Source organism: Helianthus annuus, chromosome 4 (assembly GCF_002127325.2).
Source record: "Helianthus annuus cultivar XRQ/B chromosome 4, HanXRQr2.0-SUNRISE, whole genome shotgun sequence".
Lineage (NCBI taxonomy): Eukaryota > Viridiplantae > Streptophyta > Magnoliopsida > Asterales > Asteraceae > Helianthus > Helianthus annuus.
The window spans coordinates 127,847,039-127,919,127 of NC_035436.2; the positions used below are offsets into that span (position 1 = coordinate 127,847,039).

General features: G+C 37.7%; 4 protein-coding genes across 4 annotated transcripts in view; 2 read left to right on the forward strand and 2 right to left on the reverse strand.

The window, feature by feature from the left end:
* LOC110936442 (U-box domain-containing protein 44) overlaps positions 1-750 on the forward strand; it is a 6,089-nt gene extending 5,339 nt beyond the window's left edge. Inside the window, exon 5 of the mRNA XM_022178833.2 lies at positions 1-750. This exon is cut by the window's left edge and continues 288 nt beyond it. Coding sequence (XP_022034525.1) covers positions 1-702 — 702 coding nt within the window. The 3' untranslated portion in view covers positions 703-750.
* A 178-nt stretch (positions 751-928) lies between these two features.
* On the reverse strand, positions 929-5,238 carry LOC110936443 (oligopeptide transporter 6). Its single transcript, XM_022178835.2, has 6 exons — positions 4,679-5,238; positions 4,494-4,591; positions 2,550-3,119; positions 2,105-2,369; positions 1,839-2,021; positions 929-1,745 (listed from the first exon to the last, which is right to left on the reverse strand). The coding sequence occupies exons 1-6, from the start codon at positions 5,144-5,146 to the stop codon at positions 1,128-1,130; spliced, it is 2,202 nt and encodes a 733-aa protein (XP_022034527.1). The 5' UTR covers positions 5,147-5,238; the 3' UTR covers positions 929-1,127.
* An 8,289-nt stretch (positions 5,239-13,527) lies between these two features.
* On the forward strand, positions 13,528-19,616 carry LOC110936444 (U-box domain-containing protein 44). Its single transcript, XM_022178836.2, has 5 exons — positions 13,528-13,618; positions 14,924-16,160; positions 16,611-16,914; positions 17,040-17,530; positions 18,579-19,616. The coding sequence occupies exons 2-5, from the start codon at positions 14,955-14,957 to the stop codon at positions 19,566-19,568; spliced, it is 2,991 nt and encodes a 996-aa protein (XP_022034528.1). The 5' UTR covers positions 13,528-13,618; positions 14,924-14,954; the 3' UTR covers positions 19,569-19,616.
* A 181-nt stretch (positions 19,617-19,797) lies between these two features.
* LOC110936446 (oligopeptide transporter 6) lies at positions 19,798-24,104 on the reverse strand. Its single transcript, XM_022178838.2, has 6 exons — positions 23,545-24,104; positions 23,363-23,460; positions 21,419-21,988; positions 20,974-21,238; positions 20,708-20,890; positions 19,798-20,614 (listed from the first exon to the last, which is right to left on the reverse strand). The coding sequence occupies exons 1-6, from the start codon at positions 24,010-24,012 to the stop codon at positions 19,997-19,999; spliced, it is 2,202 nt and encodes a 733-aa protein (XP_022034530.1). The 5' UTR covers positions 24,013-24,104; the 3' UTR covers positions 19,798-19,996.
* Between the last annotated feature and the right edge of the window lie 47,985 nt (positions 24,105-72,089).

A 72,089-nucleotide genomic window follows, 5' to 3' on the forward strand; every position in this document is an offset into this window, starting at 1 on the left:
TCTGATCACTTTCACAAACCCGGCATCATAATCGAAAGCGCTTCTGGTGCTCTGTGTCGGTTCACCATTTCGTCTGATCAAGAACTGCAAAAAAAGGTGGCAGAAACCGGGATTATTACAGTGCTCGTAAACATGTTAGACTCGGGAACTGCTTCGACTAAAAAATATATAGCAGTTTCACTCAGGCAGTTTTCTGAGAGCTCCAACGGTTTAAGCAGGCCCGTTGAGCGAAAACTAAACCTTTTTGCTTGTTGTATAGGGTCACCCGATACGGGTTGTGCAGTCCACACGGGGATATGCACAACCGAGTCGTCGTTTTGCCTTCTTGAAGCTAATGCGATAAAGCCGCTTGTGAAAGTTCTTGATGAACCGGATTTTGGAGCCTGTGAGGCTTCGTTGGATGCTTTGTTGACTTTAGTCAACGGGGAGCAACTGCTGAAGGGTAGTAAGGTGTTGGAAGGTGGTGGTGCGATTGCTAAAATGGTGAAACTGTTGAGTTCGCCGAGTGTGAGGTTGCAGGAGAAAACGTTGGTGGCGTTGGAGAGAATATTCCGGTCGCCGGAGTATAAACAGAAGTATAAAGCGTCGGCACAGATGCCGTTAGTTGAGATTACACAGAGAGGAAGTAGTGGTATGAAATCTGTTGCTGCTAAGATTTTGGCTCATTTGAATGTGCTTCATGAACAGTCATCTTTTTTCTGATTTTTTTTCTTACTCATTTGTTGTATAAATAAAATATTATTCATTGTATTCAAGAGTCAGTTGTGAACTAGTCTATTAATAAATAAAATTTTTAAGTGTGAACATGTTTACAAGCCATGCTCGATCCGGGCCAGGGTTGGCTCGGGATTGAATATTTGAGCCAGCTCAGCTCCGCTCCGCTCAAAATACTCAAAAAAAAAAAAAAAAAAAAAAAAAAACTCAAATATATAAAACAGCTCATATTCATTCAACCAGATTAATGAGTTGAGTTTTTTAAATATCCAGAGATAAATGATTAAAAATTAAAATCCTGTACTTCAATATGAAACCATTAATAAAAGTTCACTTAAACAAGTTCTATATCCAATCATCAACACTAAAAAAACCTAAGTGGAAAAACATAAAGAAACAAGACATTCATCTAACTAACTGAAGACCGGACAACCGGCGACGACAACGCCTGGAGCGGTTGGACAAGCAGCCAGCGGGCAACCTTCACCGCTATTCCCCCACCAGTCAAGCGATACCCCCGGATTTTGCAGCCCAAGGAACAAAAACACACTCATGAAAGCCGTTCCAGCATCAAGACCACCCGCAAGAATATAGTTATATCGTTGCCACGCCTCGGGGTAAAACTTGAAAACAACGTAACCCGAAAGAAACGCCAAAAAGAGCCAGCTCGTGTAGTTGACAGCAGAAGCAGGCGGCATCATTGCGGTGGCACCCAACAACACCGGTAAGTGTATCTTTCGGATCCAAGTTTTTGTTGGGAAACACTTGTGAGCTATCCAGACCAAAAACGGCAAAATCGCTCCGACCAAGAAGAAATAGTTGATCGATGAGTAGACCCCTAGGTTACCAAAGATTCTTTGTGGGCCCACTAGACCCCATATGACCGAAGCGTCGTAAAACACATGGTCCATTGGACACTTCCATTGACTGTCTTTTGGGAGCAGCGCGGTGTTGCAGAGGTTCGGGATGCTTGCCATTAGCATCCATGCGGTTACTTGGTATACGATGACCGATATGATCGTTCCAACAACCTACAAAACAGGGGGGGGGGGGGGTGTTAGTGTTGTTACATTTATATTACTTACATATATTTATATAATAGAGAAATATATATTTAAGCTTACTTGAGCCATGAACATTGCTCTAGGTGGGATCTTCATGTAATGTCCGAGTTTGAAGTCTTGTATAAAGGTCAACGCTTGAACCATGCTGATATAACCGTATACTTTAAAGCACATGTTCGCAACGGGGTATCCAGGATACAAGTAACCCATCATATACTCGGTGATGATGTTCAGGCCCGGTGCCTAGTAACAACAGAATGCAAAAATCGTTAAAAATTCGATAATGAAAGATTCGTTGCGAAATTTGAAACTGTGTATTAGTTTACCTGATTTGTGGTGGCAGCAATTATACCAATGGGAAGTGTAAAGGCTATAGCAACACCACAAGCCAACAACACACCCCACCATGGCAACTGAAGAGTATCAGAATAATGTATACATGCGAATAAAATAAGCGCGACATTCAGCACGAGAATAACAAGAAACCACCACATTGGCACTTGCTTATAGGCCCGCATAAGCCTCGTGTGTACGTCAACTTTCTTAGTATCAGGACCCCCGAATGCACCTTTCGTCTTATCCAGTATTTCCCTGATCAAAGAACAAAAAATGTTGTCTTTCGTTAAACGCGTGTTAAAAAAAAATAATAAATTGGAAAAAAAAAAAACGTTATCTTTTTTTAAACGCGATAAAACCCATGTTAAAAAATCATAGTAAAAGGAAAAAATAAACATTATCTATTGTTAAATGCGATAAGATAAGAGCACGTACCGTCCATGGAAGAGCAAGACATGAACAACGGTTGCAGACAGTGTAGCAAAACCAAGACCATACGTCATGGCGAAAAAAGTACTCATGTACAAATGTCCTTGTTTCTCATAAGCAATCTTATCAAGCTGAAAATTGGAGTTAATAACCGCGGTCGTGTTATAACTAGAACCGTCAGCCTTGAACAGTTCCATCGAGTATAACGGGAAGTTCTTAGCTCTATACAAATTATGCCAGTAAGTCAAAGGTGTCATCACAAACATCACTAAAGCGAACCCGACAGCCACATTCACAGTGGCGAACCATGGGCTAGCCAGGGGACTGCCCAGGTAGGATGCGATGGTGGACCAGTCCAACCCGAATGAGCCCAGTCCAAGCCCGTTTTGGCCCGACCCGAGTTGGCTAACGAGAACAGACTTGCGGTTGATCCAGCATACCCATGAAACTGTTGTTAATATTTGGAATAAATATCCTGGAAAAAGATAATAAGCAAAGCTGCAGATCATGACAATAACGAAAAACTGTGTTCTAGTGGTGCCACCCTTTGGTCTCTTCTCATTCTCGTGCAAAGACCTGTGATAAATAACACATAAATGAAGAATTTTTTCAAAATTTTTGTGTTGACTTTTGTTATGAATGGTGTTGACTTTTGGGCATGATACTTCATAGTTGATACACAAACCTAACAAGAAAAAAGGGGCTCTAACTCGATATCGTATTAAATTTAAGCAAAAATCGGGTTAAATCAAAGAGTAAAATGCACGGATAATCCCTGTGGTTTGGTGAAATTTCACCTTTAGTCCCCAACTTTTCAAAATTACACTCTTAGTCCCTGTGGTTTGACAAGTTGTCACTTGGATAGTCCCCAAAGCGGATGGAGGATAGTTTTCTGGTTAAGTGGGTGTGAAATGACAAGGACTATCTGAGTAACAACTTGTCAAACCAAAGGGACTATCCGAGTAACAACTTGTCAAACTACAGGGACTATCCAAGTAACCTTCATCTGCTTTAGGGACTATCCGAGTAACAACTTGTCAAACCACAGGGACTAAGAGTGTAATTCTAAAAAGTTGGGGACTAAATGTGAAATTTCACCAAACCACAGGGACTATCCCTGCATTTTACTCTAAATCAAAATTAAACCCCTGTTTGAGTCAAGGTGGTCGACGTGAAACTAACGCGTTTATCTAAAATTTATGGGTTTGGGTTCGGTTTTCAGATCCTCTAAACTGTAAGATTGATATTAAGTTATTTTATGGATTTGAGGTCGGGTTCGCAAAATATAACATTAAAAGATTATATTATTTTTAAGAAATGGAATAGTAATTTTTGATGTAAAATTTCAATTAGCAAAATCACTTTTAACATAGGATGCATGTGATATATATGGTATTTATTATGTATTGAACTAAAACATGAATTCATTAAAAACTATAGCTTTTGTATATTTGATTTCTAAAGATGGATTCTGTGACCAATATTTGTTCGCTGAATTTGAAATAAAAAAAAACATGTATTTTGAATAAAAGATAAATATTGTACATATAATTTGAATTCGGTGTGGTTTGAATTGATTCCAAAATTTGAAAATCAAATCTATATAATAATTTGAATTTCAAGCCTAATCCAGGCAATTATTTTATACTCGTGCATATGGAAAGGAAAGAACGATGCGGTTTTGATGCGGTTTTTAACCAGAATAAATTTAGTCCACAAAATATTCTCGGGGAGATAAAATCGAGAGGTTACGCTTGGGTTAAAAATAAATGGGTTAAAAATAAATCATCCTGTAATTATATTAATTGGGCGGATTGGTGTAAATACCCATTTGCCTGTTTGGATGGGGGTGGTGTTGTTTGTTTGGCCTTTTGGGTCGGATGTGTGTTTTAATGAAGTTTATTAAAAAAAAAAAAAAACTTATTTAATTAGAGTCAAATAAGTGCATACCTGAATAAGGAGACCTGGATCAAGTTTGTCGGCCACCACATCTCCCCGGGCTCCACCAAAAACCGCCGGAAAAGTCCAGCCCACCCGAACCCCAAAACCTGCAACGTCCAATATATATTATTATTAAGTTTAATAAACCAAATAATTCTCTTAATAAAATAAATAATAATAATAATAATAATTACCTGAGTGGTAAGCATAACAATAAAGGCAGGAAGAAACGCCAACTCCTTCTTATAAAACAACTTAACCGCACTCAAAATATGCGTAGCATAAACACTTCCAGCGCCAGAATTGGCAAAAATAGTGATCAAAACATGCTCCTTCATATTAAAGGGACCGGGGTTCATCGTAAACTCGCACCACTTCCCTTTAAAAAACACCCGCTTAGTAATGGTTCGAGCCATCAAGTGACCAAGGGGCACCGTAGCCACCTGCGCCGCAATTGAGCTGATGGACAAGGGTTCAGTCCTGTACCAATAAAACTGGTTCACAAACGACAAAACCACACATGTGGTTATACCCAACACCCACATTCTGAATGTGAGTACTGGGACCGTTGGATCATCGGTTTTCGGAACGGTTAGATCGACTTCTTTCACCGGACATTCGTCGGCTGCGTCGTGATCCTGATCAGAGGTTTTTTCAGCCATGTTGAGAATAATAATAAATAAAAGGCTTCTTTCTTTCTACTTTGTGTTTTTATTTATAGGGGAAGAAAAAGATAGATACGGTTTGAGGTAGAATCGTAACGACTGTTTGGATAGATACAGATACCAATCGGAATTAGAGTTTGATAAGGATAATAATACTTTGAATAAAATAAAATAAAATAAAAAGTTACACGTTTGGTCCCTAGACTATCTATAGACCTACCAGTTGGAATTGTTTTGCGTTTTTGATTTAGTTGACTATTTTTGGTTGTTTTGGAATTTTGTTGATTTATTTCCTTAAATGAAGTTTTCACTATTTTTTTGACAGCTTGCAAGGATCTTTTAATTTTATTCTAATTTGGTCACTTGATTTATTTAATAGTCAGTGAACCAAATCCCAACGTTTTTTTTTTTTAATTGTGTTTTGGCTTTTTACAAAAAAAAGAAAGACGTATGTAATTGTGTTTTGTAACTTTGTATAGTGATCACCTATCAAATTGTGATTGTGAACAATGTGATACATAATTTAAGTACAAAAAATAACTATAAAACTCATGAGCAAAATAGCATAAATTGTCCTAAAGTGTATTTTCATGGAATCATACCTTTTTCTAGAACTATCAATAGCTTTAGATTTAAAGACTAAAATAAACACATGGTATTTAAAAAAAGAAATTAAGTGAAAATTATTATCTATAGATTGTAATTTACTATGATGATAAGTTTGATATTGTAAATATTTCAGGAAGGGTCGATGGGTATGACTTTCTAAACCAATCCATAGCTTAGATTAAACACTATTATTATTAAAATTAAAATCATACTCACAAACGTCAAAACAAACACTCGTTCACATTTATGTGCTAGAACTGCAAGTTGAGGATAGTCCAAGGAAGATTTATTAAATATAATTATTGGGAAGGTCGTAAAGTGATCAAGTAGGCATGTGGGTCTTACTTAAAGATTCCTAGTCAACCAAATATTTATTATCACAAACATCTTCCTGTTGAAATTGTGGTCTTATACAAATAATTATTAAAACTAGGCACGTTGATGGGTTATGGGTAGTGGTGGTAAAGTGGACAAGTTAGATGTGTTTGGGTAATGGGTCAAGATGGATTTGGTTTAGGATTGGTATTTTAAAAAAATGGTTGGATGTGTAATAGATTAAGATGGGTTTGGGTTATGATGGGTTTAGGTTAATATAAGTTTGGGTAAAGATGAGATGAAAAAATAATTAAAAAACATAAAATAAAAAATACAAAAAAAATGAATAAAAATATAAAATTTCTAAAAAAAATCAAAAATATCAAAAAAATTCAAAAAAAAAAAAAAAAAATTCTAAAAAAATCCTAAAAATAAAACAAATAAAAAAATTGTAAAAAATCTAAAAATTCTAAAAAGTTAAAAATCCTAAAAAATAAAAAAATCTAGAAAATAAAAAAAATCTAAAAAATCAAAAAAAATCTAAGAGTTCAAAAAAAAACAAAAAAATTCTAAAAACATATAAAATTCAAAAAAAATCCTAAAAAATAAAACAAATAAAAAAATGTAAAAATTCAGAAAATTCTAAAAAGTCAAAAAAATTATAAAAAACTATAAAAATAAAAAAAATCTAAAAAATTCTAAAAAAATAAAAAAAATTATAAAAAATCATAAAAATTCTAAAAAATAAAAAAAACTCTAAAAAACCAAAAAAAATTCTAAAAATCCTATAATTTTTTTTAGAATTATTTGGATTTTTTAGAATTTTTTGATTTTTTAGAAATTTTTTTATTTTTAAAAATTTTTGGATTTTTTATTGTTTTTGGATTTTTTTTGAATTTTTTGGACTTTTTATTATTTTTTTGATTTTTTAGAATTTTTATGATTTTTTAGAATTTTTATGATTTTTTAGAATTTTTATGATTTTTTAGAATTCTTTTTATTTTTTAGAATTTTTCTGATTTTTTAGAATTTTTTGGATTTTTTTAGAATTTTTGTGATTTTTTTGAATTTTTTATATTTTTTATATTTTTTTTATTTTTTAGAATTTTTCTGATTTTTTACAATTTTTTTTTGATTTTTAAGAATTTTTTGATTTTTTATTATTTTTATTATTTTTAAACGAAGAACGACGGGGGAGTATTACGGCGACGATTGGTGAAGTTGAAGTTGTGAATAGATATCTACGAGTAGTAATTAGTTTAGTAATTTTATCTCATGCCATCCTAACCCATCTGGGTTTTATCTCATACCCATCCTAGACTACTCTTTTTTTTATCCACCACTTCATAACTCATCCTAACATAGTGACTAATTTTGTTTGGTTCATCTTAAAATCCATCTTAAAATTTAAAATACCAATATCAACCCAAAATGGAATGAATAAGCTTGTTTAACCCTAAACCCATAAATTTTCTTGTCAAAAACATTAACTATAACACGCATACTTAAAACCCGGTAATTCAAATACGATATGTTTAAATCATTTATCTAAACATGTCATGTAGGTTGATGGATGATAATCTAGTTGTATACTTGTTAATCAAGTGGGGGGTTGTAATTAATTGGTTAAACAGCTTAGCTGCACAATGGATGTAATTAAACATGCTAAACAAATCAACTAGAACATAACTCATTTAACAAGTCAATCTGAACACGACCTACTTGTCAATTGGGTTTGATATGACAATCCAAAACTTAATAATTTTTTTTTTTCAGTTTTCCTGTGTTCGGTGGTGTCTAAATTTTACACATTGTATATTCTCACTATAATACACTATTTTAGAAGTCGTGAATAAATACACTATTTTAGAACATAGAGAGACAAATTTAAAACGGATAATAACTATTTTTTTTTAGTTCACGAAGCCAAAAGCTAAAACCTTTCAAGAACACACTCTATTATGATAGTTTTGTTAAAGTTATTTTGTTATTAATAATCTTTAAACGATTATAAACAAAAACTTTTATTAAAGTTTTTGAAATCCAAAAAATGCGATATGGTATCTTTCATAGAAAAACGGGTTCTATGTATGAACAAAGACTTTGATACTTTATGATTCTGTATAGAACTAGTAATAAGACTCGCACGCGTTGCGGCACGAGTACTTCGCAAATATTGAACAGATTAGTCCAAGCGTTATGTGATGTGTTAATCATATGAAAACGCACATTCTGACGTATCCGATTAAACTCAATGTATCCTATAGTTACATTGCGATTGGATCAAAACGTAACGTAAATCGAATTTATATCGTACAATCATAACGTATTATATGCGACCCGACTAACTCGAATTTATATCGTCAAGCCAAAAACTCTTGAGGGGGTCAAAGTGGCATTTACAAAGTTTATAAAAAGGTAAGTGGTTAAAAATTGCATTTCCTAAACTTAAGGGCTAAGAAAAGGTAAAGATAAAATTTGATAAAGTTTTGGTATAAGAAGAAAACTATAACAAAGTTAGGGATGAAAAGAAAACTACCACAAAGTAGGGGTGTTAAAAGCAAACTATTTATAAAACTGAGTAGTAACTTAGAGATTAAACTTGTCATTTTATGAAACTTTGAAGGTACCAAACTTAAGGGGCTAAAATTGCAATATCGTGAAAGTATGGGGGAGGGGAGGCAAAACCGGTGAGGTTTCCACCGACTTTGTCTTTTAAGAGTATATAGAATTTCTATTTCCTTTCGAATGATATCCATCAAACTTTCCCCCCAACAACCCAATTAAATACCTCTACTTGTCTTAACTATTAATAATCATCCGTAAAGAAAACAATGTTTCTTATATTTTCACACTAGTAGGATGCCTGCATAATGCGACGGGAGCGACACATCGCATTGTTATACTCGTTTTTGGTAGTTTTCTTATTCATATTATATTTGTAGTAGCATTATATTGATAGATATACATCAAAAGCGAAGTAGTTAGGTAATCCATTTCATTGTGATGTGCATGGTTCAGTCGGGTCGGTTATTATCCTCAACTGAGGTTGGAACCAAAGTCATATGTTAGTGTACTAGCTTAGAACCCCGTGTATTACACGGGTTGAATAAATATAATTTCTATACTAAGTAATAAAAGTGTTATACCTTTATAAAACTTTTTTGTTTTGCACGAGATGAATAAAATCATTGATTATACAAGCCTAATAAAATATAATTTCATATGTTAACACATTAAATTTTTTTACTTTGCTGTATTATTTGCTTATTGTAACAATTTACTTTGTTTTTTTTCATTTATTATTAGGTTAAAAACACGTGTATTATATGGAGTTGAATCCCATTTTTGTGATAAATTCAAATTATGAAATACAACGATTTTAGTTAGTTTTATGTCTCTATTTACTTTTTATAACATTTCACTTTTTATTTATTTATTATTAGTTTAAAAGCACGTGTATTACACAGGCTTAAATTCCTTTTTTGTGATAAATTCAAATTATGAGATACAAATGATTTTAGTTAATTTTATGCATATATCATACAGAAACCTTTGATTCCTAATTTATCGTAATTTCAATCACCAAAGTATACATATCTACTCACACGAGATATAATTTTATTTTATTATGATAATATAGAAAAATATTTTTATTCTTATCTAAATTCACACGGATATAATTTTATGATTATATAGAACAAATATTTTTTTACCCTTGTCTAAATTAGTTTTAATTAACTTATTGTTTATAATTGTTATTATTATTTAATTTAATATGAGAGAGAAATAGGAAAATAAGATGAGAAGTCACCATAGAGTGACAAGTGTCAAAAATGATTTTCATTTATTAGTATAGGAAGAATAGAAAGATAGGAAGATTTTATTAACCAATCGATTTTCGGTTAATCACTTCGGTTTATTTGGTTAGATTGACGATTTTCAGTTTGGTTCATTTAATTTCAGTTAATAGCAATATGAAATGAAAGTATAAATATATGAATGGAGATATACAATATGAAATATATAAACTGAGGTATAAAAGCAACATGTTGAAATCAATGTTCAAGAAAGAATCAGGGTGCTTCCGGGTTATTGACCAGAGATCCAATTGTTCAAGAAAGAATCAATGAATTAATGAATGATGAAATCAATGAATAAGAGGATGACGTACAAAATGAAGCATCATCATCAGGAAAACAACATGTTGATCAGGTATTTCTCTCAAACCCAACTGTTATTTACTTGAATGTTCAACAAGAAGGTGAGGTTGAAGTTAGAAGAACTAGAGCCGAAATGCTAGAAGAGTTGGGGTTAGAAGAAGGAAAGTTTAAGTTTGATATTGAGGACGAGATTCCTCAGTCACCAGCAAAAGACTTCGAGTCCAGATATGCATATGAAGCAGATCACTATGATGATGTGATTGTTGAAGATGCTTCAGATTCTTCCGCAGATGAAATTGATTTTCACTATGCTGGGGTTGATGAAACGTTTCCTTCATTGGCTGAGATGTTTAAAGACAGAAATGAAGATGAAATTAAAAGGAAGATTGTTGAAAAGATCTCCACGGAAGGTGTTCCTGAAACTATTCTGAGAGAGATTCTTGCAGAAGAAAGAAAGAAATGGTTCAAAAATATGCCTAAAGAAAGAAAAACTCTCAGAGCTCTCCAGTACTTCACTCACAACAAAAATCTATCATGGGGAGATATTCTATCGTGGGGATACCTTGAAGATTTCAGAGTGTATGCCATCAGGAGAGAAGAAGGAGTTCAATACTTCGAGTTCTTATCTGATATTAGTTCTCTACCATGGTGGGATGTGGATGAGTTGGTAAAGACAAAGAACATCAAGCAGTTCTACTATGGTCTTTAAGTTCGTCAACATGATCAAGATCTGTGGAACTACATTAAATGGCAAGCAAATAATGGCTATCCTGATTGGAAGCCACAGTATCCAAGGCAGATTGTCACATACTTGGAAAACAGAGAGAAAGATATAACTCTGGATGTAAAGCTGCCCAAGTGTTTGAAGAACATGCCTCTCAGAGCCATCGAGCAAGATTTTCATGATCTATTTCAGGGATGGTTTTATAATGGAACAACAGCTGAGGCAAGGCTAATCAACTGCTCAAAGAAAGACACTGATTGCTTGTTCCTTAACAAGATTGTCTATGAGAAGAGAGACAAGGCTCAAGCAATGCAATATCAAGGGATTGTGGATGTATGCTTCGCTCAAGACATCAATTCAGGTAGATATTGGAAGTCTAAATGGAGAGACATTGAAATTGATGAGTTCTTGAAAAGATACAAGTGCAGTCAAAGATCTAAAGAGATAGCTAAGAGAGCAACTGAATTGGGAAGACGAAAAATGGGGTTTGTACCTCCAACAGATCAGACGCCAATTGAATCTGAAGAAAACAAGATTCCAAAATGGGATCGAAAGCGTGATGGTGACCCAGAGTATAGGAAATGGTGGATGACTGAAGGTAGACACAAAAGACGAAGAATGTTAGAAGAAAGAGAGGAAAAGAGAAGACAAAAGGTTAAAGAGCGAAGACGGAACAGGAAGAAATAAAGACTATACTGGAAGGAACTACAGCTACATCCGAGGGGGAGTCTGTTAGTGTATACGTATGTAGCTTCCGTTAGTATGTAGTCATATTTTGTAATGTTTGTAAACAATATATGTATGTATGTATGTTAGATAGTTTAGTAGATCAGGATATGGCACGTAAATGTTAAGTGCTGACTTTTGTTGACCATGCTAACCGATCGGCTAGCCCAGCCGATCGAACAGGCAAACCGATCGAACAGGATATTCGATCAAACAGCAGGTCAGCCGATCGGCTAGCCCAGCCGATCGGCCAGCACTCTCTCTATCCTGATGCTACTGCCTATAAATAGCTAGTCGAACTGTTCATTTGTAACTTTTGCTATTTTGACTCTCTGGCGAACTCATGTCAGTCTGACCTTTCAAAGGAGCTCTTGTACTTTCATATTCGATTAATGAAAGATCAGACAATATTTGAGAGTTGAATTTGTTATCGTACATCTGTAGTTTGATTCAATGAATTCCGCGCATTGATCATATCCGATTCATCTAAGTTCCAGTCGATCAGATCCTGTTCAAAAGGGACCTAACACGCGTTAATTCAACAATCGATCAGAGATGATATCTTTGCATTACTAAATTATGATGGATCATCAAAGTCTGTGTGGGAAGCTTTGCGAGTGAAAGCTGAGGGATGATTGTTGTTGACGAGGATGCCGATGATATGGATGGTGTTTGAGTGGCGTATGTTGTTTGGTTGAAGGTGTGCAAAGTACAACGCGTGTGAGATGGAAGTAGACCAGTTGCACCTGAACAACATTGAACGTTCAAGAAGTTGACCAATGTGAAAAGGGTTTGTTCTGTTTGTTGTCGTTTTTGGCGTAGGATTAAGTGATCATTCTTGGTTTTTTTATTCATCGGATCAAAAATTGATTTAGAAAATATCGATTTGTGGTAATTGATCCTTTCTATATGCAGTCTGTGGAAACTAAATACTTGATTTTCCTATTTATAACAATCTGAGTCCAATTTATTAACAATTGCAACAATTTGAGTCCAACTAACTAACTCTGTTAGATTTCCTCAGTTATTTTTTTAAGAAATGATGACTTATCACAATCTTCAATTTCCACTTCACCACATCAACCCCACTTTCTCTCTCTATTCTACTCCAACTTCACCTCCACTCCATCATCACCACTCTACCTCCACCACCACAACTACTGCACCTCCACCACCACAAAGATCATATTCTTTAATCATAACTTGAACAATCCTTTAATCAATATAAAAAAAAAAAGTTTCATGCAGACCAACATAAGCAAAACCCCAAAGATTCAATATTTTCAAGAACTGAAGCATAAATAAGGGAATTCTTGAATGGGAAGATCAATTTTGCATGTTCTTTCGAGCAAACTTTGACTTGATGTTGGTGCTTTCATTGGTTGTATATATATATATTTTCCACAACTGCATAGCCTCTAAACATGTATGATCATTCTTTAGGTATGTTTGAATGCGTGTTTTAAAACAAAAAACATCTAAAACTAACAATACGTTTAAGCTAAAATAAAAACACCCATTAAAAAATTTGACTCACATTTTGACTCAAGTGGTTAAAAGTTAAAACCACTAAAACACAACTATTTGTAACCGAAACTATAAAAATTATTTAATAGAAATAAAATAATGATATATGAAAATTATTTAATAGAAATAAAATAATGAGAAGATGTGCCAAGTCAAAAGTCAAAATGGTTGACTACCACGTCAATTTGCAAGAAACAAAAGGAGGGAAAAATGAAAAATCTTGTAGATTTCGTAGCAATTCATGACCAAACCGCGTCAAATTATGTGAATGTATGCATTAATTTCACGACTTTGAAGTCAAACCACTTGGTTTACTTCATTTGTGATTCCAATCAATCCACGCATCATCTTCTCCGGCTCACTCTGCCTGCCGGATGTCCTTCTTATTGATCGGAGCTTTATTAGGTAATACCAACTTAACCTGTAATTTTTACCCTTTCCAACTGTATATTACTACCTTAATTACAGTTTTTAGGAATAAGGAAAACCCATGTTTGTGTTTGTGATTGGGAATTGAATGTTGGGATATGTGTGTGCTTGGTGGAAGAGATACTTAAGAGTTATGATGAACTGGATTATTTAGGCCGGAGGGTGTGGTATAAAGCCTTTATCACGCCACATCAGCGCCAGTGCCATGTCACATAGGGAGTTTTAAAGCCTCACTCTTTAACTTGCATATGCAATGGTTTAAACTTTAAAGCCCCTGTTAAACAAAATAAAAAAATAATAAAGAGAAGAGATTTGATTGGTTGAAAAGAATGGGCCCCACCTTCAAAGCCATTTTCTGGCCATTAGCGTGTTGGCGGACAAGGGGTAGCGCCCCCTTGGTAACATGCAGGAGGAGGGGGAGGGCGCCAAAATTGCTGATCTGGCGGGGTGGCGCGATGCCACACCTTGTGGCCTTATTGTGTTCATTAAGATTGAATGCTTGGTTCAATAATATCATCTCAATTGCACTTTTAGGTCTCCACTTTTGCAGAGTTTCCATGTCCTTGTTGCAATTCAAGTTGGTTGTTGTTCCATGTTGGTTTTTGAAAGTTGGTTGTGTAAGAGTAGCAACATAATGGGTGTTTGGATTTTAGCTTTGACGCATTGTTAGTTTTAGATATTTTTGTTTTAAAACGCGCATCCAAACATACCTAAAGTTTAATCGAGACTAAAGTAGTCCGATATGCTGTCTCACTTTTTGTCTTGTGGAACAAAGGCAAAATATATAAAGTATCTGATTGGATCTTGTTTCTTGGTTTATTTGATCATGTATCGCTTGTTCTTTGGGTTTAAAACTAAAATATATACAACTATGACCATCTTCATTTCGGAAGCCTGTGGTCCGTCATGGAAGAGCGTCTACAAATCCGTCTGTAAGGGCATGCCCGTAAGGAGGATGTGACAGGGGGAGCAGGGGCGGATATAGCTAATACAAAAGGGTAGCCCCCGCTACCACTTGACGCTCCGGCGGTAGTGTAAATTTGGAAAAATTTGATGTTTTATTTTATTTCGTTACCCTTTTTTAAGAACATTGCCCCTTTAAGAATTTTCTAGATCCGCCACTGAGGGGGAGTGTGTCGCCTGTGAAGAGGAGGCCGGTCACACGGGCAGTCCCCCTCCCACTACAATAAGTTTAAACTCAAATCCAAACACCCATTATGTTGCTACACTTTTGTGAATCAATGATTGACTACTAACTCAGTTTATGGTCTTGAATCTCAGCTGCTTTGGAACATCTTGACTCTTGAAGATCATGAGTTCTAATGCACCAGCTTCCGACATTCTTTCCGGGGCTATTTCAAACACACTCGAGACAATTAACGCCACAAAATGCGTCCATCTGCAAAAGGAAAATTTCAAGAAACTTGCATCCTACTTGGAGAAAACAGCTTCCATATTACAACAACTAACTAAACTCAACTTCAATGATTCTGCAGCCTTAAAAACCGCCATTAACGCGCTTACTAAACACGTTTCAGAAGCTAAAACACTCGCTTTCGAATGCACCACCAGGAACAAAATCTACCTCCTGCTCAACTCCAAAACGATTGTAACAACCTTGGAAAAGAACACGAAAGATCTCGGTGGTGCCTTGACTCTGTTAGCTCCTTTGTTCTCTTTCAATGGAGTCGGTCAAGAAATCATCAAGCTGTCAAACATAATGACGGATTCCAAGTATCGAACAAGACCTGTAGAAGATGAAATCAAAGAAAAGATCCAACTGGGGATCCGAGAGAGAAACGCTGACAGATCGTTCACGAACAATTTGCTCGTTTTGATCGCGGATGCAATCGGGATTTCAACAGAACAGTCGGTTTTGAGAACAGAGTATGAAGAGTTCAAAAACGAAATGGAAAACATGGAGATGACAGCTGACGTGGCGGAGTCGTTACAGATTGAACAGATTGTTGGGTTGTTAGGAAAAGCTGATATCCTTGCAACGGTAAAAGAGCGGGAAAATAAGTATTTCAGTAAACGAAATTCACTGGGAAGGCAACCGTTAGAAGCGTTGCAATCATTTTACTGTCCCATCACTGGCGACGTGATGGAAGATCCTGTGGAAACGCCGTCGGGACATAGCTTTGAGCGAGGCGCGATTGAGAAATGGTTAGCGGAGGAAAACAGTCTCTGTCCGGTTACTAAAACGCCGTTGAAAACGTCGGCTTTGAGGACGAACAAGACACTCCGGCAGTCGATTGAAGAATGGAGAGACCGGAACACTATGATCGTCATCGGGTCCATGAAGTCAAGAATTTTATCTAATGAAGATGAAGAAGTAATAATCTGTTTGGGGAAATTGCAGGATTTGTTATTGGAAAGAGATCTTCATCAAGAATGGGTGATGATGGAGGATTATTTGCCGGTTCTTGTTTCTCTTCTTTCTACCAAGAATTTTCAAATTAGATCACGTGTTCTTGTTATTCTCCGCATCCTTGCAACCAACCATGATGACAGGAAGGTACGCGATGGTCGGGTCGGGTTGTGTTTGAACAACAAACACTTTTTTTCTTTTATAATTTATTAGTTGTTACAATAACCGGAGGTTCAATGCAGAAATTAAAGGGTTTTGGATGAAACTTTCAAAAACAAAAGATAAATGTAGATTGACCAAAATACCCCTGAGTTAACTGACTTTTTTGGACGGAGTTAGGTGGTTGAACGGAAATGGCAAAAAATGAAAGCCTCAGGGACACAAACGATAAAAAACTTTTGGACTGAACATGCAAAAGTGACCAAAACACAGGGACTAAAATGGCAATTAACTCTGTTTCATTCGACCCGTTTGAGATAAAACACAACCCGGCTCAACCTGCTTTTAAGTAAATGGGTCAAAAAATTAGATTAAACACACATCCAAACACCCTGTAAAGATTAATAAGCTCATCATCTACGATTGTTAAACTTGCAGGAAAGAATAGCAAAAACGGATGATGCCATCAAACTAATCGTGTGTTCCCTTGCGCGAAAGATAGAAGAAAGTAAGTTGGCGTTACAATTACTAACGGAGTTATCAGACAACGATTTGGCACGTAACATGATTGGGGACAGTCAAGGGAGCATACTTCTTCTTGTAACCATATCAGGCGGTGATGATCTTCAAGCGGCAAACGATGCAAAACGACTTTTGGATAATCTTTCTTTTCTTAATCAGAATATCGTGCAGATGGCCAAGGCTAATTATTTCGGACCTTTGCTTCATCTTCTTGCTTCAGGTAAATAACCGTCAATTATCAAACTTAAACAGACTATCGGGTCAGGTTTGACTTTTGAGGTCAAACTTTAAAGCTACTTTTGCAATTAAAATGTACATGTAACCATTTAGGTTGAATCAATGCAGGGTCAGAAAGTGTTCAACGGTTGATGGTTGAAACATTATCAGAACTCGAGATGACGGATCATGGAAAACTTATGGTTTGTGAGAACGGTACAGTTGAGTTACTCGTTACTATGCTCTCTCACGACGATATAGATATGAGAAAAGCCGCCATTTTAGCCCTCGAGAAACTCTCGGGTGTGCCACAAAACGGATTAAAAATAATTAAACAAAATGCAACCGAGATCTTGTTGGGAATACTCTTTCGTGAGAGCTTGTCAATCCCGAGCCTCGTTGAAAAGATTGTAGCCACAGTTATGAATCTAGCATTATCATTAACTTCCCAAGATGCTGATCACCCGGAGATTCTATTTTTGGAAACTGAAGAAGAGGTTTATAAATTGTTTTCTTTAATCTCGTTGCACGGTCCAAATGTTCAACAATATGTTCTCAGAACATTTCTTGCAGTTTGTCAGTCTTCTTCGGGTTTGAACATCAGGAAAATTTTACGGAAGGTGCGTTTTTTTATAAATTAACTCTGATTTCAACCCGCGTATTTAACTATTTAGTATTTATACACATGTTGATTCCGCATGTTTTATCTCTAGCTGGTTAGATAGTTAAAAAATAAATAATGAATTAGAGAAAAAGGAAATGGGTCAAATGAGTTGTAAAATGGAAATCACCTAAAGTTTGTTTTGAAGGATTAATGTCATGTATACCCTTCTTATAGCTTAATTACATATTTACCCTCCAAACTTCGTAATATCATATTTACTCTCTCAAAGCTCTCATATTCTTATATTTACTCGTTCCACTATATATTAACTCATAGTTATTAAAGGCGCTAGGCGCATAGGCCTCGCTTGGGGCCTAGGCGCAAGGCGCAAGAAAAAGCGAGGGCCTGAGAAAAGAAAAGCTCACGATGAAAAAAAAATGAAAAATATGTATGTATTAGAAAAATAATAATATTCTTCAAATAAAATAAACAAAAGTTATTATATAACATTTGATATCCTATATTTTGTACCAAAAGTTCTAAAATATATAGTGTACTGGTTTAGAAAAGTAGTTTGCCTTAGATAAAAGTAGAAACCTAGCTAGAATTTTTCCGGAAAATATCGGAAATCTAGGAATCTCGTTGAAATATGCGCCCGAACCATCACCTGGAGAATTAAAGCGCAATTGCCTCGACTCGCCTGGAAAATGGGCCTAGGCGCAAGAGGCGATGGCTTTTAACAGCTATGAAATTAACCATAAGTTAAGTATAACACGTTTTCACTGATTAAACATATAGGAACACATTTTCTGTAGATTGTCTCGGCGCATAATGAATGCTCTCTTAATTTATTTGGGTAAATATAATAGTTTTAGTATTTTGAAGTGGTGGGATATTAATAATGAATCGTGGAGGGGTAAATAAAGAAATTTTGATATGAATTTGTTGCTATTTTTATGCATATAACCTTCTAAATCGTTTTTAAACTAAGATTGTTACTCATATATTATAGTTCTTGTAATAATATAACAATTTAGGTACTCATACATGTTCACTTTCAACAGATTTGTTCTGTACAAGTACTGGTCCAATTATGTGAACACGAAAACCAAACTGTTCGATCAAATTCTGTGAAACTATTCTGTATCTTAACCAAAGATGGAGACGATGAAGCTTTCATGGAACATGTGGGGCCCAAATGTGTCGATACTTTGCTTAAAATCATAAACGCTTCTGATAACACTGAAGAAGGTGTTGCTGCAATGGAGATCATCTCTAACCTTCCCAGAAACCCGAAAATGACCCAATGGATTCTTGAAGCCGGGGCACTTGGCGTGATCATTTCCATTCTCTCTGATCACTTTCACAAACCCGGCATCATAATCGAAAGCGCTTCTGGTGCTCTGTGTCGGTTCACCATTTCGTCTGATCAAGAACTGCAAAAAAAGGTGGCAGAAACCGGGATTATTACAGTGCTCGTAAACATGTTAGACTCGGGAACTGCTTCGACTAAAAAATATATAGCAGTTTCACTCAGGCAGTTTTCTGAGAGCTCCAACGGTTTAAGCAGGCCCGTTGAGCGAAAACTAAACCTTTTTGCTTGTTGTATAGGGTCACCCGATACGGGTTGTGCAGTCCACACGGGGATATGCACAACCGAGTCGTCGTTTTGCCTTCTTGAAGCTAATGCGATAAAGCCGCTTGTGAAAGTTCTTGATGAACCGGATTTTGGAGCCTGTGAGGCTTCGTTGGATGCTTTGTTGACTTTAGTCAACGGGGAGCAACTGCTGAAGGGTAGTAAGGTGTTGGAAGGTGGTGGTGCGATTGCTAAAATGGTGAAACTGTTGAGTTCGCCGAGTGTGAGGTTGCAGGAGAAAACGTTGGTGGCGTTGGAGAGAATATTCCGGTCGCCGGAGTATAAACAGAAGTATAAAGCGTCGGCACAGATGCCGTTAGTTGAGATTACACAGAGAGGAAGTAGTGGTATGAAATCTGTTGCTGCTAAGATTTTGGCTCATTTGAATGTGCTTCATGAACAGTCATCTTTTTTCTGATTTTTTTTCTTACTCATTTGTTGTATAAATAAAATATTATTCATTGTATTCAAGAGTCAGTTGTGAACTAGTCTATTAATAAATAAAATTTTTAAGTGTGAACATGTTTACAAGCCATGCTCGATCCGGGCCAGGGTTGGCTCGGGATTGAATATTTGAGCCAGCTCAGCTCCGCTCCGCTCAAAATACTCAAAAAAAAAAAAAAAAAAAAAAAAAAAAAACTCAAATATATAAAACAGCTCATATTCATTCAACCAGATTAATGAGTTGAGTTTTTTAAATATCCAGAGATAAATGATTAAAAATTAAAATCCTGTACTTCAATATGAAACCATTAATAAAAGTTCACTTAAACAAGTTCTATATCCAATCATCAACACTAAAAAAACCTAAGTGGAAAAACATAAAGAAACAAGACATTCATCTAACTAACTGAAGACCGGACAACCGGCGACGACAACGCCTGGAGCGGTTGGACAAGCAGCCAGCGGGCAACCTTCACCGCTATTCCCCCACCAGTCAAGCGATACCCCCGGATTTTGCAGCCCAAGGAACAAAAACACACTCATGAAAGCCGTTCCAGCATCAAGACCACCCGCAAGAATATAGTTATATCGTTGCCACGCCTCGGGGTAAAACTTGAAAACAACGTAACCCGAAAGAAACGCCAAAAAGAGCCAGCTCGTGTAGTTGACAGCAGAAGCAGGCGGCATCATTGCGGTGGCACCCAACAACACCGGTAAGTGTATCTTTCGGATCCAAGTTTTTGTTGGGAAACACTTGTGAGCTATCCAGACCAAAAACGGCAAAATCGCTCCGACCAAGAAGAAATAGTTGATCGATGAGTAGACCCCTAGGTTACCAAAGATTCTTTGTGGGCCCACTAGACCCCATATGACCGAAGCGTCGTAAAACACATGGTCCATTGGACACTTCCATTGACTGTCTTTTGGGAGCAGCGCGGTGTTGCAGAGGTTCGGGATGCTTGCCATTAGCATCCATGCGGTTACTTGGTATACGATGACCGATATGATCGTTCCAACAACCTACAAAACAGGGGGGGGGGGGGGTGTTAGTGTTGTTACATTTATATTACTTACATATATTTATATAATAGAGAAATATATATTTAAGCTTACTTGAGCCATGAACATTGCTCTAGGTGGGATCTTCATGTAATGTCCGAGTTTGAAGTCTTGTATAAAGGTCAACGCTTGAACCATGCTGATATAACCGTATACTTTAAAGCACATGTTCGCAACGGGGTATCCAGGATACAAGTAACCCATCATATACTCGGTGATGATGTTCAGGCCCGGTGCCTAGTAACAACAGAATGCAAAAATCGTTAAAAATTCGATAATGAAAGATTCGTTGCGAAATTTGAAACTGTGTATTAGTTTACCTGATTTGTGGTGGCAGCAATTATACCAATGGGAAGTGTAAAGGCTATAGCAACACCACAAGCCAACAACACACCCCACCATGGCAACTGAAGAGTATCAGAATAATGTATACATGCGAATAAAATAAGCGCGACATTCAGCACGAGAATAACAAGAAACCACCACATTGGCACTTGCTTATAGGCCCGCATAAGCCTCGTGTGTACGTCAACTTTCTTAGTATCAGGACCCCCGAATGCACCTTTCGTCTTATCCAGTATTTCCCTGATCAAAGAACAAAAAATGTTGTCTTTCGTTAAACGCGTGTTAAAAAAAAATAATAAATTGGAAAAAAAAAAAACGTTATCTTTTTTTAAACGCGATAAAACCCATGTTAAAAAATCATAGTAAAAGGAAAAAATAAACATTATCTATTGTTAAATGCGATAAGATAAGAGCACGTACCGTCCATGGAAGAGCAAGACATGAACAACGGTTGCAGACAGTGTAGCAAAACCAAGACCATACGTCATGGCGAAAAAAGTACTCATGTACAAATGTCCTTGTTTCTCATAAGCAATCTTATCAAGCTGAAAATTGGAGTTAATAACCGCGGTCGTGTTATAACTAGAACCGTCAGCCTTGAACAGTTCCATCGAGTATAACGGGAAGTTCTTAGCTCTATACAAATTATGCCAGTAAGTCAAAGGTGTCATCACAAACATCACTAAAGCGAACCCGACAGCCACATTCACAGTGGCGAACCATGGGCTAGCCAGGGGACTGCCCAGGTAGGATGCGATGGTGGACCAGTCCAACCCGAATGAGCCCAGTCCAAGCCCGTTTTGGCCCGACCCGAGTTGGCTAACGAGAACAGACTTGCGGTTGATCCAGCATACCCATGAAACTGTTGTTAATATTTGGAATAAATATCCTGGAAAAAGATAATAAGCAAAGCTGCAGATCATGACAATAACGAAAAACTGTGTTCTAGTGGTGCCACCCTTTGGTCTCTTCTCATTCTCGTGCAAAGACCTGTGATAAATAACACATAAATGAAGAATTTTTTCAAAATTTTTGTGTTGACTTTTGTTATGAATGGTGTTGACTTTTGGGCATGATACTTCATAGTTGATACACAAACCTAACAAGAAAAAAGGGGCTCTAACTCGATATCGTATTAAATTTAAGCAAAAATCGGGTTAAATCAAAGAGTAAAATGCACGGATAATCCCTGTGGTTTGGTGAAATTTCACCTTTAGTCCCCAACTTTTCAAAATTACACTCTTAGTCCCTGTGGTTTGACAAGTTGTCACTTGGATAGTCCCCAAAGCGGATGGAGGATAGTTTTCTGGTTAAGTGGGTGTGAAATGACAAGGACTATCTGAGTAACAACTTGTCAAACCAAAGGGACTATCCGAGTAACAACTTGTCAAACTACAGGGACTATCCAAGTAACCTTCATCTGCTTTAGGGACTATCCGAGTAACAACTTGTCAAACCACAGGGACTAAGAGTGTAATTCTAAAAAGTTGGGGACTAAATGTGAAATTTCACCAAACCACAGGGACTATCCCTGCATTTTACTCTAAATCAAAATTAAACCCCTGTTTGAGTCAAGGTGGTCGACGTGAAACTAACGCGTTTATCTAAAATTTATGGGTTTGGGTTCGGTTTTCAGATCCTCTAAACTGTAAGATTGATATTAAGTTATTTTATGGATTTGAGGTCGGGTTCGCAAAATATAACATTAAAAGATTATATTATTTTTAAGAAATGGAATAGTAATTTTTGATGTAAAATTTCAATTAGCAAAATCACTTTTAACATAGGATGCATGTGATATATATGGTATTTATTATGTATTGAACTAAAACATGAATTCATTAAAAACTATAGCTTTTGTATATTTGATTTCTAAAGATGGATTCTGTGACCAATATTTGTTCGCTGAATTTGAAATAAAAAAAAACATGTATTTTGAATAAAAGATAAATATTGTACATATAATTTGAATTCGGTGTGGTTTGAATTGATTCCAAAATTTGAAAATCAAATCTATATAATAATTTGAATTTCAAGCCTAATCCAGGCAATTATTTTATACTCGTGCATATGGAAAGGAAAGAACGATGCGGTTTTGATGCGGTTTTTAACCAGAATAAATTTAGTCCACAAAATATTCTCGGGGAGATAAAATCGAGAGGTTACGCTTGGGTTAAAAATAAATGGGTTAAAAATAAATCATCCTGTAATTATATTAATTGGGCGGATTGGTGTAAATACCCATTTGCCTGTTTGGATGGGGGTGGTGTTGTTTGTTTGGCCTTTTGGGTCGGATGTGTGTTTTAATGAAGTTTATTAAAAAAAAAAAAAAACTTATTTAATTAGAGTCAAATAAGTGCATACCTGAATAAGGAGACCTGGATCAAGTTTGTCGGCCACCACATCTCCCCGGGCTCCACCAAAAACCGCCGGAAAAGTCCAGCCCACCCGAACCCCAAAACCTGCAACGTCCAATATATATTATTATTAAGTTTAATAAACCAAATAATTCTCTTAATAAAATAAATAATAATAATAATAATTACCTGAGTGGTAAGCATAACAATAAAGGCAGGAAGAAACGCCAACTCCTTCTTATAAAACAACTTAACCGCACTCAAAATATGCGTAGCATAAACACTTCCAGCGCCAGAATTGGCAAAAATAGTGATCAAAACATGCTCCTTCATATTAAAGGGACCGGGGTTCATCGTAAACTCGCACCACTTCCCTTTAAAAAACACCCGCTTAGTAATGGTTCGAGCCATCAAGTGACCAAGGGGCACCGTAGCCACCTGCGCCGCAATTGAGCTGATGGACAAGGGTTCAGTCCTGTACCAATAAAACTGGTTCACAAACGACAAAACCACACATGTGGTTATACCCAACACCCACATTCTGAATGTGAGTACTGGGACCGTTGGATCATCGGTTTTCGGAACGGTTAGATCGACTTCTTTCACCGGACATTCGTCGGCTGCGTCGTGATCCTGATCAGAGGTTTTTTCAGCCATGTTGAGAATAATAATAAATAAAAGGCTTCTTTCTTTCTACTTTGTGTTTTTATTTATAGGGGAAGAAAAAGATAGATACGGTTTGAGGTAGAATCGTAACGACTGTTTGGATAGATACAGATACCAATCGGAATTAGAGTTTGATAAGGATAATAATACTTTGAATAAAATAAAATAAAATAAAAAGTTACACGTTTGGTCCCTAGACTATCTATAGACCTACCAGTTGGAATTGTTTTGCGTTTTTGATTTAGTTGACTATTTTTGGTTGTTTTGGAATTTTGTTGATTTATTTCCTTAAATGAAGTTTTCACTATTTTTTTGACAGCTTGCAAGGATCTTTTAATTTTATTCTAATTTGGTCACTTGATTTATTTAATAGTCAGTGAACCAAATCCCAACGTTTTTTTTTTTTTAATTGTGTTTTGGCTTTTTACAAAAAAAAGAAAGACGTATGTAATTGTGTTTTGTAACTTTGTATAGTGATCACCTATCAAATTGTGATTGTGAACAATGTGATACATAATTTAAGTACAAAAAATAACTATAAAACTCATGAGCAAAATAGCATAAATTGTCCTAAAGTGTATTTTCATGGAATCATACCTTTTTCTAGAACTATCAATAGCTTTAGATTTAAAGACTAAAATAAACACATGGTATTTAAAAAAAGAAATTAAGTGAAAATTATTATCTATAGATTGTAATTTACTATGATGATAAGTTTGATATTGTAAATATTTCAGGAAGGGTCGATGGGTATGACTTTCTAAACCAATCCATAGCTTAGATTAAACACTATTATTATTAAAATTAAAATCATACTCACAAACGTCAAAACAAACACTCGTTCACATTTATGTGCTAGAACTGCAAGTTGAGGATAGTCCAAGGAAGATTTATTAAATATAATTATTGGGAAGGTCGTAAAGTGATCAAGTAGGCATGTGGGTCTTACTTAAAGATTCCTAGTCAACCAAATATTTATTATCACAAACATCTTCCTGTTGAAATTGTGGTCTTATACAAATAATTATTAAAACTAGGCACGTTGATGGGTTATGGGTAGTGGTGGTAAAGTGGACAAGTTAGATGTGTTTGGGTAATGGGTCAAGATGGATTTGGTTTAGGATTGGTATTTTAAAAAAATGGTTGGATGTGTAATAGATTAAGATGGGTTTGGGTTATGATGGGTTTAGGTTAATATAAGTTTGGGTAAAGATGAGATGAAAAAATAATTAAAAAACATAAAATAAAAAATACAAAAAAAATGAATAAAAATATAAAATTTCTAAAAAAAATCAAAAATATCAAAAAAATTCAAAAAAAAAAAAAAAAAATTCTAAAAAAATCCTAAAAAATAAAACAAATAAAAAAATTGTAAAAAATCTAAAAATTCTAAAAAGTTAAAAATCCTAAAAAATAAAAAAAAATCTAGAAAATAAAAAAAATCTAAAAAATCAAAAAAAATCTAAGAGTTCAAAAAAAACAAAAAAATTCTAAAAACATATAAAATTCAAAAAAAAATCCTAAAAAATAAAACAAATAAAAAAATGTAAAAAATTCAGAAAATTCTAAAAAGTCAAAAAAATTATAAAAAACTATAAAAAATAAAAAAAATCTAAAAAATTCTAAAAAAATAAAAAAATTATAAAAAATCATAAAAATTCTAAAAAATAAAAAAAACTCTAAAAAACCAAAAAAAATTCTAAAAATCCTATAATTTTTTTTAGAATTATTTGGATTTTTTAGAATTTTTTGATTTTTTAGAAATTTTTTTATTTTTAAAAATTTTTGGATTTTTTTATTGTTTTTGGATTTTTTTTGAATTTTTTGGACTTTTTTATTATTTTTTTGATTTTTTAGAATTTTTATGATTTTTTAGAATTTTTATGATTTTTTAGAATTTTTATGATTTTTTAGAATTCTTTTTATTTTTTAGAATTTTTCTGATTTTTTAGAATTTTTTGGATTTTTTTAGAATTTTTGTGATTTTTTTGAATTTTTTATATTTTTTATATTTTTTTTTATTTTTTAGAATTTTTCTGATTTTTTACAATTTTTTTTTTGATTTTTAAGAATTTTTTGATTTTTTATTATTTTTATTATTTTTAAACGAAGAACGACGGGGGAGTATTACGGCGACGATTGGTGAAGTTGAAGTTGTGAATAGATATCTACGAGTAGTAATTAGTTTAGTAATTTTATCTCATGCCATCCTAACCCATCTGGGTTTTATCTCATACCCATCCTAGACTACTCTTTTTTTTATCCACCACTTCATAACTCATCCTAACATAGTGACTAATTTTGTTTGGTTCATCTTAAAATCCATCTTAAAATTTAAAATACCAATATCAACCCAAAATGGAATGAATAAGCTTGTTTAACCCTAAACCCATAAATTTTCTTGTCAAAAACATTAACTATAACACGCATACTTAAAACCCGGTAATTCAAATACGATATGTTTAAATCATTTATCTAAACATGTCATGTAGGTTGATGGATGATAATCTAGTTGTATACTTGTTAATCAAGTGGGGGGTTGTAATTAATTGGTTAAACAGCTTAGCTGCACAATGGATGTAATTAAACATGCTAAACAAATCAACTAGAACATAACTCATTTAACAAGTCAATCTGAACACGACCTACTTGTCAATTGGGTTTGATATGACAATCCAAAACTTAATAATTTTTTTTTTCAGTTTTCCTGTGTTCGGTGGTGTCTAAATTTTACACATTGTATATTCTCACTATAATACACTATTTTAGAAGTCGTGAATAAATACACTATTTTAGAACATAGAGAGACAGATTTAAAACGGATAATAACTATTTTTTTTTAGTTCACGAAGCCAAAAGCTAAAACCTTTCAAGAACACACTCTATTATGATAGTTTTGTTAAAGTTATTTTGTTATTAATAATCTTTAAACGATTATAAACAAAAACTTTTATTAAAGTTTTTGAAATCCAAAAAATGCGATATGGTATCTTTTATAGAAAAACGGGTTCTATGTATGAACAAAGACTTTGATACTTTATGATTCTGTATAGAACTAGTAATAAGACTCGCACGCGTTGCGGCACGAGTACTTCGCAAATATTGAACAGATTAGTCCAAGCGTTATGTGATGTGTTAATCATATGAAAACGCACATTCTGACGTATCCGATTAAACTCAATGTATCCTATAGTTACATTGCGATTGGATCAAAACGTAACGTAAATCGAATTTATATCGTACAATCATAACGTATTATATGCGACCCGACTAACTCGAATTTATATCGTCAAGCCAAAAACTCTTGAGGGGGTCAAAGTGGCATTTACAAAGTTTATAAAAAGGTAAGTGGTTAAAAATTGCATTTCCTAAACTTAAGGGCTAAGAAAAGGTAAAGATAAAATTTGATAAAGTTTTGGTATAAGAAGAAAACTATAACAAAGTTAGGGATGAAAAGAAAACTACCACAAAGTAGGGGTGTTAAAAGCAAACTATTTATAAAACTGAGTAGTAACTTAGAGATTAAACTTGTCATTTTATGAAACTTTGAAGGTACCAAACTTAAGGGGCTAAAATTGCAATATCGTGAAAGTATGGGGGAGGGGAGGCAAAACCGGTGAGGTTTCCACCGACTTTGTCTTTTAAGAGTATATAGAATTTCTATTTCCTTTCGAATGATATCCATCAAACTTTCCCCCCAACAACCCAATTAAATACCTCTACTTGTCTTAACTATTAATAATCATCCGTAAAGAAAACAATGTTTCTTATATTTTCACACTAGTAGGATGCCTGCATAATGCGACGGGAGCGACACATCGCATTGTTATACTCGTTTTTGGTAGTTTTCTTATTCATATTATATTTGTAGTAGCATTATATTGATAGATATACATCAAAAGCGAAGTAGTTAGGTAATCCATTTCATTGTGATGTGCATGGTTCAGTCGGGTCGGTTATTATCCTCAACTGAGGTTGGAACCAAAGTCATATGTTAGTGTACTAGCTTAGAACCCCGTGTATTACACGGGTTGAATAAATATAATTTCTATACTAAGTAATAAAAGTGTTATACCTTTATAAAACTTTTTTGTTTTGCACGAGATGAATAAAATCATTGATTATACAAGCCTAATAAAATATAATTTCATATGTTAACACATTAAATTTTTTTACTTTGCTGTATTATTTGCTTATTGTAACAATTTACTTTGTTTTTTTTCATTTATTATTAGGTTAAAAACACGTGTATTATATGGAGTTGAATCCCATTTTTGTGATAAATTCAAATTATGAAATACAACGATTTTAGTTAGTTTTATGTCTCTATTTACTTTTTATAACATTTCACTTTTTATTTATTTATTATTAGTTTAAAAGCACGTGTATTACACAGGCTTAAATTCCTTTTTTGTGATAAATTCAAATTATGAGATACAAATGATTTTAGTTAATTTTATGCATATATCATACAGAAACCTTTGATTCCTAATTTATCGTAATTTCAATCACCAAAGTATACATATCTACTCACACGAGATATAATTTTATTTTATTATGATAATATAGAAAAATATTTTTATTCTTATCTAAATTCACACGGATATAATTTTATGATTATATAGAACAAATATTTTTTTTACCCTTGTCTAAATTAGTTTTAATTAACTTATTGTTTATAATTGTTATTATTATTTAATTTAATATGAGAGAGAAATAGGAAAATAAGATGAGAAGTCACCATAGAGTGACAAGTGTCAAAAATGATTTTCATTTATTAGTATAGGAAGAATAGAAAGATAGGAAGATTTTATTAACCAATCGATTTTCGGTTAATCACTTCGGTTTATTTGGTTAGATTGACGATTTTCAGTTTGGTTCATTTAATTTCAGTTAATAGCAATATGAAATGAAAGTATAAATATATGAATGGAGATATACAATATGAAATATATAAACTGAGGTATAAAAGCTATAAATATATGAAAATATGAATGATTTGATTCAATTCAACTAACTTTGGTTAACAGAGAGTACAAAAGAATCGATAACTGGTTTTTTGTTAATTCGGTTTTCAGTTAATTCAGTTTTTTGTTGATTTCGGTTCGGTTTCATCTATTTTCGCTTTGGTTTAGGTTAACGATTTAGTTATTTCTCACTGATAACCGGTTTTGGTTAATAACCGATAGGTGCACGCGCGTGCAGCGGGAAACACAAACATTGTCATGGTGTGCATTTTTCGGTTGGTTAGATTATTATCCTTTACCGAATCGAGGTCATCGATTAGTCTATTTTATTAACCTATCCGTTTTTTTGTTAATCGGGTTGGCTTATTCAGTTATAGTTTGACGGTTTTTTGATTTATTTAATTTCGGTTAATAGCCAAAATCAAACTAGGGCTAAAACTTTTAATTAGAAATACATGAAATTTAGGTATAACTACATGAAATGAATGTATAAGTCGTACATGAAATGGAGGTATAAATACATAAAATGGGGGTATAAATATAAAATACATGAACTGAAGGTATAAAAGCTAGAAATATATGAAAATATGAATTGTTCGATTCAATTAATTCTGGTTAAACGAGGGCACAAAAAAATCGATAACCGCTTTTGGTTAATTCGGGTTTCGGTTAATTCGGGTTTCGGTTAATCAATTTTTAGTTCACTCAATTTTTGGTTGATTTTGGTTCGTTTTTTGTTAAAGATTCAGTTATTACTCACCCTTAGACACTGTTAACCACGTAACATATCAATTTTTCTAATTAAAAAGACTATAGCAATACTATACTCAAATTAAAGAGAAAAAAATACTCGTTTAGCTTAGCCACCTGTCACACCCCGACCACGTGGAACAACCGAACGTGGCGGAAACGTCGGGGAGTGTTGTAACAGAATTAATTGTTTCACCACCATGGCATACAAAGTTATATTTTATTTACCAACAAGAGTGTTACATTGTCTCAAAAACAGGAAATAAAGAGTTCAGAACATAATTAAACTAGTTCTATCTTCATTTTAAGTCTCTAAGGCACAGGTCCGCCCTAGTGTCATGATCATCGTCCTACGCAAAAGCTCCTGAAAACACATGTGAAAATAGGTACGTCAGCATAAAAATACCTGTGAGATACATAGGTGTTGTGAAGATAGGATTCATGACTCAAGATTTAAGAACTGTTTAATAACAGTCAGTCATGAACCTTGTAAATTGTTTTGATTTGTAAATCATTTAAAAGTGATAAATAAACCAAATGATATATATATATATATATATATATATATATATATATATGTATAAAAGAATAATACATGGTCAAATGAATAACCAAGTAAAATGAGTTGGCAAACCAAAGCCTTGTGAAAACGGGCTACTTGTGTAAAATGTATAAGTAAAAAATGAATAATTTAAGTAACGCTATGATATGTAATATAATACAAACACTTATATATAAAAAGTACCAGCGGCGTATTTACCATGTTTGTATTATACTAGTCACATCTCGTTACTTAAGTCACTCAAACCAACCAACAATGTATAATGTCTATGTTTAAACCAATTGTCAAAAGTCCTTTGTATAAACCTTGGCAAATGTTAAAAAGTCCAAATGTAGTCAAGTAATGTGTAACAAATGTTATGTATTGTAAATGAAGTATTGTCTCATAACCAAATGTAGAAAATGTACAAAACAGAGTATTTTGAATATATCAAAAAGTTATGTTTTGCAAAGTAAAAGCATGTTACATTGATACATACATTTATGTGGTAAGTTAACGCATACATTCAAGCCTTGAGACAGTCGGATAACCCTAAGTCAAGGTTATCAAAGAAATGTTTTCAGATTCAGTCATTCCTTACATCCAAACAAACCCGGGATGTCAGGAATGGGATTTGTCAAGTCCTATGGTACCACTACTTACTACCGAGCGGCGTAGCTAATGTTAATAAACGTATATAAGTCCCGTTTGTGCAAACCAAATTTCATAGCAAATGTAAAACATGTTATATGAAAACAATGTACTAAGTATGCTAAGTTAACATACAAAGAAGAAAAATCGTGTAAATCATTGTGCTAGCATGCTATCAGTCAACATACATAGCGGAAATGTAAAGTAAAACAATGTACTAAGTATGCACACAATGGACATACATAGCATAGAATGTAATGAAATCATGTACTATAATGTACTAATGAACATAACAAGCATATGATATGAAAGCATGAAGAGCATGAAAGTAACAAGTAGGCACATGTGTTTCACCCCAAAACAGTTTGGAAAACGGTAAAAGAGGGGTATATGTACTCACTTGAGGTTGCTTTGAAGTCCTTGTATAACAACCAAACAATGCTAGAGATCACGGATATCAAACGACACCTAATATAGGTAACTATGTTAATATACCGGACCTAAATCGGAGGATTGGATAGGATGAGGGTTCGTAAACCAAACGAGTATGGAGACTCATGTAATATGGTTTTAACAAAGCCCACATACTAAAATGAAACCTAACCTAAGTGCTTACGACCCATTACGACCCGTTTAGGTAGCTTATGCTACCTTAACGCGTTGTTCGCGTAAAACGCGTTTGGAACGCCTAACGTCGTGACCATAAGGTATAACCTCGGAAGGTTATTCCCTATACAACTATGGTCACCCAATGCGTTTGGTCGGATCCTAATGATCGACCAAATGGGTCGGGTTCGAAAGTATAAGCGATTGTTTAGATCGCTTACCTTACGACCCTATATAAGCACTATACTAAAAGTGACGAGCTAAGCATGTTAGAATATGCTTAACTAAGTTTAGAAAACAGGTTTGGTATCAAAACAAACGGTTTTGATACCTATGAGTAGTTTGGTTACAAAATACGCAAGAATGCGCATTTTGGCTGAAACTACGACTCGTCACTGAGCCTAGATAACGTGGTAATCAGTAGGTGTAGTCACTATACACTATAACCATCGTGATCACGCTCATCTTATGAAGTTCAAACGAACTTCGTGTTGACCATAAACTGGTCAATGCAGAAAGTCAAACAAAGCTTGACTTTCGGACTCGAAAAGCGATAAAAGAACGAAAGAACACTTACGAAGGGTCCCCGAAAGCTAATATTGATCCAGGAGCTCAGGTATGAAGTAATGGCATCAACTTAGAGCTCTTTGATCAGATTTGTGGGTTTTAAACAAGAATTGGGGGGGGGGGTATTTATAGGATATGCAAGACTGTTAGGATCGTTTATCGATTTACGTGCTCGAATCTCGTCCATACAAGTGTCGCAATGTTGTGGTACCATAATGTGACCCCAACCCCAGAGATTTGCAAAGGGCATTGCCCTTTGGAGGGTGGAAAGGCTGCTAGCAGCTGGAAAAACGACCTTTGCTGATCTGAAGGGTTGTCGCGGGCCGCGTAAAGGATCACTCTGGGCTTACGCGGGCCGCCTGGGTGTCCTGATCAGTAAACAACTTTCAAAAATGACAGTTTAGGTCCCTGTTGTGGTTTAAGGCCATTTCCGACATGTTTAAGGCCTGTTAAGCCATCTTTAAGGCCCTAAAATGATGCTTAAACATTGAGGACATGAAACATGCTCAAAAATATGCCGGATGTCGGTTCGTTTGGTCGTACGATCGCGATGTTCGGTTAATTACGACGGAATGCGCATAAGCGCGAAAAACGATCCAAAATGCGAGACGAATGGATTTTTCTCATGCCAAACACTAAGGCATAATATTATGATGCTTACATAAATTTTTGGATGTCCGGATGTATTCAAAACATAAGTTATGCGCGAAAGTGCAAACATATGCACTTTTTGACACTTTTAGTCCCTGAATGATCCAAAGTTTATTTTAGCACACCGAACACCTCAAAGCGTATTTCTAAGCTATGTAAAGGATATTTATGGTGTGTTTAACTTATGGTCATGTTCCGGAATGTCTGTTACAGTTCAAATTGGCATACTTTCGCAGTTTGTCAAATTTAGTCCTGTAGGCGAATTAACTTGTTTTTGCCATACCAAAGCCTTCAAAACTTATTTCTAAGTTATGTAAAGGTTGTTTAAGGTATGTTAAGTATATGTTGATGTTCCGGAGTATTTGTCGCATTAAACTGAGTACGTTTATGCAGCAGTTTGCGTATAATTCTCCAGAAAGCGATGTAGAGTTTAAAATTGAACAAAAGTCAAAACATGAAAAATTTAAAGCATAAACAAACAAACATTGGGATCAAATAACTTTGTTTTATTGATAACTGAACTGTTCACAATCATTTCAAGCACGAATGTTACAGTCTCCCCTACTTGTGGAAATTTCGCCCCGAAATTTTATTTAGAGGAAACTCGTGGAAAAAGATGCGGATACTTCGCCTTCATTTGATCTTCACGTTCCCAAGTAAACTCGGGTCCACGTTTAGATTCCCAGCGAACCTTGACCAAAGGAATGCGCTTGCGTTTAAGCCACTTGACTTCACGTTCCATGATTTCCACCGGTTTCTCAACAAATTTCAGTGTTTTGTCAACACGAATTTCGTCAAGCGGTATGTGGAGGTTCTCATCAGCTAAACACCTCTTGAGATTCGACACGTGAAAGGTTGGATGAACATTTCCAAGTTCAGGAGGTAACTCAAGTCTGTAGGCTACCTTACCGATTCTTTCGACGATCTTGAATGGTCCAACGTATCTAGGTGCAAGTTTTCCTTTCTTCCCAAATCTGATCACACCTTTCCAAGGTGAGACCTTAAGTAATACACGATCACCGACTTGAAAATCCAAGGGCTTGCGTTTTAGGTCCGCGTAACTCTTTCGACGGCTTCTAGCTGTTTGAAGGTTATCGCGAACTTTCTTAACCTTATCTGTTGTCTCTAAGATGAGGGCAGGTCCAGTAAGCTGAGCCTAGCCGATCTCATTCCAGCAGACTGGTGAACAACATTTTCAACCATAGAGAGCCTCGAAAGGAGCCATGTTGATGCTAGAGTGATAACTGTTGTTGTAGGAGAATTCAATCAACGGAAGATGTAAATCCCAACTACCACCAAAATCGATCACACAAGCTCTAAGCATATCCTCCAGAGTCTGGATTGTTCTTTCGGATTGACCATCCGTTTGTGGATGATAAGCTGTGCTCAGATTAAGTTGGGTCCCCATAGCAGATTGCATGGTTCTCCAAAAATGAGAAGTGAAACGAGCATCTCTGTCAGAAATGATGTTCAAAGGAACACCATGTCGAGCTACAATTTCATCCACATAGATTTTAGCAAGTTTGTCAGCAGAAAAATCCTCACGGATTGGCAAGAAATGCGCCGACTTGGTAAGACGATCAACAACTACCCAAATGGCATCATGACCTTTCTTTGTGCGCGGAAGTTTGGTAATGAGATCCATAGTAATGTTTTCCCATTTCCAAACTGGGATCTCTGGTTGCTCCAATAAACCAGAAGGACGCTGATGTTCAGCCTTAACCTTAAGACAAGTAAGGCATTTTGATACATATAAGGCAATGTCTTTCTTCATACCAGGCCACCAATACTGACTACGAAGATCCTTATACAACTTATCTAAGCCAGGATGAACAGAATAACGAGACTTATGGGCTTCATCCATAAGCAAGGTGCGGAGGTTATCTTGGCTCGGGACCCACAAACGGTCCATGAAGTAATACGATCCATTGTCCTTCAGTTCCAGATCAGGTGTTATGTGATAAGGAAATTCCTTATCCATCAAACCTTGTGAAACACAAGATTGCTGAGCCTGAGAAATACGGGCTTGGATATCGGATTGAACACGAACGCAATGAAGCTTAGTACGTTCCTTGCGACTCAAAGCATCGGCTACGACGTTCGCCTTACCAGGATGGTAGCGAATTTCGCAGTCATAGTCATTTAAAAGATCCACCCAACGTCGCTGCCTCATGTTGAGTTCTTTCTGATTGAAGATATGCTGAAGACTTTTATGGTCTGTGAAAACCACACATTTTGTACCGTACAAATAGTGTCTCTAGATCTTAAGAGCGAAGACAACTGCACCCAACTCAAGATCATGAGTGGTGTAATTTTTCTCATGTATCTTCAACTGCCTCGATGCATATGCTATGACTTTGTTCCTTTGCATGAGAACACAGCCTAGACCCAATTTAGATGCATCGCAATAAACGACGAAATCCTCATTGCCCTCGGGCAATGTCAGAACAGGCGCGTCGCAAAGTTTTTGTTTCAAATTCAGAAACGCTTCCTCTTGCTTGAATCCCCAATCAAAAGGCTTGCTCTTCTGGGTTAGAGCAGTTAGAGGAACTACAATCTTTGAGAAATTTTCAATGAAACGGCGGTAATAACCCGCTAGACTAAGAAAAGAACGAACTTCAGTAGGAGTAGTAGGCGTTTCCCAATCCCTAATCGCACTGATTTTGGAGGGATCTACATGAATACCTTGTTCGTTGACAATATGTCCTAAGAATTGAACTTCTTTAAGCCAGAATTCACACTTGGAGAATTTGGCGAAAAGCTGCTCTTTCTTTAGGAGTTCCAAAGTAAAACGAAGATGTTGCTCATGATCAGCTTGCGTCTTAGAATATATCAAAATGTAATCAATGAAAACGATGATGAACATCCAAATAAGGCTTGCAGACCCTATTCATCAAGTCCTTGAAAACAGCAGGAGCATTAGTCAAACCGAATGGCATGACTGTGAACTCATAATGCCCATAACGAGTGCGGAACGCTGTCTTGGGAATATCTTCCTTCATGCACACGAAGTTGATGATATCCAGATCGCAGATCAATCTTTGAGAAATAAGAAGCACCCTGTAACTGATCAAAGAGATCATCGATGCGAAATAGGGGATATCGATTCTTGATGGTGAGCTTGTTAAGCTCACGATAATCGATACACATCCTAAAAGTTCCATCCTTCTTTTTGACAAAAAGAACGGGAGCACCCCAAGGTGAAAAGCTAGGACGGATAAAACCTTTGTTAGAGAGTTCCTGAAGCTGCTTAGACAACTCTTGCATCTCAGACGGTGCAAGACGATATGGAGCTCTGGCAATGGGATTTGCACTAGGTACGAGGTCAATTCAGAACTCGACTTGGCGTGCTGGGGGTAGACCAGGTAACTCTTCAGGAAATACTTCAGAATAATCCCGCACAACAGGAATATCTTGAATGGACTTACCTTTGCCCTTATCTGCTACAACATGTGCCAAAAATGCCACATAGTTCTTTCACAGATACTTCCGAGCTTTAAAACAAGACATGAGTTTGAGACCACCAGCAGGTTTCTCACCACGAACTTGTAGGATCTCACCTGTCGAAAGCGGCACACGAACGATCTTCTCAAAACAAACTACCTCTGTGCGATGCTTGGCTAACCAATCCATACCCACAATAACGTCGAAGCTTCCAAGTTGCATAGGCGTGAGGTCAATAGGAAAAAGATGGTTGTTAACGTTCAACTGGCAGTTGCGGAGAGCAGAATCAAGAACAATGGGTTCACCACTAGCCACTTCTACTGTCAATGGTTTACCTAGTTTCGTTCTAGACACGCGAAGCAACGGCTCAAAAGATAAAGACACAAAACTCTTATCGGCACCCGAATCGAAAAGAACAGATGCTGGCTGATTATTAATAAAGAACGTACCGTTCACCACATTATCATCTGCTTGTGCCTCTTGTGCATTCATGTTGAAGACTCGACCTCGAGCCTGAGCCTGAATCTGATTCTGGTTGGCTAGTCTTGGGCACCGGTTTCTATAGTGGGTCAGATCCCCACAATTGTAGCACGAACCAGGAGGAAAATGAGGTCGTGCAGCTTGACCTTGTTGCTGAGCAAGAGGCTGAGCAATTTGTTGGGCTTGGTTCTGAACTGCCTGATTCTGGTTAGCAGGAATGCGACAGGTGGCAGCAAGATGACCATTTCTTCCACAGTTGGTGCATTGACGACACTGAAGATGAGGTGGGTGATGGCCGTTACACCTGTTGCACAAAGGTGCATTGCCAAGATAAGGCTTCTTGGCTAGTGGTTGCGCAGGCTGATTGGGTGCAACTTGAGCCTGTGCAGTAACGGCATAGTTTTCGGAAGCCTTTCGCTTTCTAGACCCCCTTGAGGAACCAGAATCCTTTCCCTTCTTGTTTTGACCTTTCTTGTTATCTCCTTTGTCAGACGCCTGCTTCTTACCCTCGTCACCCTTTTTGTGTAGCTTTCCCTTTCGAATCTGTGACTCAGTCAGTGTCGCTGCTAACTCGATCGCCTGACGGAGTGTGGTAGGGTTACTACCGGTAATGATGTCTTGTACCGAGTCAGGGAGGCCGTCGGTGTACCTTTCGATAGCCTTGTCGAGTGGGGCAACCATTGTTGGGCAAAGCAGACTCAACTCCTCAAACCTATCAGTATATGCCCGGTGCTCGCCACTGTATTGTTTTAAGTCATCAAACTCTTTCTCCAAAGCTCGCTGTTCATGACGAGGACAGAACTCCCTCATCATAAGGGCCCTAAGTTCAGCCCACGTCTGTGCTAGAGCAACTTCTGCACCACGGTCTCTCATTACCCCGTTCCACCATGTAAGAGCCCTCTTCTAAAACACACTCGAAGAAAACTCGACCTTGCGATTGTCAGGACCATTGAAGAAGCCCAGTTGCTCCCTCCGAACCACTAAACTTGAGTGGTTTAGCCGAGTTAAAATTCTTGAAATTGCATGGAGCATTGTTGTTGTTGTTGGCTTGGTTCCATTGAGCAAAGAGATTTGGGAATTGAGCAGCCATTCGATGCGCAATAATTTCTGCCAGTTCGGCAGTCGTTATCTGGTTTTCGCGTCGAGGAGGCATTCTAAAAGAGGAAAACATGAAAGGAAACGAGTGAGATGATCGGGTGAAGAGAATGAGATGCAACAATTTCAACAAAAGCAAAGAGGGTGGTCATGCATCGCTAAGCAAACAAGCGACACTTAATATCTAGTCAAAGTAAATGGGTCAAAAATAATGTATCGCGAAGACATGTTCGCCTATAAGTGAACACTCACCCCAAGACTTCCCAGGTAAGAGTGACTGGTCCGATTATGTGGATTTGTACGAACACTCTAGCCTTAGACAGAAAACCCAGGGTATAGGCATTCACTCTTCCAGTTCACACGTGTTCACACTATTTAAAACCCGAAAACTTTGACGAGATTTTTTTTTTGAAAATTCAAAGGGGTTCAAAACCTTATAACAGAGGGTTCAAAACCTAGTAATAAATCATCCTAGAACAGATGATTAATTTTCAAAGCGGATTCGGAATCGATGTTCTCGTTGTGGTTATCACCTAAGGATAGGTGAAGTGCATGTTTTAAAATCTAAACACAAGGTAACTTGTGTTAGGGTCCTAGAAAGTTATAGTCTAGGTCAAAGCATTATTAATAACCTAATTCCCTATAACCATTGGCTCTGATACCAACTCTTCTGTCACACCCCGACCACATGGAACAACCGAACGTGGCGGAAACGTCGGGGAGTGTTGTAACATAATTAATTGTTTCACCACCATGGCATACAAAGTTATATTTTATTTACCAACAAGAGTGTTACATTGTCTCAAAAACAGGAAATAAAGAGTTCAGAACATAATTTAACTAGTTTTATCTTCATTTTAAGTCTCTAAGGCACAGGTCCGCCCTAGTGTCATGATCATCGTCCTACGCAAAAGCTCCTGAAAACACATGTGAAAATAGGTACGTCAGCATAAAAATGCCTGTGAGATACATAGGTTTTGTGAAGATAGGATTCATGACTCAAGATTTAAGAACTGTTTAATAACAGTCAGTCATGAACCTTATAAATTGTTTTGTTTTGTAAATTATTTAAAAGTGATAAATAAACCAAATGATATATATATATATATATATATATATATATATATGTATAAAAGAATAATACATGGTCAAATGAATAACCATGTAAAATGAGTTGTATAAAATAAAATGTACTGCAAACCAAAGTCTTGTGAAAACGGGGTACTTGTGTAAAATGTATAAGTCAAAAATGAATAATTTAAGTAACGCTATGATATGTAATATAATACAAACACTTATATATAAAAAGTACCAGCGGCGTATTTACCATGTTTGTATTATACTACTCACATCTCGTTACTTAAGTCACTCAAACCAACCAACAATGTATAATGTCTATGTTTAAACCAATTGTCAAAAGTCCTTTGTATAAACCTTGGCAAATGTTAAAAAGTCCAAATGTAGTCAAGTAATGTGTAACAAATGTTATGTATTGTAAATGAAGTATTGTCTCATAACCAAATGTAGAAAATGTACAAAACAGAGTATTTTGAATATATCAAAAAGTTATATTTTGCAAAGTAAAAGCATGTTACATTGATACATACATTTATGTGGTAAGTTAACGCATACATTCAAGCCTTGAGACAGTCGGATAACCCTAAGTCAAGGTTATCAAAAGAAATGTTTTCAGATTCAGTCATTCCTTACATCCAAACAAACCCGGGATGTCAGGAATGGGATTTGTCAAGTCCTATGGTACCACTACTTACTACCGAGCGGCGTAGCTAATGTTAATGAACGTATATAAGTCCCGTTTGTGCAAACCAAATGTCATAGCAAATGTAAAACATGTTATATTAAACAATGTACTAAGTATGCTAAGTTAACATACAAAGCAGAAAAATCGTGTAAATCATTGTGCTAGCATGCTATCAGTCAACATACATAGCGGAAATGTAAAGTAAAACAATGTACTAAGTATGCACACAATGGACATACATAGCATAGAATGTAATGAAATCATGTACTATAATGTACTAATGAACATAACAAGCATATGATATGAAAGCATGAAGAGCATGAAAGTAACAAGTAGGCACATGTGTTTCACCCCAAAACAGTTTGGAAAACGGTAAAAGAGGGGTATATGTACTCACTTGAGGTTGCTTTGAAGTCCTTGTATAACAACCAAACAATGCTAGAGATCACGGATATCAAACGGCACCTAATATAGGTAACTATGTTAATATACCGGACCTAAATCGGAGGATTGGATAGGATGAGGGTTCGTAAACCAAACGAGTATGGAGACTCGTGTAATATGGTTTTAACAAAGCCCATATACTAAAATGAAACCTAACCTAAGTGTTTACGACCCGTTTAGGTAGCTTATGCTACCTTAACGCGTCGTTCGCGTAAAACGCGTTTGGAACGCCTAACGTCGTGACCATAAGGTATAACCTCGGAAGGTTATTCCTTATACAACTATGGTCACCCAATGCGTTCGGTCGGATCCTAATGATCGACCAAATGGGTCGGGTTCGAAAGTATAAGCGATTGTTTAGATTGCTTACCTTACGACCCTATATAAGCACTATACTAAAAGTGACGAGCTAAGCATGTTAGAATATGCTTAACTAAGTTTAGAAAATAGGTTTGGTATCAAAACAAACGGTTTGATACATATGAGTAGTTTTGTTACAAAATACGCAAGAATGCGCATTTTGGCCGAAACTACGACTCGTCACGGAGCCTAGATAACGTGGTAATTAGTAGGTGTAGTCACTATGGACTATAACCATCGTGATCACGCTCACGTTATGAAGTTCAAACGAACTTCGTGTTGACCATAAACTGGTCAACATAGAAAGTCAAACAAAACTTGACTTTCGGACTCGAAAAGCGATAAAAGAACGAAAGAACACTTACGAAGGGTTCCCAAAAGCTAATCTTGATCCAAGAGCTCAGGTATGAAGCAATGGCATCAACTTAGAGCTCTTTGATCAGATTTGTGGGTTTTAAACTAGAATGGGGGGGGGGTATTTATAGGATATGCAAGACCGTTAGGATCGTTTATCGATTTACATCCTCGAATCTCGTCCGTACAAGTGTCGCAATGTTGTGGTACCATTATGTGACCCCAACCCTAGAGATTTGCAAAGGGCATTGCCCTTTGGAGGGTGGAAAGGCTGCTAGCAGCTGGAAAAACGACCTTTTCTGATCTGAAGGGTTGTTGCGGGCCGCATAAAGGATCACCCTGGGCTTACGCGGGCCGCCTGGGTGTCCTGATCAGTAAACAACTTTCAAAAATGACAGTTTAGGTCCCTGTTGTGGTTTAAGGCCATTTCCGACATGTTTAAGGCCTGTTAAGCCATCTTTAAGGCCCTAAAATGATGCTTAAACATTGAGGACATGAAACATGCTCAAAAATATGCCGGATGTCGGTTCGTTTGGTCGTACGATCGCGATGTTCGGTTAATTACGACGGAATGCGCATAAGCGCGAAAAACGATCCAAAATGCGAGACGAATGGATTTTTCTCATGCCAAACACTAAGGCATAATATTATGATGCTTACATAAATTTTTGGATGTCCGGATGTATTCAGAACGTAAGTTATGCGCGAAAGTGCAAACTTATGCACTTTTTGACACTTTTAGTCCCTGAATGATCCAAAAGTTTATTTTAGCACACCGAACACCTCAAAGCCTATTTCTAAGCTATGTAAAGGATATTTATGGTGTGTTTAACTTATGGTCATGTTCCGGAATGTCTGTTACAGTTCAATTGGCATACTTTCGCAGTTTGTCAAATTTAGTCCCTATAGGTGAATTAACTTGTTTTTGCCATACCAAAGCCTTCAAAACTTATTTCTAAATTATGTAAAGGTTATTTGTTAAGTATATGTTGATGTTCCGGAGTATTTGTCGCATTAAACTGAGTACGTTTACGCACCAGTTTGCGTATAATTCTCCAGAAAGCGATGTAGAGTTTAAAATTGAACAAAAGTCAAAACATGAAAAATGTAAAGCATAAACAAACAAACATTGGGATCAAATAACTTTGTTTTATTGATAACTGAACTGTTCACAATGATTTCAAGCACGAATGTTACACCAACTATCTGACACAAACAGCTTTTTACTCAAGCTCGTTTGTTAATAGATAATTTATGGGTCTTATGAGCTTTCACAGTTACTGGAAAGAAAAAAAAAGGTTGCTCATAAATTTATTTCATACTCCAAAAAGTACAAAGAAAGAGACAAAAGAAACAATTACAACAAAACAAAAAGCAAACGTTATTACATCTCTAATGTTGAAATCTCGTCATCTTTCCCAAACTAGATTCTTTACGTCGGACCTTTCTTTTAGCCATACGAACGAGCTATACACAATCACTTCCACCGTTTTAAAGAAATGACCATTATTATCTTTGAACTCTTTCTTATTCCGCAACTTCCACATATGGCACATGGTTGTGAAATAAACCATAGTTAAAGTATTCTTCCATGTTTTTGATCCTTCGTACATGTCTATAAGTCCCAACAATTCCTTGCAACTGGTTGTCTATGGCGCTGCTGGTAGTTTCATCCAACTCCACACGACCCCCATATGTTCCTCACTACTCGACATTGCACAAGAATATGGTCAAGAGATTCTGCTTCAAGGCCACATCTAGAACACATTACATCCATGTCAGCCATTCTCCTCCTCTGAAGCTCTATTTTTCGAAGGAACTCTATTCAATATTGCTCGTCAACAAAAATAGTTTACCTTCGGTGGAACACAATGATTTCACATGTTCTTTCTTCCATTTCCACTGGTCCTTATCGTTCTTGAAACTAAACTCTCTTAGTTGTTTCATTACTTCCGCCAACTGAACCCATTCTAAAGTATTTCCAGGACCACGATTCCAATCCCATGCCCACATATTATCATTTTCATGCCTTGTTACACAAGCCTCAACGGTACAGTTTTTTTTTCAATCGCATATAGCGCATCGTACTTGTCCCTTAATGACCCTTCCCCCAACCAATTGCCAACCCAAAATTTTACTCGCTTTCCATTTCCTATAGCAGCAAAAATATGGGATTCTAGAGGAATGTTTTGTCACACCCCAACCGATGGCGGAATCATCGGGGCGCGGCACTGAGCGAAACAGATTGTCCAGAAGTTTCCACAACAACTATTATATAAATTTAGTTTAAATGACACGTCCCATACCGTGTCCCAAATAAATAACAAGTTATCACAGAAAGCAACAAGACAAGTAATTCCGTTCCGACAACTCAGATTTAATTATTACAGACAAATGTTTATTGTTTCTAGACTCCCTAGCCTTGATTTCATCACCATGCACCTAAGCATCCTAGCAACTTAAGCACCTGTCACATACGTTAAAATAAAGTCAATACATATAATGTAAAGGTGAGCATACAAGTTTGATAATAGCATATAGAGTTGAATAGTTTACGCATAACCAGCACGTACACAGAGAGCAATGATGCATGTAAATTATCGACATGGACCTATCAATACCAATGACTGCGGGTTGACTGTCCGAGACAGTTCGCACTACATGATCACCACCGTAAATCATGCAAGTTGATTGTCCTTAACAACCCCCGTGTGAACGGGTGCTGAGTCCAAACTATAGTACTATGTTGCTAAGGCAGGTAGGCAGCTTTCCACGTGTAAACATAATAACAAGCATACATTTAATCATGTAATACATGCAGTCGGTTAGCGTTCAAATAGTTTGTATAGTGTGTTCGATGTGATTTTGATAAGTAACGTATGTAACACCCAAAAGTGCTAAAGCAAAAAGGGTTCGAGTATACTCACAGTGATTGATTATGGATTGAAGGGAGCGCTGAGAGTAGGGTTAGCCTGAATAGTTCGATAGTACAATAATGAGTAACGTGGAAAGTAAACAAGTGTGAATGGATCGAATAGGCTGGTCGATCGAACGGCTGGTTCGATCGGACGACCGGTTCGATCGGCTGGTATATCCGATTGGACAGTCCTGTTCGATCGGCCGGTTGGCTCGATCGGCCGGTTGGCTCGATCAGCTGGACCATTCGAGTGGATTGTTTCTTCCTCTGGTGTGTTTGTGTTTGAGGATTTGAACTTTTGAAGTTTTCGTTGCAGCATTTAAGAACACTGAAGTGTTCCTACCTTTCAAGTCGATCGATCGAGCGGTTCGCTCGATCGGCTAGCTCACTCGATCGGCTAGGAATTTCAGAAGTGGTCCTTAACTGAATGTCACTCGATCGAACAGTCTGTTCGATCGGCTGGCATTCCCTACTACGAACGAGTTGTGAAAACGATTAAGTGTTGAAGCATAGTATCTCATGATCCGAACAGTAATGTTCACCAATCGAGTGCCATGTTCGATCGAACACTACTTCGTCAATACTATACCTCATAAGATTTTGAAAGTGTGGGACCATGTGCTAGCCGATCGGCTGGCATGTCCGATCAGCTGGGCTGTTCGAACAGCCTAGCCGTTCGGCCAACATTTCTGACCTGGTCGACCTTTTTTCTAACACTTGGCTGTTTGTTTATTTGTCATTCTTTCAAGGTATCTTGACAACGTGTTGAACTAGGATAACCTTCGTTCCTACCTGTTCCCTTGGCTCGAACAGGAATCACCCAAGTCCGGCCGGTGAACGGTTCGGAATGTCGGTTTAGAGTTTAACCCGAAATCGGTGAACCTTGTTCATAGAACCCGAATCTTGAACCTTTTAACTATTTGAATGATTAGTTAGCCGGTTCAAGCTCCGTTTCCATTGATTGAAGGCATTGGGTGTAAAAGAGTTGAAAGAAAGTTGGAATTCCTCCTTTCAATCCTTCACAACTTGTGGATGTTTAGATCTTTGATGGATCTTAACTTGTTTATGTGGAAATCGGTTAGATCTAAGCTAATCATAGTGGAATGAGGCCAAAACATGATGTTCTTCAAGAACATCATGATGACATCACCCAAGAACACTTAGGTCTTGGTGATTTCACGGTTAGAATCCAAGTTTTGAAAGATAGAAAGGTGTAGAATCAAGTAATGATAAAAAACATACAAGATTTAGAGTGAAAACTTACCGGATTGAGAGAGATCTGAGAAAAGGTGAAGAAGATAGCTGGTTCGGTCAGAGCTTTCCAAAAATGGAAAGTATGACAATGACACCCCTATTTATAGGCTTCCAAAAGGGGAAAGTGGCAGCCGATCGGCTGGGAGCTCCGATCGAGTGGGCTGCTCGATCGGCTGGCAAGGTGCTAGCCGATCGGCTGGCCCGTTCGATCAGCATGCTTCCTGTTCGATCCGCCACGCACTTCGAGTATTTTGTGACGATTTTTGACGTTTCGATTTCGAATACGATAGAGTTCCTAGTCAAATTACTTTTAATCCCAACTACTATATCTAACATACAATCTTCTATAAGTCACGTTTCTATGTCGGTTTCGATTGAGTTCGATTGCTTTTCGTGTTTCGATTTGATTTTCGATTGACTTGCTTGAATACCACACCAAACATAAAGTAAACACGCACAAGTAACACATAAGGCACACACACACGTATAACAATACCACAATTTGCATAATTCGAGTCTCGAGTTCGATTGATTGTTAGATCGGTTTGATTGCTTATTAGGTTAACTTTATCGCATTGTTACCTCCTATTATTCACAGTCGTAGATCGGTTCGCATTAAAACACATTCTATTACCTCAATTCTTGCTGATTACAACACTTACTCCACATAATACAACTAAAATATAAAATCGACTATCTACAGTCAAAGAAAGTCAAAGTTGACTTGGACTTTGACTTTGACTTTGACATTCGAAAACACGGGGTGTTACAGCCTCCCCTTGTTTAGGGAATTTCGTCCCGAAATTAGGCTCGAAGGCTACACAACACCGTGATTTACCAATTTGATGCTTCAGATCTATTTATTTAAACAACTGCGGGTACTTGGCCTTCATGTCGCTTTCGAGTTCCCAAGTGAACTCCGCGCCTCGTTTGCCTTCCCATCGGACCTTCACGATCGGGATGCGAGAGCGCCTGAGCTGCTTGGTTTGGCGATCCATGATTTCGACAGGCTTTTCCACGAAGTGTAACGTTTCGTTGACATGAAGATCGTCGAGTGGTACGATTAGATCATGATCAGCAAGGCATTTTCGGAGGTTAGAGACGTGGAAAGTCGGGTGGACGTTACTGAGTTCCTCCGGTAATTCGAGTCTGTAGGCGACTTTTCCGATTCTTTCCAGAATCCTAAAAGGTCCAACATATCGAGGCGTGAGTTTCCCTTTCTTGCCGAATCGGACTACACCCTTCCAAGGTGATACCTTTAGGAGTACGTAGTCACCAACTTCAAATTCAAGGGGCTTGCGTCTTTTATCGGCGTAACTTTTCTGTCTGTTCCAAGCTTTTACCAAGTCGTCTCGAATCTGGTGGATTTTGTCAGTCGTTTCTTGTAGAATCTCGGGACCGGTTAATTGTGAGTGACCGATCTCGTGCCATACAATAGGCGATCGACATCTTCTACCATACAAAGCCTCGAAAGGTGCCATTTGAATGCTGGCATGATAGCTGTTATTGTACGAGAATTCGACCAATGGCAGGTGTTTGTTCCAACTACCACCAAAATCTATAACACACGCTCGGAGCATGTCTTCAAGAGTACGGATCGTTCTTTCAGTCTGTCCGTCGGTTTGAGGGTGGAATGCAGTACTTAGATTAAGTGACGTACCAAGGGCCGCTTGAAACGTTTCCCACAATCGCGAAGTGAACCGAGTGTCACGGTCTGAAAAAATGTCACGAGGCGTACCATGATTACGAATGATCTCTTCGGTGTAGATTTGGGCTAGTCGTTCCACCTTGTAGTCTTCTCGTATCGGCAAAAAGTGGGCTGATTGCGTTAGACGATCGACTATAACCCAAATACTGTTGTGACCTGATGGCGTGGGCGGGAGTTTTGTTATGAAATCCATAGCTATGCTCTCCCACTTCCATATAGGTATCGGCGGTTGTTCGAGTAAGCCGGAAGGTCTTTGATGTTCAGCCTTGACTCTTGCACAAGTTAAACAGCTTCCAACGTATAGAGCGATATCCCATTTCATACCCGGCCACCAGTACTTATAACGAAGATCCTGGTACATCTTGTTTGCACTGGGATGAATAGAGTATCGGGACTTGTGGGCTTCGTTCATGATAATCTTTCGCAAATCGGTCCGCTTGGGAATCCAAATTCGGTCCAGATAATAGAATATCCTATCTGATTTGCTTACTAACTAAGCTCCATCGTGATAGATCCTCTCTTTCTTCAATGTACGCTCGTTAAAGCAAGCATGTTGGGCTTCACGAATAAGGGTTTCGAGGTTGTGCTGGGCTTGGGTGCTTCGAGTACTGAGCACGTAACTCTTTCTGCTGAGCGCGTCAGCAACCACATTCGCCTTGCCTGGGTGATAACGAATCTCACAATCGTAATCATTGAGAAGTTCTACCCATCGGCGTTGACGCATATTAAGCTCTCTCTGATTAAAGATGTGTTGTAAACTCCTGTGATCAGTGTAGATCGTACACTTAGTGCCATACAGGTAATGTCGCCAAATCTTCAATGCAAAGACAACCGCGCCTAGCTCGAGGTCGTGGGTTGTATAGTTCTTCTCGTGGATCTTGAGCTGACGAGATGCGTAGGCTATAACCTTGTCTTGCTGCATGAGAACACAGTCGAGACCAAGGTTAGAAGCATCACAATAGACAATGAAGTTGTCGCTTCCGTCGGGTAGTGTAAGAATTGGTGCGTTGCACAACATATGCTTGAGGGTTTGAAAGGCAGTCTCTTGTGCGTTTCCCCACACAAAAGGCTTGTCCTTATGGGTGAGAGCGGTAAGTGGCACAACGATCTTGGAGAATCCTTCAATGAATCGTCGATAATAGCCCGCTAGTCCGAGAAAAGAACGAACTTCAGACGGGTTCTTAGGCGTAATCCAGCTTTTGACGGTTTCAATCTTCGCAGGATCGACATGGATACCCCGACTATTCACTATGTGACCCAGAAATTGAACTTCCTCCAACCAGAATTCGCACTTGGAGAATTTCGCATAGAGTTGGTTCCCCTGGAGTAACTCGAGAACCAAACGTAGATGTTGCGCGTGTTCGGCTTTTGATTTGGAATAAATCAAGACATCGTCGATGAACACGATGACGAAACGGTCAAGGTATGGCTTACACACGCGATTCATCAGATCCATGAAAACCGCGGGTGCGTTGGTTAAACCAAAGGGCATAACAACAAATTCGTAATGGCCATAACGGGTTCGAAAAGCGGTTTTAGGAATGTCTTCCTCCTGAATCCGTAGCTGATGATATCCTGAACGTAGATCGATCTTAGAGAAGCATGCTGCACCTTGTAGTTGATCAAACAAATCGTCAATTCGGGGCAAGGGGTATCGGTTCTTGATGGTTAGCTTATTCAATTCCCGATAGTCGATGCACATCCGGAACGACCCGTCCTTCTTTTTGACAAAAAGGACTGGCGCGCCCCAAGGAGAGGTGCTTGGGCGAATAAAGCCTTTTTCGAGTAATTCCTGGAGTTGATTCGAGAGTTCCCGCATTTCGGATGGTGCGAGTCGATAAGGGGCTTTGGCGACAGGGTTAGCTCCGGGAATGAGGTCGATACGAAAGTCGATATCACGACTTGGTGGTAGCCCAGGAAGATTATCAGGGAACACCTGAGGAAATTCACGAACCACTGGAACATCTCTGACTTCAACTTTCTTTTTCTTTCCCTTCTCCGCTACTACGATGTCGGCCAAGAAAGCTCGGTATTCCTTGCGGAGATACTTGCTGGCTTGAATACACGACATGAGCTTGAGACCCTTCGATGTTGTTTCACCGTATACACATAGGAGATCACCATTCGCGAGCGAGAATCGAATCATCTTTTCAAAGCACACAACTTCAGCATGGTTTTCACGAAGAAAGTCCATGCCTATTATGATGTCAAAATTTCCGAGTTGCATCGGAATAAGGTCGATTGGGAAGATGTGATTGTTGAGTTCGAGAGTACAATCACGGAGTACTGAGTTAACGGCAATAGTTCTCATTGTAGCAACTTCGACTTCGAATGACGAGGATAGATAAGAGCGCTTACGATTAAGGAGCTTCTCGAATTCAAATGACACAAAGCAGTTATCGGCTCCAGTATCAAACAAACATGATGCATAAATACCATTCACGAGGAACGTACCATTAACCACGTTGTTATCCGCCTGAGCCTGGCGGGCATTGATGTTGAAGGTTCGGGCATGGGCTGCTTGCTGCTGTTGCTGAGGCTGCTGTTGTTGCTGTTGCTGCTGGGGCTCTTGCTTGACTACCCTGTTCGGGCATCTGTTGGCAAAGTGGTTAGGGTCACCACATGCAAAGCAGACTCGAGCATTGACTGCTGGTGCTGGAGCTGCTTGTTGGCCTTGAGGGGCAGGGAGTAGAGCTTGATTGGCAGTAGCTTGAACTGGGCTTGACGGGGACCATAGCGACAATTCGTAGTGAAATGACCGTACAGGTTGCAGTGAGCGCAAAAACGACAAGCTAGACCCACTGGATGGTGATACGAACATGTCGGGCAGAGTGGGTGAGGGCCTGTGTATGCACGCTTTGCTGGCGGTGCATTGATCACTGGAGCTGAGCGCTGGTGCTGGTGCTGTTGAGCTGGTACAGATTGTAGGGGAGCAGCGGTGGTTGCGGCAGCACAGCTCTTGTTGCTGGAGCTGTTGTTGTTGTTCTTCTTCTTCCTTCTTGAAGTCTTGGAGGATTGAGCAGATGAGTCGGTGGGTGCTGCAATGGCTTGATGCAGGGACTTGGTTTGCTTATCCCAGAAACCAGACTTGACTCGTTTATCATTGATCTCAGCGGCGAGTAGGTAGGTTTCCTTGATCGTTGCTAGCTTGGGGGGCGTGAACAAAGTCGGCTACACAATCAGGTAGGGCTCGGATGTACTTCTTGATGGCTTGATCGGAGGTCTTGACTTGATCAGGACAGATAATGCTAAGCTGCTTGAAGCGAGCAGTGAGAGCAGCGTTGTCTCCATCCTTCTGCTTGATTCCCCAGAACTCGTCCTCCAGCTTTTGGCGTTCATGAGGAGGGCAGAATTCTTCGATCATAATCGCTTTCAATTCCTTCCATGATAGCCCGTAAGCTGCATCGTTTCCGCGCTTGTTTCGTTCGGCCGTCCACCAGTCTAGAGCACGGGACTGGAAGACGCCTGTTGCATTGAGTGTGCGGAGATGCTTGGGACATCCGCTCTGGCGCAGAGTGACTTTGACCGAGTCGAATCAGTGAAACATGGCTGTCGGACCATCTTCGCCAGTAAACTCTTTTGGCCCGCATGATTTGAACTGCTTGAAGCTGAAAGCAGCCTTGCTGGAATCCTTAGGGATTTCGGCTCGGGATTCTTCTGACGACTTGCTAGCGTTCTCATACACCTCACTCACAGCTTTCGCCACAGTTTTGGAGATGATGGCAGCGAGACGTCTGTCCCTCTTTTCCTGGCGGGTAAGTGGGGCTCGAGGTCGGGATCCAGACGACGACATGGTCTGCATTAGACATCGTCACGAGTCTCAACACAACGAAATCGAATCTCACCTCACATGTCTACTACTATCTAAAGCTTAGAGTCACATCGAAATACGTATCACATAAACATATAAGCACATAACCACATAACCACAGATACACATAAGCACAGAAGCACCTAGAACACAGAAGCACAGAAGCACAAGACACAGACACACGTAAATTACCTAGGCATTTAATCACTGAGGTAGTCAGAAAACAGAAACCTATCCTTCAAAGTTCGCGTGTCGTTCGAATATCGTATCGAATAGCATCGTATAGTATAGCCTAACTTAGTCGTACAGCACAGTATAGTATGATATCGTTTTAGAATTGCGATAACTGGATGTCGAATTGAGATAGAACAGCAATTGCGAGTCGTGTGTGTCGATAGCAAAATCGAATAATATCCCAAAACATAAGTGTAAAACAAGAAGGCACACATAAACACATAAAATCAACAAGTCATCAGAGTACACAGTTACGGTTCTCAGAATCGAAATACATAAAATCGAGATTGTCTGCGGCTACTAGACATCGACTACCCAAGGCAACTCGACTATTCACAGTAGACTTGTCGTCACTTTCGACTCTAGAGGTCGTGTTTCTGCCTCGATTCTTGGGCATTCCGCACGCGCTTCCTAGGTCATGCTTGTGAGTTCAGGTCGTTGGAGTCCATCGAGGCCTTGGTGAGATAAATAAAATCCAGAACAAACTGCCAAGGTCAGGGTTTCACCCCTTGGCTTAGCAATTTCTTCCTTGTTTTTAATAAAATAAAGGAGGTTATTCGTCAAAATATGGATTTCACTCCTGATTTGGCATAACCTCCTTGGTGTGTTGGTGAAAATAATGAGATGAGCATGAATAAACGAATAAAATCAGCATAAGTCAGGCAGTTTGGTCAGGAGTTTGCGGCTTTCACACCTATTCCCAACTAAATCTACTGACTTTTATTTGAAAATTCGAGTGCAGTGATAGTGGAGGATTACAGAATGAGGCACATCAACTGGGTCTGATGGTTCCTAACTATAGTCTAGGTTTCTAAGACAGCGACCCGGACTAGGTCGTGTCTGCCTAATTCCCTATAGTTATGGCTCTGATACCAATCTGTCACACCCCAACCGATGGCGGAATCATCGGGGCGCGGCACTGAGCGAAACAGATTGTCCAGAAGTTTCCACAACAACTATTATATAAATTTAGTTTAAATGACACGTCCCATACCGTGTCCCAAATAAATAACAAGTTATCACAGAAAGCAACAAGACAAGTAATTCCGTTCCGACAACTCAGATTTAATTATTACAGACAAATGTTTATTGTTTCTAGACTCCCTAGCCTTGATTTCATCACCATGCACCTAAGCATCCTAGCAACTTAAGCACCTGTCACATACGTTAAAATAAAGTCAATACATATAATGTAAAGGTGAGCATACAAGTTTGATAATAGCATATAGAGTTGAATAGTTTACGCATAACCAGCACGTACACAGAGAGCAATGATGCATGTAAATTATCGACATGGACCTATCAATACCAATGACTGCGGGTTGACTGTCCGAGACAGTTCGCACTACATGATCACCACCGTAAATCATGCAAGTTGATTGTCCTTAACAACCCCCGTGTGAACGGGTGCTGAGTCCAAACTATAGTACTATGTTGCTAAGGCAGGTAGGCAGCTTTCCACGTGTAAACATAATAACAAGCATACATTTAATCATGTAATACATGCAGTCGGTTAGCGTTCAAATAGTTTGTATAGTGTGTTCGATGTGATTTTGATAAGTAACGTATGTAACACCCAAAAGTGCTAAAGCAAAAAGGGTTCGAGTATACTCACAGTGATTGATTATGGATTGAAGGGAGCGCTGAGAGTAGGGTTAGCCTGAATAGTTCGATAGTACAATAATGAGTAACGTGGAAAGTAAACAAGTGTGAATGGATCGAATAGGCTGGTCGATCGAACGGCTGGTTCGATCGGACGACCGGTTTGATCGGCTGGTATATCCGATTGGACAGTCCTGTTCGATCGGCCGGTTGGCTCGATCGGCTGGACCATTCGAGTGGATTGTTTCTTCCTCTGGTGTGTTTGTGTTTGAGGATTTGAACTTTTGAAGTTTTCGTTGCAGCATTTAAGAACACTGAAGTGTTCCTACCTTTCAAGTCGATCGATCGAGCGGTTCGCTCGATCGGCTAGCTCACTCGATCGGCTAGGAATTTCAGAAGTGGTCCTTAACTGAATGTCACTCGATCGAACAGTCTGTTCGATCGGCTGGCATTCCCTACTACGAACGAGTTGTGAAAACGATTAAGTGTTGAAGCATAGTATCTCATGATCCGAACAGTAATGTTCACCAATCGAGTGCCATGTTCGATCGAACACTACTTCGTCAATACTATACCTCATAAGATTTTGAAAGTGTGGGACCATGTGCTAGCCGATCGGCTGGCATGTCCGATCAGCTGGGCTGTTCGAACAGCCTAGCCGTTCGGCCAGCATTTCTGACCTGGTCGACCTTTTTTCTAACACTTGGCTATTTGTTTATTTGTCATTCTTTCAAGGTATCTTGACAACGTGTTGAACTAGGATAACCTTCGTTCCTACCTGTTCCCTTGGCTCGAACAGGAATCACCCAAGTCCGGCCGGTGAACGGTTCGGAATGTCGGTTTAGAGTTTAACCCGAAATCGGTGAACCTTGTTCATAGAACCCGAATCTTGAACCTTTTAACTATTTGAATGATTAGTTAGCCGGTTCAAGCTCCGTTTCCATTGATTGAAGGCATTGGGTGTAAAAGAGTTGAAAGAAAGTTGGAATTCCTCCTTTCAATCCTTCACAACTTGTGGATGTTTAGATCTTTGATGGATCTTAACTTGTTTATGTGGAAATCGGTTAGATCTAAGCTAATCATAGTGGAATGAGGCCAAAACATGATGTTCTTCAAGAACACCATGATGACATCACCCAAGAACACTTAGGTCTTGGTGATTTCACGGTTAGAATCCAAGTTTTGAAAGATAGAAAGGTGTAGAATCAAGTAATGATAAAAAACATACAAGATTTAGAGTGAAAACTTACCGGGATTGAGAGAGATCTGAGAAAAGGTGAAGAAGATAGCTGGTTCGGTCAGAGCTTTCCAAAAATGGAAAGTATGACAATGACAGCCCTATTTATAGGCTTCCAAAAGGGGAAAGTGGCAGCCGATCGGCTGGGAGCTCCGATCGAGTGGGCTGCTCGATCGGATGGCAAGGTGCTAGCCGATCGGCTGGCCTGTTCGATCAGGATGCTTCCTGTTCGATCCGCCACGCACTTCGAGTATTTTGCGACGATTTTCGACGTTTCAATTTCGAATATGATAGAGTTCCTAGTCAAATTACTTTTAATCCCAACTACTATATCTAACATACAATCTTCTATAAGTCACGTTTCGATGTCTGTTTCGATTGAGTTCGATTGCTTTTCGAGTTTCGATTCGATTTTCGATTGATTTGCTTGAATACCACACCAAACATAAAGTAAACACGCACAAGTAACACATAAGGCACACACACACGTATAACAATACCACAATTTGCATAATTCGAGTCTCGAGTTCGATTGATTGTTAGATCGGTTTGATTGCTGATTAGGTTAACTTTATCGCATTGTTACCTCCTATTATTCACAGTCGTAGATCGGTTCGCATTAAAACACATTCGATTACCTCGATTCTTGCTGATTACAACACTTACTCCACATAATACAACTAAAATATAAAATCGACTATCTACAGTCAAAGAAAGTCAAAGTTGACTTGGACTTTGACTTTGATTTTGACATTTGAAAACACGGGGTGTTACATGTTTAGTGCAGCGAAATCTTTTCCAATGCTAGCAATATCCTTCCAAATAGCAATGAACATTTTTTTACCGACATGAACTGATGCATTCTATTACTTGTGTGAATTGATGCCACCACTCTAGCCCACATTGCCATAGGATTCTCTTATAGACCCACCGCCACCTTGCTAAAAAGGCCAAGTCGCATTATGTATGTTCCTAAAACCAACTCCTCCAAGTTTCTTTGGCGCCACCATTCTTCTCCATGACTACTATCTTATTTTGATTCTACCCCTTCTTTATCCCCATTCAAAATCTCTTCTAATTGCTTCGAGATTCTTTATAATCATCTTAGGTGCTTAGAATAAAGATAAGTAATAGTTAGGTAATGCCCCCAAGACCGCTTTCGTAGTACAACTCTTCCCACAAAAGGTAAGCATCGAGCCTTCCATGAAAATAAATTTAAACGAAAATGGTCCATGATCGGTTTCCAATGCTTCACTTGTTTCATGTTCGCCCCAATAGACATTCCAAGGTACGTAAACAGAAGTTTACCCACTTTGAAATTAATTTTATCCGCCATCCTTTCTACCTCTTCATCCCCACCCTGATTCCAAAAAGGTTAGACTTATTTAAGTTAACCTTTAAACCCAAGAATAAGTAGAAGCATCTTAGTATAAAAATAAGGTTTTGAATATTTCGTTTAGACCATATCCCCAAAAATATTACATCACCCACATAACACAAGTGCGACACCATTGGTCCATCATTTGGAAGTTTCACTCATGTAAAAGTCTCGTTTCTTATAGGTTATTGCAAAATTACATCCAAAGCTTCATGGCTAACACAAACAAGAACGGTGAAATCGGGTCCCCTTGCCAGAGTCCCTGAGTCGGAATGAATTTTGTGGATGGGGACCCATTTACCAAGACCGAGACACTCCTGTATTTTAGACATGTTCCCACCCATTTTCTCCATAACAACTGAAATTGCATTGCTTTTAAGTTTGATAGCAAGAACTTCTAATTGATTGAGTCGTACGCCTTTTCGAAATCCACTTTGATTAAAAATATTTCTTTTTTGCTATGCTTTGCCAATGATATAGTCTCACTAACAATCAGCGGCCCATCCGTTATTTATCTTCCTTCAACAAAAGCCAATTATACGGTGCAACCACATCGGGAACCACCATTTTGATGCGGTTTGCTAATTTTTTTGCACTAACTTTGGACGTAGTATTAATATGTGAAATTGGTTTAAAGTCATTTATGGAACACGTACCTTGGGAATTAGGGCAATAAACGAAGCATTACAACCCTTCCTGATGTTCGATTTTTCATGGAATTGTTTTATCATAGCTGAGAAGAAAGGTTCCAACTCCTCCCAAAAGTGTTTTATAAATTTAAAAGTTAACCCATCCGGTCCAGGTGCTCTGTCTCCCCCACACGCCCATATTGCTTCTTTTATTTCTTGCTTTGGAAACTCTTTCCACCAACTTTAAACCTTGTATCTCTGATAGTTTTTTAAAACCCCCGCTTACATTTTTCGGTTGCTCATTCACACGTTCAGTGAATCCAGCCGTGAACCGATTCCTGAATTCTCTCTTAATTATTTTCAGATCCATCACTGCCAATTCGTCCACCATAATCATATTCATATGATTCCATGTTTTTCGGAAATTTATATATTTATAAAGAGTTAATTACGTTTTTCGTCCCTGTGATTTGTCTAGAATCACTATTTCAGTCCATTAGTTTAAAACTGCAAAACAGTCCCCGTCGTTTCATTACCATAACGATTACAGTCCACCTGCATTAACCCCATCAAATTTAGCGTTAAGTTTTGGTGTATTGACTAAAATACCCCCTGTTAAAAAATATATAAAACAAACATTTTTTTTATAAATTAACCTAATAGTAAATTACATTTTTCGTCCTTTATGTTTGTATCGAATTGCAGTTGATAACCTTTAACTTCAATAATTACAGTCACAATCCTTTATTTGGAAAACTCATTACACCTTTCGTCCTTTAGCACTAACCAAGTTAAAATTTTATGTTAAGTCTAATCAGTTAAGGGTAGTTTAGTCATCTTACCAACTTAACTAAAGAAAACTAAAACCCAATTTTAAAAACCCATTTATCTCTCAACTTTTTCATTCTTTCCCATTCTTCTTTCAACATCACCACCACCCTAACCAGCATCACCACCACCAATCTTTCTTATCTCAATCTCATTTCTCTCTCTCCCCTCTATTTCTCTCTCCAACCACACTAGATCTACATGCAATCACTGATATGTTGGAATCACTATAAAGCCATAGATGTACTGCAAACCACCGTCGTCGACTCCAATCATGTGACAACCGGTAGTTTACGCCTTTAATTACACGATTAACAGATGTTTAAAGCAATAATAAATAGTGTTTAAGACTCAAATTAACTTAATTAGGCCTTTGGAGTGTCTAGGAACGTCTAACCGGCTCTAAAGTACGCGTATGACGGTCTACGGGAAATCTGGGGAATATTAAACGATAACGAACTAAAACGTACGAAATACTGAGAACGCCGAAAAATACGAATTTTATACGAATATGTTATATTTATAAATTTAATTTTGCGAATTTATCATGCTTCCGTACGTCACAAACGCAAACGTGAACGAAAAACGCGATTGCAGGAAACGCACCAGCAATGAAACGGAAGCATCAGATACGCCTATTACCTTTAAAACTGAAATTTTATGATCTATTTAGCTTCGTAATTAAATTTTAATATTCGTAGTCGGAACCAGATCGAAAAACGGATTAAAACGAGCAAACAACGCATTTTACGCGATTTTTATCGTAATCGACGAACGAACACGACAAACGACTATTGACCGTATCTTATGTGTTTTAAATACTAAAATCTTATTTTACGACGTTCCGCAAAGCTCGGGTTTGAAAACGGGATCATAGGAACATATGGGCCACTTAAGACACGGGGGTTGGGCTTGTGGGCCTTGGGCCAAAGCCCATTAGGGAAACCTAGTATTTAAATCTAGTGAAACCCTACTTCTTCATTTTGATATTGCGTACACCACGATCCCCTTTTCCCCTGCTCTCTTTCTTCTTCAAGATGAGGAACCCTAACTATCAAAAATCTTTCCTCTGCAACTAAAGACTAAACATACACACACACACATATACCTTCATCATCCTCCCTAAACACCTCTACCCCCCCTCACGGTTCCACTGTAACCCGACAACCAGAGCACCTTCAGTTGGTTCACCGGCCACACCCCATTCGTCTCCCCATAACTCCGACAACCACACAACTCTCCACCACACCAACACCTAGATCGGACCTGCAGCGGCGACACATGGCGGCAGACACCGGGGAACGGACTAAATCGAGAGAGATTGAGAGAGTGAGTGTGTAAGATGGGAGTTAGATCGAAGAGAGAGAAGAATCAGAGAGAAGGGAGGTGTCGCCCACCATACGCGGCAGCGGCCGGTGGTGATGGCGGTGGTGGTGCTTTGTCTCCGACGAGTTTCACCGATGGCTGATGGTGACAATGATGGTGGTGGTGGTGGCCGACACCACTGCCGACGATGAAGGCAGAGTTGGTGTATCGGGTTATGTTTCGTGTTCGGATCAGATCGGGGTTGTTCCGGTTTGGGTTTGTAACTTCAGGTGGTTCGGGTTCGGGTTTCGGATCAGTCACGGTTCGAGTTTGGTTTGGGAGTTTCGTTCAAGTCAGACTTTGGTTCATGGTGGTTCAAGTCAGATTTCTTGGGGTGTTTTGGTCTCGGCTCGGGTTCAGGCGACTGTGGTTCGAGTTAAGTTTTGGTTCGGTTCAGTTAAAGGCGGTCAACAGCAGATCTGTGCGGTTCGGGTTCCTAGGAACGAGTCGAATCGATCAAACTCAGTCAACAACAAGTCAACTCGGTCAAACCGACTTAATTCGGTCAGCTCATTCCACGTTTCGACATGAGAGTTTGGTAAAGTCTAGTGACGCGATGAATAATTTCGTTATTTTTATAGTTTTAATTATTTTCGTGAAAACGAGCTCGGTCCGATTCGAAATTGAGATTAGTTTACCTTTTGACATATTCGACAAAGTTTTTATATATATTGTTTACATTGATTGAGTAATTGTTGAATTTTGAAAAATAACGACAACTTGTGTTGTCGGGGGCCTCCAAAAACAGAGAAAACTCTGTCCGTTTTTCGAGAGAATCCGTAAAACAAAACGCGTTTTATTATAAGAAGAAACCTATTGAATCCGAGAAACTTTTATGAAAAACAAATACAAATGAGTAAATACTCTCGACAACACTTTACAACTTACTAAAACGACGTTAACGCGAACTCTTTTTACAAAATCAATATAATTATTTATATTGTTTCAAATGCCGATAACACACATTCGTTTTATAAAAATAAATATAATTTATATATTTATTTCATACATCAAACGACTCGTATTCTTTTATAAAATAAATATAGTTGATGTATTTATTTCAAACATCAAACAACTCGATGATTATTCGATAAAATAAATATAACTTTTTATATTTATTTTGTTTTTGGGTAAAGGGTTACCCCGGTGATTCTATTAAAACAAACCGCAAATAAGTACAAGTAGTGAGGATGAGTTCCACACTAGTTCATATACAGGACATGCCCCATATATGCAAACCAAGAAAAACAAAGTATCAATGACACCGCATAACCTAGTCTACTTTACATCAAGAAAAATAAAGTAGACAAGACAAAAACCAAAACAAAGACCCTCAACCTCCAACATCAAAGACGAAATAATCACAAGCTATCCGCCCCTTAACACGAAACAAAAACTGTCTATCCATTATAGAATTTTGTTGATGATGTGCTTGCCCCTGCCCTTGAAGATGAAGAACGAGTACCCAAAGTCATAAAATCGTTAGTTTCATTGTAGACTTCAACTACCTCCTCCTCATCGGAATCCTGCTCGCCACTAGCCTGCGTAGCCTTCTTCTCCACTCGACTCATAGTGGTACCTCCCTGATTACCATCATCATCCTTAAGGACATCAAATGGGTTAGACGTTGAAACCTGGTTCTAACTCCTTAAGGACTGTTTTGGTTTAGGTTTGATAATTGGTCTGTAAACTAATTTAGGTTTCTGATTTTTCACCCACAACCTGAAAATCATCACTCTTCTTTCCAGATTCCCCATTCGAAACAACCTGAGGGTTTTTTGGGCACGAAAAATCTTCATGACCAAACACACAACAAGAAGTACACCTTAAAGGCTCCCAATCATATTCAATTTTTACCTCCACCTTAGAATAACCATTACCATCTAAGGATAGAATTGCAACAGTAACACACCTCTTTAAATCAGCCCCGCCTGAACTTCAATAAGCGCTCTAGCATAACTACTTCTACCCCAAGACTCAGCACACATCGTGGCAGTATACGAATCCAACATCTTAGGCACCCCTATTTTAGAGGCAACCAAACTAAGACCATCCTCAGTATATGCTGTTAACGACACATCTTGCATCTTTACCCACACTGGAATAACTTTAATATCCTCTTTCTCCAGTTTGATAGAGGCCTACCACTCCTTCAAAATAATCGGAACATTTCTAATAAACCATGGCCCATCCTCTAACATTTTATCCATCCCTTCCTTAGTTTTGAACTTAAAGAAAAAGAATCCATTCGCATTCATCATCAATCTAGCCAGACCATACTTAACCAGTTGTTCTTAGCAAAATAGTCAACGACAGGAAACGCTAGCCGTTTACCCAAGAAATACCCATAGAGCGTGTTTGCATACCTGTCTGTTACTTGTTTAACCGAAGACTAGGGGTGAGCAAATTAACCACCATAACCGATAACCGAACCATAACCGACATAACCGAACCACTAATAACCGATAACCAATATAACCAATGGTTATGGTTATTAAACTTTGTATAACCGCTCAATCAGTTATGGTTATGAAGCTTTGGTTAACCGAATATAACCGAAACCGAACCGAAGTTGTGATGTTAAGTTTATATAATAGATTTGTGTTTTACAAAACCATATAGAGGGTTTTTACTAAGATAAAAGGATGTTAGTAACAAAATGATCTTGATGTAGATGTCATTTATTTTGATAAAGAACTAAGGTGTTATGGCCTTAATTGTTTTGTTTGAGAATTACCTTATTAAAAAGAACTCTAAATCGGTAGTTTAACCAAAAAGTTTAGTCTTCGTTATCTTATAAAATAGGCTCAAGCTAAGTTCAAATCGTGCACAACCCTATTTATTTCAAACCTTGCTTGGTTACGTAACCGAAATTAACCAAAACCGAACCATAACCGACTTCATAACTGATTAACCATAACCGAAGTTTGGTTATGGTTATGGTTACCAAAACTCCATAACCGAACTAGCGGTTATGGTTATGGCTAATAGTAAAAACCGACCCAAACCGACCCATGCACACCCCTACCGAAGACAATGGAATAACAACATCAGCTCCATCCACAGACTCGGGAGACTCCATCTCCCTAAAATTCACCTTCACCTTCTCCTTAGTGTTGTTAACTACATTAGCAAATGATACCGGATCCGTCAGCCCTGAAATTTTTATGTTCCCTTGACCAGCCGATGCAGCAACATGGATTTCGGAGCTTGGCACTTCCCTATCAGGAACCCTAGTAGTTGGCCGCAGGTTTTTAGTCTCAATTGGAACTGAAACCTTTGACAATTCATCAATTAAGTTAACCTTACGAGGTTCGGATTGAGCCGACTGAACTGTGCCCCGTCAAGGTAACCACGTATTACCATCTATGTCAATAACCCGGCTGGCCAAACTTTCAAAGGAGTATATGGGTCTGCCACCATCAACATGTGTCTTCTGCTCAGAAGAGAAAGGGGGTTTTCCTCGATCTTGTGGAAAAACTCTACCTGTTTTCTTCTCATCCATTAATAAGAGGTGTTTTGAATTCACAATTAAGTTTGTTGAAAACCTAATATGTTGCAGCCGTCACACCCTAATCAACGTATGCCGTCAACCCTAATACAGAATCTGGTCGACAAAACCCTAAATCAGATTGGCGGCCTCCAATAGCAATCAAATAACAATCCTCTTGATAATCCCAACCTGCCGTCTTGTAGAAACCCTAGCAGCCGTCAATACAGATTGTTGAATACACCCTCTTATCGACACTCTCTCTTTGAAAACCCAAACCAGATTATAATGAATCCAAATAACCACGGAATCCAAGTGCAAAGAAACCAAAAAAGAAGAAAAACGTAACCCTAATAACTAAAAAACGGATCAATGAAGATTATAGTGAATTGTAATGAAACCAATCCTCATAATCAGCAAGAAATCATGAATTTTAGGTGAAACAATGGTAAGGTCGTCGTTTTCTCCATTAGAGAGAGAGTAGGGTTTTTAGGATAAGTATTTTAACAGTGTTGATTTTCTTCAAAGGGTATTATATGAAAAACTTGTTAGATGTTCCTTTTTATATTTATTTCAAACACCTAAACGTCAAATACCCATATTTTGATAATTATCATACGACACGCAATATATAATACGAGTTTGTTATATATTATTTTCATATAAGTATTCGGTACATACACGTACGACTTCTCGGGACGACTAGCACAATCATATCGCTATATTTATATATTTTTATATAAATATTTATATATTTTAAATCACTCGAAAACTAAGTATTTCCACGACTTAGTAAGTTTCACCGACATTAAACGGAACTTAACAAATATAACTTAATCATTTTCGTTAGGTTAACAACTTACCGTCGAATCATTCGGTTAACGATTCGGTTGAGCTCAGTGATACGTAGTTACTTACTGCTTTTATTTAGAAACTTTTAAGATATTCCGTGATTAGGGATGTTATAGAACGCACGCTAGCAAATCACGTCTTGGACGCGACATCACGAAGTCATATTTAGCTAGCTTCGCACATGGAAATCCAAGTGAGTTCATAACCCCACCTTTTTACGGTTTTACATTTTTATAAATGTATTCGGGGTGGAAAGACATGCACATTTTGCAAAGCATACAAGGTTTCGATAAACATAAACTACATATTTCTAAACCATGCTACAAACAAGTTTTAACTCACATAAATGATTTGTGAATTTCAATAAGCTCAAATGGTTTACGAAAGGTTTATACTAAAGATAAAGGTTTTTCGAAAGAGACGTATTTTCAAAATGTGCATACAAACCTTTTGTAGTTTTCTAAACTTGGGTGATAATAAACGAACAAACGGTATGTTAAACTAAGGAATGGTACATAGATCATGTTACGAATATGGTGAAACTTAAGCACCATTAATCAACGTATACATTTAGACCGGGGAGCGAAAGGTTAAATCTAATGGGTTTCAGGCAACCTCACTCTTGGCCTACTTCTACCAAAGAGTGCTTTTATGTCTCAGTCAAGGTGACAAAAATGCCTTGGTTTGGATGCTTCATATTTGTCATGTATGTTAATGTCATAGCTACACATTAGCGATCTCAAATTCCTTGAATTTACAACTCACAATCTTTCGTTTTACACTTAAATACCATGAATTATACAAATACAATGCATAGGATTATGCATGCTTGTTGTTAATGTCAGGTGTGAACATTGATGGTCACAAAAATTTTACAAACAATAGAGTTTACAAATACAAGGTTTTACGAACATAATGCGTTACAAATACGAAGTTTCGCAACTACAAAGTTTCCATATAACATGCTAAAGAAAATGGTTTTAAATTCATTTTCTCAAACAATACTTCAAAAAACCGGTTATTCAAAAAGATTTATTTCAAATCTTTTACAAACAAACTATGAACTCGCTCAACTTTATGTTGATTTTCGCATGTTTCTTTCTCAGGTTGCATTTCAAAGTTATGGTATGGTTGGAATAGGAGAACCATGAAGATTCAAGTACTTAGTGGCCGTTTGCTTTCTAGAAGTCTTAGCATTAACTGCTTCCGCTATGCAATGAAGATACCAGTCCAATCACGCCATCTCTGATATTTCAGGGTGTGACAGATTGGTATCAGAGCAACACGTTTCAGCGAATTAGGTTTCTGTAGAGATACCTAGGCTCTAATGTTACCTTCCTCTAGGGACTTAGATTATTAGGACTTGAACACATACAAAACGCCTAAGACTCGAATATGGTCTCCAACCGTTGCCGAAAACAAAGTCAAAATTTTGTTTTTAAATATACATTAATGACGTGTTTTTCTACATGGTACACAAAAACAATTACATATAGTAAACAAAACTTTGAGAGTTTAGGAAACATGCACTTAGGACCTTCGGAAACTTATGTCGAAGTTCATGAAAGGTCACCATGTAGGAAGCACATCTATTAACTCGGATAAACGCCATTATGATGTCATCCATGCTATTTTAGTTAACCGCGCAGGTAACCTACGCAAAAACAAAGTACCGGCATGCAAAATTACACGAAACTCAAGTTATACATCAACGAAGATTGAGGTACATCACATACAACTTTCGAGGCAAGGCCATGGAGAAGACACGATTGAGCATTTTAGCGACGATGACAATCCTGTCAGCATGAGGACTACCGATCAGGATACGGTAAGTTGTCAAGTTGTCCTGCAAACGACACGAATCACGCCAAGGAGAAGATGCATGTCTCCGCATTCTGCCTATCTCTTTAGTGACAGAAACGCTATATTCGACATTCCATAGTAATGTCACCCAACAACCGGTCATCACATGAAACCCCAGGTAAAGTCCTTAAATTTCTTTTACTGAAATTCCGACTTTTGCATCTAGTGAGTAGATTTTTACGCCTCTACTCGTCTTAATGGTCATTGCATCATGATAATTTCTTTCATTATAGCGAACACTCATTTGCTTCATTTCTTGCAAAATTTATATGTTATTCATGCATCGTTTCTTACGCATGTGGTTTCACTTTGAATGATCGTTTTCATCAAAATTTCAAACATTATTTCGCTATCTCTAATTATTGCTTTGTGATTCGGATGGCCTACCTTATTGTAAGTGTTGACTCTTTGCTATCGAGTCAACGAAATTCTTGAAACTTCTTTTCTTTTCAAGATACGTACATGATTTTTCTTTGTAACCATTTCAAAAATTTCCTTGTCGATACATATATTTATTGTCGAATTGCGCCTAAATCAAGTTCAATTGTTTGAACTTATTCACTATACAAATTCAATTCAAGACACCATATGATGTATTGAGAGCATCATATTCAAATCGATTTTTAACAAGCGCTTCATTTGTTTTGAGTCTTAGAAGACCTGTTTGTTCTTCAACCCCATTAAATCGTTTGTTGATTACGACACCTTGTTGTGGTGGTTTCACTAATTTGAAGCTTGCGCTAATCTTGTCTACACATCTCATGCAAAGATTTAATTATTTATTTTTTGAATTATTCTAAATCCACTTTAATTTATCCTATTAAAGCAGTCTTAATACAATCGTGTGTTAAGATAATGGTACACATATTCGTGTTATATTCCGGTGTACCTCCTAACGGTTCCTTCCTTATCGATCAAATTTTTTGCGATATTAATTGCTTTTTCATCTTCGATCGAAAATATTATTTCTTGGTTGAAAAATCCTATGATCTTGTTTCAAACAAATTTTCAGATTCACTTCATTGCGCTTTCATTTGATTTCAAACACGGTGAACTTGTTCGGTCACCGCTATTATTGAATTTCTCGATCACTACGACACCTTGTGGCGTCGGTATAACTTGCAGCTTGTGCTGATCATAATCAAGCGTTTCATGCAAAACTATTTTATTTGGGCTTGTTGGTACTAAGTTTCATCTAGTGGATGTTATTGTTTCTAGAATTCATTTGCGTATTGTGAACATCCGATTGGAATTCTGTTGGTCGAAATTCCTCTTTTGTTGGACCCCTGTTAACTTAGTCACGCTGGTGATTGTATCACTACGCCTCGTTCACTCGACACCAGTTTCTGAAACACTTTCCTTTTAACCGTTGGGTTCTTATTGCCGTAGTATGTCTTTGAATTCACATAATTCGAATAAATCTCGATTCAATTTCATGGTTATTCACTTTGGTATTATTCGTATTTTACCTACGCATAACATAACTCTAAGGAGTTAACATAGTCTAAATTTTGTGGACGAAATTTTACTAACAGGGGGAGAATGTGACAACCGGTAATTTACGCCTTTAATTACGCGATTAACAGATGTTTAAAGCGATAATAAATAGTGTTTAAGACTCAAATTAACTTAATTAGGCCTTTGGAGTGTCTAGGAATGTCTAACCGGCTCTACAGTACGCGTATGACGGGGAAGTGCCCGACAACTGCCTGACACTTTACAACTTACTATTGAATCCGAGAAACTTTTATGAAAAACAAATACAAATGAGTAAATACTTTCGACAACACTTTACAACTTACTAAAACGACGTTAACGCGAACTCTTTTTACAAAATCAACATAATTATTTATATTGTTTCAAACGCCGATATCACGCATTCGTTTTATAAAAATAAATATAGTTTATATATTTATCTCAAACATCAAATGACACGTATTCTTTTATAAAAATAAATATAGTTGATATATTTATTTCAAACATCGAACAACTCGATGATTCTTCGATAAAATAAATATAACTTTTTATATTTATTTCAAACGCCTAAATGGCAAATACCCATATTTTGGTAATTATCATACGAGACGCAATATATAATACGAGTTTGTTATATATTATTTTCATATAAGTATTTGTTACATACACGTACGACTTCTCGGGACGACTAACACAATCATATCACTATATTTATATATTTTTATATAAATATTTATATATTTTAAATCCCTCAAAAACTAAGTATTTCCACGACTTAGTAAGTTTCACCGACATTAAACGGAACTTAACAAATATAACTTAATCATTTTCATTAGGTTAACAACTTACCGTCGAATCGTTCGGTAAACGATTCGGTAGAGCTCGGTGACACGTAGTTAGTTACCGCTTTTATTTAGAAACTTATAAGATATTCCGTGATTAGGGATATTATAGAACGCACGCTAGCAAATCATGTCTTGGACATGACGTCACGAAGTCATATTTAGCTAGCTTTGCACATGGAAATCCAGGTGAGTTCATAAACCCACCTTTTTACAGTTTTACATTTTTATAAATGTTTTCGTGGTGGAAAGAATGCACATTTTGCAAAGCATACAAGGTTTCGATAAACATAAACTACATATTTCTAAACCATGCTACAAACAAGTTTTAACTCACATAAATGATTTGTGAATTTCAATAAGCTCAAATGGTTTACAAAAGGCTTGTACTAAAGATACCGGTTTTTCAAAAGAGACGTATTTTCAAAATGTGCATAGAAACGTTTTCTAGTTTTCTAAACTTGGGTGATAATACATGAACAAACGGTATGTTAAACTAAGGAATGGTACATAGATCATGTTACGAATAGGGTGAAACTTAAGCACCGTTAATCAACGTATACATTTAGACCGGGGAGCGAAAGGTTAGATCTAATGGGTTTCAGGCAACCTCACTCTTGGCCTACTTCTACCAAAAAGTGCTTTTATGTCTTAGTCAAGGTGACAAAATGCCTAGGTTTGGATGCTTCCTATGTCGTCATGTATGTTAATGTCGTAGCTAAACATTAGCGATCTCAAATTCCTTGAATTTACAACTCAAAAACTTACGTTTTACAATCTACAAACTTACACTTACATACCATCATTTATACAAATACAATGCATAGGATTATGCATGCTTGTTGTCAATGTCAGGTGTGAACATTGACGGTTACACAAATTTTACAAACATAATGTGTTACAAATAGGAAGTTTCACGACTACAAAGTTTCCATATAACATGCCAAAGAAAATGGTTTTAAATTCATTTTCTCAAACAATACTTCAAAAACCGGTTACTCAAAAAGATCTATTTCAAATCTTTTACAAACAAACTATGAACTCGCTCAACTTTATGTTGATTTTTCGCATGTTTCTTTCTCAGGTTGCATTTCAAATTTATGGTACGGTTGGAATAGGAGAACCATGAGGATTCGAGTACTTAGTGGGCGTTCGCTTTCTAGAAGTCTTAGCATTAACTGCTTCCGCTGTGCAATGAAGATACCAGTCCAGACATGCTGTCTCTGATATTTCGGGGTGTGACAGATTGTCCTCGTTACATGAAGCCAACAACACTAATTAGAGGGAGAGCCTTAAACTGGATCACCGACGTCCTCCTTCATCACCCTATCTCTTCTCCCGTTTAGGGATTTTCCCTCCGATCTAAACATCTCTGTGTCTCATCTTATTGTAAAACTTATTAGCTCACAATGGAAATTCTATTTGTAAAAGTGATCCAATACAAGACCTAGCTTCTTGATTTAGAAATTAAGCATATATGTGATGTTATTGCTTGAAATTAAGTTAGGGCTTTTGTCAAGTAGGATGACAAGAACAAATTGCATATAAATAAGCCTACCTCAGAGCTCGGCAAGAACGAATTTGAAAAGTTAACCAGAGTTGTTTCTTTTCCGGCAAAGCTTGGGTGAATTGCAGAGAAGAATTTGGATGTAAATTGAGTTGAGACCAATTGGAGAAGGATCAGAGGAGTTGTATATATACTAATTCAAGGTCAGTTATGCATCAGAATCATAACAGGACTTTCGGATGTTCGTTGGGTTACCGGATAGTGACGAAGAGCAATTTATACACGAAGAAAACTTGGCAGTAGGTTGCTTTTGGGTGCCCTAATTTCACTGATCCACAAGTGATAGTTCAATTCACACATTAAAATCATCAGCTTTCATTTGGATTTTGTCTCAGTATTATGATTTTATAGCTGATTTGCTTACATCTTGTTTGAATCATGTTATAATTCAATTTACACAAATCAGAACCAGTAGTTGTTGTTTTCGTTTGGATTTTGTTCGAATTGAATAGTGATTGTTTGGCGGTGGGGGAGTGACAGTGGGTGGTGGCTGGATTCGATGGTTGGTTGGAGAGAGAGCTAGTTGAAATAGACAAGGGGTAAAATGATATAAATTCCCTCACATGAGGTGCACATGATCTGACTTAATATAAAATTTTAACCTGGTCAGTGCTAAAGGACAAAAGGCGTAATGAGTTTTCCAAATAAAGGATTGTGATTGTAATTATTGATGTTTAAGGCTATCCACTGCAATTCGATACAAACATAAAGGACGAAAAGGGTAATTTACCCTTAACCTAACCCTATCCTGCTCTTCCTATACTTTCTCACTCTACAATAACCACCACCGGATGGAGGAATCGGTCACCCAGGCCTATATGAGAAAAGGGTAGTTGGAGCTACAGGTCTGCCAGAGTTGCAGGTTTTCTGGTGATGCGCATGAAGGTCGTATCCTCTAACAAGTAGTCATCTCTGACGGGGAACGAGGGGGGTTCTAGAGGGTATCGGTTTGAGGAGAGAGGAAGGCAGCGGTTCTTGTTTGTCTTTCATAGAAGGGGAAGGGGTTTTCAACTGGTGGTGGAGTTATTGGAAGAAGGGTGGGTGCCGGTGGAAGAGGGTTTGAAGAGAAAGGTGTCACACCCCAACCAATGGCGGAAACATCGGGGCGCGACACTGAGCGAAACAAATTGTCCAGGAGAAATCCATAACAACTAATATTACCAAATATTTTAAAGTTACGTCCCATACCATAACATATCAAGCAAAATAGTTATTATAGACATAATATCTCAAAGACAAATAAATTGTTACGACAACTCAGAATTTAAAATGTGACGTTTCTAGACCTCCTAACTTGATTCCATAACAACAAGCATAACATAAGCATCCTAAACACCTGTCACATACGTTTAAAATAAAAGTCAATACACATGGTGTAAAGGTGAGCATACAAGTTTAATAGTATAATAGTAGCGAAAGCAATTTACGTATAACTAGCATGTAACACGTAGAAATGTGACGCGAGTAAGTTATCGACAATGAAATATGCATAGACATGACTGCGAGTTGTAGAATGCGCAACACATATCACCACTGTGATACGTGAAGAAATACCCTTAACAACCCCTGTCCACGACAGGTGCTGAGTCCAAACTATAGTACTATCGTTGCTAAGGTGTCAGGCAGCAATCATTGTGTAAACATAACATACAAGCATTTATCGAATAACACGTATAACATGCGAGAGCGGTTAGCGTATAAAATTGCGTTTGCGTTGTGTGATCGATGTGTTTTGATATAGGTAATGTATGTAACACCCAGAAGTGCGTAAAGCAAAAAGGGACCGAGTATATTCACAGATCGTGTTTAATGAATAAACATAGTCTTGGATTGAAGGGAGCGCTGGAGAGTTAGCCTGATCAGAGAACGATAGTGTAAGCGTTGAACAGTACGTTAAATAGTGTGTCGGAGTGAAATGGGGGACGGATGGTGATCCGATCGGATGACCGTCCGGACGGATGACCATTCGGTCGGAGGGTCATTCGTTTGGGATGGATGTGTTTGTGTATGATTTGAACTTTGAAGTTTTCGTTGTAGCATTTGTGGAAATGAGAAGTGTTTCTACATATCAGGTCATCTGGTCGGATGGTCATGCGGACGGATGACCGTTCCATCGGATGGCCTTTCGTTTGGTGAGTTAGCCTGATCAGAGAACGATAGTGTAAACGTTGAATAGTACGTTAAATAGTGTGTCAGAGTGAAATGGGGGACGGATGGTGATCCGATCAGATGACCGTCCGGACGGATGACCATTCGGTCGGAGGTTCATTCGTTTGGGATGGATGTGTTTGTGTATGATTTGAACTTTGAAGTTTTCGTTGTAGCATTTGTGGAAATGAGAAGTGTTTCTACATATCAGGTCATCTGGTCGGATGGTCATCCGGACGGATGACCGTTCCGTCGGATGGCCTTTCGTTTGGTACTGATATTCTTTGAAGTTTTGTGAAAATTGTTTAAGTGTTGAACCCATAAGTCACCCGGACGAATAGTCCTTCGGTCGGAGGGTGATCTGATCGGATGGCTATCCGATTGGGCAACTTGTTCGTTTGAAAACTTGTAAAATTTGTTTAGAAGTTTGCGGTTTGACCGAGACAGCATGACAACGTGTTAAATAACAGAAACCTCATCAAGCCCAACTCATCCGTTCGGACGGGAACCACCCCGTTCGATCCGAACCAACTGTTCTTGACGGATATTCATGTTCAACCCGTGAATCGGTCGTCTTCTCTGATAGGAATCCATTCTCAGTCTGGTACTTCATTAGAGAACGATTAGAAGGCCCGCACGAGCTCAGATTCCGTCGGGTTTGAGTGAAAAGTGAAGGATGTTGAAGAAAAGTTTGAAACACTTTGATTTTGCTTAGATTTAGGTGAAATCAGTGTTTAACATTGTAGAAATCCTTTAGATCTGAGTTGTTCTTGGTGGAATGAGGTCACACTTTGTGTTCATAAGAACCCATGATGACGTCATCATAGAACAACTCGAATTAGGTGGATTTCATGGTGAAAAATTGTGATTTGTTGGTGAAATCGATGGAAGAGTGTGTAAAGATCAAAGAAGTACAAGATTTGGAGTGAAAACTTACAAGAATCGCGAGGAATCGAGAGAAAATGGCCTGAGAGTGCGTGGGTCGGAGGAGAGCTATCACATCATGTGAACAGTGATGCAACTGATGAGTATTTATAGGGGAAGGAGAGAATGGCAGTGCAAAGTTGATGGGTCGGAGGGCTTTCCGATCGGATGGTCCTTCGATCGAATGGCTAGTGTGGGTTGGTTTCCGACTTTTCATTTCATGCGTTGAGCATTGCGTTGTGTTGCGGGTAAGCGATGTGATAGTATTACATATTAGGTACACAAATAACATAACTAACATACAACAGCATAAGTAATCTTGCGTTTCCAGTTCGCGATGAGATTGCGTTGCGATAGAGTTGCGATTGCGGTTGCGATTAACATCCCCAACATATAAGCACACACAAGTAAAGCACATAATAGCACACATACGTAAAACAATATCCAGAACCTATAATTCGTATTGCGATGAGATAACGATGTGATAGTGTTAAGTAGATGTGACAACCCTCACAATTACAGGTATCCGTACAACTAATTAATTTGATTACGTGCTTAATGACTGTGCTTGATTACAACTGATGACGTAAACTGCTTTCTGATTTCTGTTACATACATACATATGCATCATATCTCATACTGTCACTCCATTTATTACACACAAACTTTAGTGACAAATTTGATGCACAAAGCACAGTTAGCACACTGAACGGATAACACAGAAACATGCTGACAATGCCAGCACATAGGGAGACAATGTTTTGAGGCCCGTATGAGCCAAAGACAGGGTACTACACTAGTATGGAGTGTAGGGAAGTGAGGACTATAAACTGCATCACTAAGTGATAGTTAAAGTGCCGGGAGGTGCCTAAAACCCACTAATAATGCAGAATTCTGCATTAATTATTAGAAATTCAGCATTTAACATGCTAGTAATGTGCAACATTTTGGCAGAATGGTCCCGTATGCTTTCCTAAGTGTCGGGAATTAAATGTGACACAAAAAGATATATAAAAGACACTTTACGGTATAGCTTAACACTTTAACGGAACGGTATCTAACCGAACAACAGGACATTACCCGGAACACTAAAATTTTGCCAAACACATTGTTTTATTATTTCTTGGCTAGTCATGATCCCCGTACACCATAACACCCCCTAGATATCAACTAACTAACATATGTAAGTATATACTTGAAAATTGACCAGTATTTACCATCTACCATTAAACTTCTACATCTAACCCCACCCCCCCATACCCGATTTCGGT

Excerpts from the sequence above, each read along its gene's own strand:
- LOC110936443 (XM_022178835.2), bottom strand. The coding sequence starts at position 5,146 with ATGGCTGAAAAAACCTCTGATCAGGATCACGACGCAGCCGACGAATGT. Across the intron at positions 4,592-4,678 it reads TTGTTATGCTTACCACTCAG|GTTTTGGGGTTCGGGTGGGC; the intron begins GTAATTATTATT and ends TGGACGTTGCAG. Across the intron at positions 3,120-4,493 it reads ATCCAGGTCTCCTTATTCAG|GTCTTTGCACGAGAATGAGA; the intron begins GTATGCACTTAT and ends TATTTATCACAG.
- LOC110936444 (XM_022178836.2), top strand. The coding sequence starts at position 14,955 with ATGAGTTCTAATGCACCAGCTTCCGACATTCTTTCCGGGGCTATTTCA. Across the intron at positions 16,161-16,610 it reads CCAACCATGATGACAGGAAG|GAAAGAATAGCAAAAACGGA; the intron begins GTACGCGATGGT and ends TTAAACTTGCAG. Across the intron at positions 16,915-17,039 it reads GCTTCATCTTCTTGCTTCAG|GGTCAGAAAGTGTTCAACGG; the intron begins GTAAATAACCGT and ends GAATCAATGCAG.
- LOC110936446 (XM_022178838.2), bottom strand. The coding sequence starts at position 24,012 with ATGGCTGAAAAAACCTCTGATCAGGATCACGACGCAGCCGACGAATGT. Across the intron at positions 21,989-23,362 it reads ATCCAGGTCTCCTTATTCAG|GTCTTTGCACGAGAATGAGA; the intron begins GTATGCACTTAT and ends TATTTATCACAG. Across the intron at positions 20,891-20,973 it reads TTGCTGCCACCACAAATCAG|GCACCGGGCCTGAACATCAT; the intron begins GTAAACTAATAC and ends TGTTGTTACTAG.